Raw genomic sequence first — 72,089 nt, 5'->3', positions numbered from 1 at the left:
GAGGTAGAAGGCCAGAAGACAAATAGGCCATACAACAATATATAGGGTATATTAAGATAGATTCTACACTGAAGATAAAATAATGTTGTAAAATTTCCAATAATGAAGGACTGTATCAAGGAGGAATATGTGCATGAGTATAGGAGTGTATTAAGACAAATTTAAGCCAGATTAATGGCAGACATTGAAAATAGTTGAGTTTGAAGATAACAATAAGGAAAGGAGACTGAGGAAAGACACGACATATGTAATATATATTATTAAGTCAATATGCAGAAATCATATCTTAATCTGGATTATAAGTATAAGAATTATATTTTAAGAGCTTTTTTATTTTATTTATTTATTTTTTTATTATTGTGAACTTACCGTACAGAGGGGTTACAATTACATGGGCAAGATAATGAGTACATTTCCTATCAAGCATTGTAGGCTCCTCCTTTGTTTACCCTTCACATCCCTTCCCAGCCTCCCCCCCTCCCCTGACCCAATCCTTTCCCCACCCACCCACCAAAGTTGTAAAGTTCGTTTTCGACATGACAAGTTGTACTTCTCATTGCTGCAATCGTCCACCTGTATCCTTATTTAAACGACTCGTTTTTCGCCTTCCCCTCCACAAATTATACCGACATCAAATATAGTGAAAGCAGGTGTTATACTGTGGAGGAGGGACATACAAAACAACAAAGAAATAATCTTATAAATGCGTTAGAAACAAATGCATGAAAGAAAAAAACATTTAAATACATATCTAAGGGTTCATTTTCCTAACATCACATTATCTGACCTTTTCTGCTTGATTCATACATATACTAGATAATGCAAATAAGGGAAACCATGGGACCTATGTTTCTTTGGGCTTGGCTTACTTCACTTAATATAATTTTTTCCAAGTCTTTTCATTTCCTAACAAATGGGGCAATGTCATTCTTTCTGATGGAGGCATAGAATTTCATTGTGTATATATACCACATTTTCTTGATCCATTCATCTCCTGAGGGGCATCTGGGTTGGTTCTATATCTTAGCTATGTAAATAATGCTGTAATAAACATAGTTGTGCTGGTAGCTGTGTGGTCTTGTTTGTGATCATTTGGGTAAATGCCCAAAAGTGGGATTGCCAGGTCATAGGGGAGCTCTATGTGGAGTCTTCTGAGGAACCTCCATACAACTTTACAAAGTGGTTGAACAAGTTTACACTCCCACCAACAATGATAAGGTTCCCTTCTCTCCACATCCCCTCCAGCCTCTGTTGTTATTAGAGTTCTTGATTTTTGTCATTCTAACTGGGGTGAGGTGGTATCTCAATGTTGTTTTGGTTTGCATTTCTTTTACGGCTAGGGAGGTTGAGCATTCTTCATGAGTCTATTGGCCATCCTTCTTTCTTCTTCAGAGAAGTTTCTCTTTAAGTCTTTAGCCCACTTATTTATTGGGTAGTTGTTCCTTTGAGGATTTGTTGTTGGGGGATTTAATTTTTTAAGTTCCAAGTATATTTTAGATATGAGACCCTTGTCCATTGTATGGCTAGTGAAGATCTTTTCCCAATCCGTAGGCTTTCTATTGATCTTGCTAGCTATGTCCTTTGCTGTGCAGAAGCTGTGCAACTTCATGCAATCCCATTTGTTTTAGGAGCTTTTTTAAAGACAGAAGATATAATGAGGAAAAGGGTCTTGAGTTTGTTTTTAAACATGATGTGTTTGTGATATCCAGGGAAAATAATGAGATGAAGATAGTCCTGGAAATGACTACAATTCTATTTATCAAAGTGATATAGCAAAGGAACAACATAACACAAAGTACATATGATATGCATGTACATCTAGGATGGACTGCATTTGTGTTGTCATTTTCCAAATGAAGAAATTGAGACAAATATTTCCATAACATATATTTTTTGTTTAGTTTGGTGCCAGGACTGGGGCTTGAACTCAAGCTCTAGACACTGTTACTTAGGCTGGTGCTCTACAGCTTGAGCTACATCTGCACATCTAACTTTGGAGTTTAATTAGAGAAGAGGTAAGTCTCACAGACTTTCTTGCCTAGGCTGGCCTTTGAACCATGAACCACAGATTATAGACTCCTGAGTGGCTAGGATTATAGCATGAGCTTGTATATGTTTGGTAGATTAATAAGAGAGAAAGAAACAGTCGTGCAGAATAGTCTTCACCAAATTACCACTATAGGTTTCTTCAGTTGCATCACTATAGTTTTAGTTAAAGAAACATACTTATTAGTAGTAGAATAAGGACTTGTTATTTTTATAAATTAACCTAAGGAATTATGTGAATTGCTTAGGCAGTCCTATAAGACTCTTACCTCTTTCTTTGGTATTTCCTGAAATCAAAAGGGCTCACAGTTGGAATGATAAGGTAAGCACACAGAGAACATGCAAGAAGACTTGAAGAATAACTGATATCCACTCCATTTATCTCCACCACCAACAGGCATACAGGTGATACTTGGCTGAGTCTCTTCCCTTGATAATTTATCATTCTTTTGGATCAGAATTCAGAGATTGAATGAAGATGCCAAGCATATAAAATGACATGAAGAGATGACTGCTGCTTTCCTATCATGTGACCAATCCCCAGGTTTCCTGGGAACCAAGTAAGAGAATTTTGGGAAATATAGTTATAATAAGTCCAAAAGATGTAGTTAGTACACATCAAGCAAAGAATTGTGCCTTTGAATCATTCCTTAAACTTCCAAATAAATACACTAGTCAAACTCCTTTCACTTAACATGATGCAACTATCATGAATACAACCAAAAACATGCTGAACCACTTATTCAAATACCACCTCCAGTTCTTTCACACATTTTTAGAAGAATCTTTCTCCCTAGCTGGGTCTCTCTCCCATCTGATTGCTTAAAACAAAATAACATTCCAGAAGTGTTTTATATCCAGAATATATAAAGAATTCTGAGATTCAGTAGCATCAAAAAGCAACCCAATTTACAAAATGAAGCATTGTCTTAAATAGGCATTTCTCAAAAGAAGACACACAAATAATCACAATAGGCATATAGTGAAAGTGTTCATCGTCACCAACCATCTTTTCATCCCAGCATGAATGGCTATTATAAAAAGACTAAAGCAATAAGAATTAGAGAGTATGGAAAGAATATTAATTAATAAGCAATTATGGTAAACAGTGTGTTGGTTCCTCAAAAGATAAAATAAAACTACAATATGATCTAAGAACCAAACTACTGGGTCTATCTCCAGAGCAAATGGAATAGTTCTGACAAAGACATCTGAAATTCCATGTAAATGGCAGTAGTATTCACAACAGCAAGGATATAGAAAGATCTAAGTGTGGCCATGCTGATGGAATAAAAAAGGAAACGGTGTACATGTATGTGATAAAATTCTAATCTGCCATAGAAAAGAACAAAGCCTGTAATTTGGGACAACAAAAAAGGAACTAATAATTATACTAAGCGAAATATACCAGGCACTGATGGCAATTACACATGACCACAATCATATGTGGAATTTAAAATTTTGCTCTCATAGAACTAACAGCACAATAGTGGTAGCTAGAGACTAGAGAACATAAAAGACTCAGTAGCAGAGAGAAATTGGGGAAGGTTTTTTCAATGAGTCTAAGTCATAGTTAAATAGGAATAAGATGTTCTGGTGTACTACTACACATGAAGGTTGCTCTAGATAACAAAAAAGTAGAATGCATATTGAATGTTGTCACTATAAAGAGAGATAAATGGAATAGATACATATAACTTGATATAAACATTATACAATGTATACAGATATGTACTGAAAATCACACAATATTCCATTAATATGTATACTTTTACTTATTGACTAAAATATGCTTAAATAAAATTCAAAATTAAAATGAATTTATCTAGTAATAATGGGTAGGTGGTAGAGGGAGAGAATTGACTGATGGCTACATACAAATATTAATGAAAATAGGAAGAAGGTACACATAGCTATTACAAACCCTAAATTGTGTAGCTATTCATGTGGTTTGCCTGGTACTTACAAATTTATTTTCCTTTTCTATCCTTTTTTTCTATCCTTTTAAGAAAATGTATTCTGCATTCTCTTTGCCAACAACAAACATATCAAATTACCATTGTTCCCTGTCTGAGTGATTGGTGTATGGTTGATGACTTATTTCTTGAAAGTCTGGTCCTTTATCAGTGTCAGTGTATTGCATTGCTGGGTTTTTGTGGTTGTTGACTTCTAACCCAGATCATAGTGGAGGTATCTCAAGAAATTGTCATCATTTCAGAAATTCTTCTTCTCACTTCTATTGTAAAAAGCATCTCGGTTTTCCCAGAAAAGTGATGATCAGTCACCCAGCCAGTAGTTGCATTAAGTTTTTGCCTGTTGATTCACCAGGCAGAAATGCAAGCTAGCCAGATTCAATATTTTGTGATTCTGAATTAAAATTTTTGTACCAATGTTTTACTCCAGTTACTATTGATGCCTATAAGACTATATCCCACAGTGGCAGTGTAAAATAACTAATTTTGCTCACCATTGATAGGCCAGGAAGTTGGCAAGGACCGACCTGGTCAATTCTCACTTGATGAGATCTTTGCTTAGCATTTTGCTGCTAGGACAGCTTGTGAAAAGTGGCATACTTGCATGGCTGGCCATTGCTAGAGGAGGTCAGCTTGGCTGTCAATGCCTATCTATGATCTTGCCATCAGTGTATGAGGACTCCCCCACACTTCCTTGCCAGCATTTCTTGTTAGTTGTATTCTTGATGATAGCCATTCTCACTGTGCTAAGCTGGAATATCAATATTATTTAGACTTGCATTTCCCTCTCCTCAGCATTCAGTGTATAAGTGAGGAATCACAAGAGTTCCTGCTCTGGCTTGGGATTGCTGAGCAGATCTGATGATTTATATTTTATTTCATTTATGCAGAGTACCACACACAAGAGCAGTCTTCTGTCTCACCAAATCCCTGAATATATCTTACTAAATTTATGACACTTTATCAAACAGATGCTATTAGACAAATATATGGCTGGCTGGCCAGACGGATGGGCAGGCAGACAGATGGATGAATGAACTAATATAGAAATACAAATAACTTCATTAGAAATATATTTATTTTGTAAGCATAATGCTCAGATATACTAATGACAGTTTCATGGATAAGGCAGTTATAAACAGAAGAATCACACTCATATATTCATAAAGAAATAGATCCAGCCAGTGGTTCACACCTGCCATCCTGGCTACTTGACAGACAGATACTGGGAAGATCTGAGTTTCATGTCAACTCAGGCAAAAATATGTTCATGAGACTCCAGCTCAATCAATAAAAAGGCAGAGCATAGTGATGTGTACCTGTTATTCTAGCTACCCAAGAAACATAAATATGTTGATGACAGTCCAGACTTATACAGGCAAGAGGCAAGAACTTAAATCGCAAATGTAACTAAAGCAAAAATGGCTCTAGGTATGTCTCAAATGATAAGAACCTGACTAGCACACATAAACCCCAGTGACATAAACAATATAAAACAAAAACAAAAAGAGAAATAAATCAGAAGTGAACATATAAATACATGCCACTATGGCTGCTAAATTGTGTGAAGCAGACTTTATGACAAGGATCAACTGCAATATTATAACTGATGACCTGTGTTTTGATGAGATCCAGCAATAACCACAATGAGTCACCTCTGTGTTGGCAGTTGCCACAACTGCTGTCTTTCAAGGAATGATAACTTCCACAGTGCAGAATACAAAAAGGGGCATCTCTGCATCTCCTGAAGAAGCTCCAGCCAGTTTTCCCAATGTACACAATGTTGACACACAAAATCAACATTGTGATAATGTGCTTTTGAATTGCCAAATTTGCAGAAAATGAGTAAGTCGGGACATTCTAGTGGTCTTCACACAATTAGAAATCTAGTATTAGAAGTAATATAATATGAAATGTATAGCAAATTATAACACATACTGGTAAAAATTTTTAATTATGAGAAAAACTAAAAAATGCTAACTAAACACTCTAGACAAAGGAAGGGATTGTGAGCTTGACCGTAGTCTCTAACACCTAGCCAACATGCAGAATTATTAAGTTATACTTTGAATTCTAGCAACAAAAAAGTAACTGTTTTGCCTTTGGTTGCTTATTGTTATTGTGGTTATCTTTTTCTTATTTTTTTGCACTTGACTCTTTTTGGAGTGTAGGTTTGCATTCATTATATGTTGTCTCATCATTTTGAAATAATTCCATGACACACTGACATGAGCATTCCCAATTAAATTCTCATTTTTTTTTTTTTTTTTTGCCAGTCATGGGGCCTGAACTCTGGGCCTGGGTGCTGTCCCTCAGCTCTTCAGCTCAAGGCTAGCGCCCTACCACTGGAGCCACAGTGCCACTTCCGGCTTTTTCTGTTTATGTGGTGCTGAGGAATCGAACCCAGGGCCTCATGCTTGCAAGGCATGCACTCTACCTCTGAGTCATCTTCCCAGCCCTAAATTCTCATTTTCTGTGCAATGCTTCTGTGTCTTATCAAGCACACAGAAGTCCATGTTGCATGCACTCATATACAGAACATAATTTTGATGGAAAAATTATCGATGAACACACAGCAGTACTATTACCTATTGTCTCCTTCTCCCATTGCACACAAAATCATGTCCAGACCCATCAGTGTATAAACTGTCTTCTTCAGGCAAATGCAGCTTAACTTGTTAAAAGCTCCTGGAGTTTTATCAGCTTAGTGTCAATGCAGATAAATGATGCATTGCCTATTTATTTATTTTTAAATACAGTTACATGAGCAAGGTAATAAGCCCATTTCCTATTGAGCATTCTTACTCCCTCCTTTGTTTTTCCTCTACCATCCCTTTTCTCCCCACCTCCCCAACTCCTCCCCCCACCCCACAAAGTTGTAAAGTTCATTTTCAACATAGTGTTTTGTGCATCTCATTGTTACAATGGGTCATTCTGTATCCTTATTTCAGCATTTTGTTATTTCTCTTCCCCTCTCTAAATTAGAAAAATGTATATACAAGATGCAGGGCACCAGAATCAAATACAGTGACAACAGCAATTGTACCATGGGGGAAGAACATACAAAAAATCACATAGTATAAGTACATTAAAAAGAACAACAAGAAAGATAAAAATCTCTTGTGTCCCTATCTTGGGATTCATTTCACTTAGCAACAGGTCATATGTACATAGCTTTTGACCTCTTCTGCTTGTCCTAGACATATCATAGTTATTGCAGATAAAGGAAACCATGGGACCTATGTTTCTCTGAGTCTGGCTTACTTCATTTAATATAATTATTTCCAAGTCTTTCCATTTCCTAACAAATGAGACATTGTCAATCTTTCTGATGGAGGCATAGAATTCCATTATATGTATGTATATATACATATATATATACATACATACATACATACATATCTATAATATTTTCTTGATCCATTCATCTACTGAGGGGCATCTAGGTTGGTTCCATATCTTAGCTATGGTGAATAATGCTGCAATAAACATAGTTGTGCTGGTAGCTTTAGTATGGCCTTGTTTGTGATTGTTTTTAATTTCATCATAGTTGCATTACTTGGCTAATCCACTCATGTAAAATTTCCACCAAATGCTTTGGAGTGAACTGGACAAATAAACTTCATGGGTCAAACTTCTAAATATATGTTAGTGATGACAAATGAGCTGAGTTTTCTATTTTAGATGAGTCTATCCTCTTCAATAGTCAAATGAATAATGAAGAATAGTTCATTATTGAAAATCTTCTGCAATATTAGAAGAATCTCTATAACCATATGGTTCTTAAGCTGTTGAAGTGTTTCCATTCTCTAACACAGTATTATTTTTGAAAGTGATCATAGCACTGTGTGTGAAGGGGTGGAAGTGTGCTAAGGTTCCTAATAGTATGTAAGTTTTATACTTCACTGCCCATTTTAGTAATATATTTATGTCTTTATTTTTAAATAACAGATAGGGTACAGAAAACAGGCTACAAGTTAAGATGAGAATACCCAGAAACTGAAGCTCTGTTAAGGACAATAAAGGGAAAATTTCTGTCAATTGAGGTGAACTAGTTTACTGTAATATACAAATAAGGTATTTTTTCTTGCAAATTCATTAATTAGGTTATTCAGCATACATTAATTGAGTACATATTCTGTGTCTGACATTGACATTATTTTATATCTGGCATTGGAATACATGATCTCAGAGTTAAAATACATGCATCTGGACAGGTATATACATGTGTGATTTTCTAGAGTGGTATTTATCTTGGAATCTGTTAACATCTGTAAAAGTCAGAAAATACTATGAATAAACTTCTTAGGATTACTTTTAATATTAGAAAGAATAGATCAGCTCAGGAAGTGAGTAAACCTGGAAACCAAAGTATTGTTCTGTAAAACAAACTTGCGCAAAGTAAGTATATTTTAAAAATTAAAAATTTCAAACAGCAAAAAGAATAAGCTCTAATTAAATAACTTATGTTATATAAGTATAATCACTAAAGTGACCATAATTGTGTTACTTTAGTTTGTATCCTTCTAGATTTCAGAACACCTCAGTATGAATATTACACATATTCAACTAACACCATAAACTAAAGTTGAATGAATTGATTCATATATACATATATACATATATATGAATACATAATCTTATGTCTGTATGTTTAGAAAGTATAGGTGTTTATGTATGCAAATTGACACTGTACAATCTTGGTTGTGTTAGTTCTTTCCTTAGCAATTTTTTTTCAAACAGGAGATAAAATATTTTCTTTTTTTTTTCTTTTTTTCTTTTTTTGTCTGTCGTGGGGCTTGAACTCTGGGCTTGGGTGCTATCCCTGCATTCTTCAGCTCAAGGCAAGCTCTCTACCACCTGAGCCACAGCACCACTTTCCAGGAGATAAAATATGTAGCATGACTTACTAGTGATTCCAAATGAGTCACATTCATATTAATAAAGATATAACATTACTCACCCACTCACAAATGTGATCAGCTATATTGTCAGATTCACAACTCTACTAAAGAGTCATGTCAAACCTCTCATTTTGTTTTGCTCCTGGTGCTCCATATACATGGTAGCATTTATTCTTCTTTGGCACTATGAAAATGTGGTCACAGAATGATGTTAGTTGACCTTGGACGTACATTCCATTCAATTCCCTGTGATGAAACTTTTCAGACATAACTAAAATACAACCTGAGGCTCAAGACAGAAGTGAGAATTGAGCAATTTAACAGAGCCTAAGAAGACTATGTGCTGTTTTAAACATCACACCTAATTTAATGCAATTAAGCATGACTGACACTTTCTTTTCAGGAAGGAATTAGAAGCAATATGGCAATGAGAAAGAATAACTTCCCATACCTCAAACAGACAGCTCTCCCCTGGGTGAAGTTGAGCTAATTAGCAGGGCACAGTGTCGACAATAGAGGAGAAATCTAATGTCAGCTACTTCCATGGACTTTATTATCATAAGTGCATTGATGCCCTTCAGTGTAGAGCTGCAGTGTTATTCTTGGAGTAGGAGCTTTAGGAGCTTGAGATTTGTCACACCTCACATTCAAAATGTCAATCAGTTATTTTCAGGTAATGAAATCGATCTATTGTATTTTCGTGCAGCTCACAGGATGTCTTCAAGCTCCGTAAACATTTTCACTTTTTTTCTGACATGGCCAAAATTAAATAGTGATTTATTGTCAGCATATTACAAGGAAGCTTATCAACTGGAAGTATATTATTTCCATATTGGCTTCCTCTTAGTCATTTAGAGAAAATCTATTTCTATAACATTTTAGATATCGCCCCATAATCCTTTTGCAGATATTATTGAACACACTTTTAGATGCCTCTGGACAAATCTGTTTTGTTTTTATATGTTTAAAGGTTAAAAAAAAAAACCTACTGGGCACTGGTGGCTCATATCTGTAATCCTAGCTACTCAGGAGGCTGAGAGCTGATGATCAAGGTTCCAACGCAGCTTATCAAGGAAGTGTAGGAGACCCTTATCTCCAATTAGCTATCAAAAAAACCCCCCAAAAGCTCAGAGACAGCCCTATGACTGGCATAAACAGCAACAACAAACAACAAAAAAGAAAAGAAAAGTTAAAGAAAGGTAGTTTTAGATTTCACAATCCAGTTTATATATCAAAACACTGAATAGAAGAAACATTGAACTTCTCTGATGTTGCAGCATTTATCTAACCAACCATAGTAAGAGTTCAGGAGTAGGGACAGGCCTTTAGAATTGTCCTAATTCAGAGCAAGTACACATTCATCCCAATTCATCATTAGACACAAATATCTCCTCAGCACTGTCCTTGACTCTGGTTTTTTCAGCTGTCTTTAGTAAAGAACCAAAAAAAGAGTTCTACAATGAAAAGTTTACCACCAACATTTCTGGTAACTAGAAGAAATCTCAGTCACTAACCCAATAAAATTAAGAGTATTCATGTTTGCCATAGCAGTTTTACTTAAAATAATCTACCACAAAATACAAAGGTGTGCAAGCAAAGAATTATAATCAAAGGTATTTTATAACTATAATCAAAATTATTATTAATAAAATCTTTATTATCTCTACACTGGCAGTTGTATAACTAATATCCTAAGAAGATGAACAGTAAAATACATTTCAGAATGTTTATACCACAAGCAACTCTGCATCTATTGAAGACAAAAAGAATCTTTATATACTATTTTGGAAGGTTCTTCATAATATACTATGTAGGAGGAGTTGCAGAAAATGTGTTTGGCTTGAAGTGATTTCTATCCTTTTTTGCTAAAAACAAGAAACTTTGAAATTACATATGATGGAAGTAGTCACATATGAGTGTATTTTCATGGAAAATAACATAGAAGAATTCATATCAGAGAGTTAGTATAAGTTATTTATAGGATTGCTTGTTCCCTTGGAGTTTTTTTCTTATTACATTAGCACACATTTATCAAAAACATGGAAACAGAAAAGAGAGATCCATGAAAGTTGGTGTTTTTATGTGCCTTGGCAAGTATATATGAAGGATTTTAAAGCTCACTGTGGATCTGAGAAATTATTTGTTTCCTGAGTTAAGTACTATCTTCTTCAGCTCTCAGTGCTTTTAAGCAGCTGATCACTGTTTCTCCAGCAAATGTAAACATTTTGATAAATTATACATTTTACATAGCTACAGGATGAGGGAAACATGAGCTTTGTAATAGCCAAGATAATCTCTTCCAAGTCTAGTAAAACATTATTGTGCAGATGAAGAAAGTGAAGGTAAGTTACGTGAGTTGTTCTGACCACAATAATATTGTCCACACAGAGTTAAGTATTAGGTTATTCTTTCTTCTGTATCATGAATTCAGTTGTGGCAGCGTGTGCTCTTCTGAAGTCATTCCTTCAACTCTTTTTCTCCCCATTTATACAATTCTATTCTCTATTACAATGAATTGTGTATGATTGTTTCAAATACTGAATCCCTCTTCTGTAAAAGAATTGCATACATTTGGAGTACTTCTGCTAGAGCTACACCACCCAGTGTTGTCCTACTTGGCTCTGTGACTTGTTTTGGCCAATGTATGTAACTGACTATACAATACCTGTAAAGAAACATTAAAAATATTTTCAGGAGAGTTCCGGGAAGATGGCGGAGGAGAAGCTGGAGGCTAAACAAGCTCTCCCATAGAAAGCAGTTTTAGAGTTCCAGTGAACAGTCCTAAGCCAGAGAACCACACCAAGTGTGTCTTCACAGGTCAGAGAGTTAGGCCAGAGAGGGAAAATCCAGGCAAGGAGACAGCTCTGAGCACTTGCCAGCAGCCGCCACCGCCACAGCAGCAGCGGTGGTAGCTGAGGCCACAGACGCCATACCTGAATCACAGAGAGTCCAGGATGAAGGAGCCAGATGTGGCGGGCGAGCAGATTCTACTCAACACCAACAAGAACCGACAAGGAGCAGATATCTTCATCCTGCACTTTGCAGACCAGAGATGACCGAGGAACCAAGACTCTGTGTGAGTAGAAGCCTGGCTTCCTCACTCCTTCTCAGGGAGCAGAGGAGGGAAGGCCACCCCTCCCCCCCTCAGTACCAGAGATCTCCATCTTGGATACCGACAAAGCTTGGCCGAGCTGCTAGCTCCAACTCAGGCCTTGGAATAAAACTAGAGTCATTTAGCAGGTCACAAGAACTTAATGGCATGACCTGCCAGAAGCAGCTCCACCCAGGGAAAAGTCACCCAGCTCGGACGCCAGCCCTAGGAGTGGTTTTCTTCACTGGGTAATCAGAGCCAGAGGCTGTCCCTCCTTTTAACAGCCTCAACAATCAATTGAAATTCAGTAAACAGAAACCCTGAGAAGGGCTCCAGGCTGGGCTCTGTGAGTCTCTCACAAACCAGCGCCGGGAAAAGCTACTGTTTGTTGAAAGGTCTCAACTCTACCCAGAACCTAGCCTCATCACAGCATCTCCCTCTTTGGTGACACTCAAAGCAGATCAGCCTCCCATTGAACTAGCCTGGGAGGAGGATTGCAAAATCCTGGGTAAAGCAGAGCATTTTTCTGCCTGTTGGAACAAACTGACTTAAGAAACCAACCAAGCCACAGGACCACAAGCAGACCAGAGACTCCAACAAGAGGCTGGTTATGGACACAAGGGAGATACAGGATTTTCCCCACCCCTCCCAAAAAAATCAAAGAACTTTTTTCTTCTTCTTCTTCTTTTTTTCTTTTTTTTGGTATGTTTTATAAAAAATTTTTTTTCTTTTCTAAAACTTTTTTTAATCTTTAATTTTTACATTTTTTGAAACAAATTGTTTTCCAGTAACTTTTTTTTCTCTTATAATTTTTATTTTAGGGAAATATGTGTGTGTGCATTTTTCTTTCTTTTTTGTTTTCTTTCTCTTTTTTTTAATTATCTTTTTGTTTTTTGTTTAGCTCTACTGAACTTCTGATCTCTTTTTCTTCCTTCCTTATCCTTTTCACCTTTTCCTCTCTTTCGTTCTTTTTTATGTGACTTAACTCTTGTCCTGCACATCCTCAGATAAACGCGTAGTTGAGTATTAGACCCTACCCCACCATTTTGTACATACTTAATCCACAAAGTTATTACTCAATTCAAAACCTCTGAGACTTAAATTCCTTAATAGCAGTACTACCTCTTTATACCTATGTAATACTTTAAGCATTTTTATTTTTAATTTTTTCACATCTCCTTTATATCCCTCCCCTTCTCTCATTATATTCACATTCGCCTCTAAATAGATTGTTTTCGCGTCTCCATAATATTATTAATTTTTACTTTTCTATTTTTTCTGGTCTCTTTTCTTTTCCCTTTCTCTTTCTTCTTTTTTTTCTCTCTCTTTACCTTCATCCTACCCAACTTATTTCCTGCTTTGAGATTAGGACTTAGTTAACTCTGCCTATGCCTTCCCACATCACTCTACTCCTATTTTTTACCCACATTTCTCACTAACCCTAATAATTTTTGGTTTTCCAAATTCTTCTTTGCGGTTCGTAGCCCATTAATAGACAGTTGTTTGATGTTGAATAAATGTATCTGTTGAACTAGATTGTATCTGTAGACTATTGACTGTGCAAATTCAGACTTTGGTTGATGCTTGCCTTAATATAGTGTTCTAGCACAAAACTGGTGCTATTTCATCCCAAATGGACAGAGTAAGCCAGAAAAACACAAGAAAAATGGCAAATCCAGGCATCTCAATTCCCAATCTTGATAATCAGGGGTCAGAACAGATAATGAATAATCCAGAGGAGAGTTCCCAAATAGCTCTACAAACACTGCTGGCAAACATGATAAATGAAAAGATTGAAAACCTACAAAGGACTCTGTATGAGTGTGATAGGGAGAGAGAGGAGGCAATCCAAAGGTTTATACAGGAATATCATGAGCGTGAGGAAGCTACTCAAAAACTGATACAGGATTTGCATGAGCAACCTGAGAATACTCAAAGAGAAAGGCAGGAATGGCATAAACAGGCTGAGAACACTCAAAGAGAACCACAGGAATGGCATGAACAGGAGCGGGAGGAAGCTAAGCAAAGAGTAATACAGGAATTGAGAGAGCAGGATGAGAATACACAAAGATCACTAAAGAAATTCATGGGATCCATTAACAAAGAGCTGAAGGAAGCCAGGGAGACCACAAAGGGAATGCTGAATGGAACCCAACAGAAGGAATGGGAGTCCAAGGAAACCATAACCAATCAACTAAGTGATTTGAGAATAAACACTGAATACCAAATTAAGGAAGTAAAGAAATTCATACAAGATCTAAAACAAAGCTTCAACAAAGAATTTGAAGCCATCAAGGCTGACCAATTAGAAGGAAAAAAAATAAAAAACAAAGTAGAAAGTCTTGACAGCACGTTAGACCATGCAGAAGATCGAATCTCGGGGATTGAAGACAGCCTAGATACTATAGAGAAAGAACATACAATCATCCAAGACAAGTCTAAGAAATATGATAGATGTATCCAACAGTTGGAAGACACCACCAGAAGGCCTAATCTAAGGATAATGGGTGTAGAGGAGCACCTAGAAACAGAAGTTAATGGTCTAGGAAATTTGTCTAACAGGATCTTAGCAGAGAACTTCCCAAACATGCAAAAAGATAGGCCTATTCAGATACAAGAAGCTTTTAGAACTCCACATAGACCAGACCACAATAGGACATCCCACCGTCACATTATAATGCACACAGGATCAACTCAGACCAAGGAAAAGATCCTTAAAGCTGTCAAAGAGAAAAGATTAATCACCTATAAAGGGAAACCAATTAGAATCCCCTCAGATTTCTCAGCAGAGACAATCAAAGCAAGAAGAGCCTGGAATGATGTATGCCATGCTCTAAAAAACAAACCAAGAATACTGTACCCAGCTAAACTCTCCTTCATAACTGAAGCCAAATAAAAACCTTCCATAGCAAAGAAAAATTGAAACAATACATCTCCACCAAACCAGCCCTACAAAAGATTCTTAAAGATGTCCTACACATAGAAACCCAACAAGACCACAATAAAGGACAAGAAACTGCACCCAAACTGAGAATCCAAGAACCATAGGAAGAACCCAGTTTTCGCAGTGCCCAAGAAGGTAGATAACACGGCAGGAACTCCCAAATATCTCTCAGTCCTATCTCTTAACATTAACAGACTTAACTCACAAATTAAGCAACATAGACTGTCTACTTGGATTAAAAAACAAGATTATTCTATCTGCTGCCTTCAGAAGTCACATCTTGCCTGTAAAAGCAAACACATTTTCAATGTTAAAGGCTGGAGCAAAATCTACCAAGCAAACTGCCCCCATAAACAGGCGAGAGTTGCAATCCTAATATCAGAAAAAATAGACTTCAAATTAAAATTGGTGAGAAGAGATAAAGAAGGTTGCTACATACTAATTAAGGGATCTCTCCTTCAGGAGGATATTACAATTCTAATATCTATTCGCCAAACAATGGAACACCCAAATTTATCCAAGAAACACTGTTTTCCCTCAAATCCCATATAGATCCAAAGACTCCAATTGTTGGGGATTTTAACAAACCACTGTCCCCACTAGATAGATCAACTTGGCAAAAACTCAACAGAGAAACCGCAGATCTAAACAGCTGCATAGATCAACTAGATTTAACAGACATCTACCGAACATTTCACCCAGCAGCATCAGAATACACTTTTTTCTCAGCAGCACGTGGAACATTTTCTAAAATAGACCACATTTTAGGCCACAAAGCAAACTTGTCCAAATTCAGAAACATTGAAGTTAGCATTCTCTCTGACCACAAGGGAATAAAATCAGAACTCAACACCAAAAGCCACCAAAGAAAGTCCGGTATCACATGGAGGCTGAACAACACACTGCTGAATCACGAGTGGGTCATGGAAGAGATTAGAAAGGAAATTTCAATGATCAAGCTATTCAACAAAAATGAGCAACAAATTACCAGCTCCTCTGGGACACAGCAAAGGCAGTACTCAGAGGCAAGTTTATAGCTCTGAGCTCCTACATCAACAAATTGGAGAGATCTGAAACCAACAATTTAATGACACATCTAAACCTCCTTGAAAAAGAGCAGCAAGATAAACCCCAATCCAGTAGACAGAAAGAAATAATTAAAATTAAATCAGAATTAAATGAATTAGAATCCAAAAAAACTATAGAAAGACTCAACAAAACAAAGAGTTGGTTCTTCGAAAAAATTAACAAAATTGACAGACCCTTAGCAAATCTTATCAGAAAAAGAAGAGAACACACCTAAATAAATAAACTCAGAGGTGAGAATGGTAATATCACCACGGAAAAAAACAAGATTCAGAACATTATAAGAGAATACTTCTCAAAAATTTATGCTAATAAGTTTGAGAACTTGACAGAAATGGACCTTTTCCTAACAAATATTGACATGCCAAAACTAAACCAAGATGAGTTAAACCGTCTTAACACGCCCATATCAAGCATTGAAATAGAAACAGCAATAAGAGACCTCGCAGCTAAGAAAAGTCCAGGACCAGATGGTTTTACAGCGGAATTCTACAAGGCCTTCAAAGCAGAGCTCACACCAATTCTCCTCCAACTCTTCAATGAAATTGAAAGAGAAAGTTCACTACCAAACACATTCTATGAAGCCATCATAACCCTCATCCCAAAACCAGGCAGGGACTCATCAAAGAAAGAGAACTATAGACCCATTTCTTTGATGAACATTGCTGGAAAACTTCTCAACAAAATTTTGGCCAATCGACTTCAACAATTTATTCAAAGAATTATACAGCACGATCAAACAGGATTCATTTCAGGGATGCAAAGCTCGTTCAATATACGCAAATCAATTAATATTATTCATCACATCAACAGGAGCAAGAATAAGAACCACATGGTTATCTCAATAGATGCAGAAAAAGCATTCGACAAGATCCAACACCCCTTTATGATGAAGGTTTTGGAAAAATTAGAAATCCATGGAATATTCCTCAATACAATAAAGGCTGTATATGACAAACCTACAGCCAACATTATACTTAATGGTGAAAAACTAAAGCCATTTCCTCTTAATTCAGGAACAAGACAAGGATGTCCACTCTCTCCACTTCTCTTCAATCTAGTATTAGAATGCCTAGCTACAGCAATAAGACAAGATGCAAACATAAAGGGGATCCAAATAGGGAAAGAAGAAATAAAACTCTCCCTCTTTTCAGATGACATGATCTTGTATTTAAAGAATCCCATAGCCTCCACTCCCAAATTACTCAAGCTGATTCAAAACTTTGGTAAAGTAGCAGGGTATAAAATTAACCCCCCAAAATCAATGGCTTTTCTGTATGCCAACAATGAGAAAAGTGTGGCTGAAATTAGGAAAGCAACTCTATTTGTAATAGCCCCACAAAAAATGAAATACTTAGGAATTAACTTAACCAAAGAAGTGAAGAACCTCTATGATGAAACCTTTAAAATCTTGAAAAAGGAAATCAAAACAGAACTTAGAAAATGGCAAAATCTCCCATGCTCCTGGATTGGCAAGATTAACATCGTGAAAATGGCAATGCTTCCCAAGGCTATCTATAAATTCAACATGATACCTATCAAAATTCCAACCTCATTCTTCAAGGAAATAGAAGAGGCAATCCAAAAATTCATTTGGAACAATAAAAGACCCCGAATAGCAAAAACGCTCCTCAAGGGAAGAACACTGCTGGAGGAATATCAATACCAAATTTCAAACTCTACTATAAAGCCATTGTAATCAAAACAGCTTGGTACTGGCATACGAACAGACCTCAGGACCAATGGAATAGAATTGAAAACCCAGGAATGAACCTACAGACCTATAGGCATTTAATCTTCGATAAGGGAGCTAAAAAAATAGAATGGAAGAAAGACAGCCTCTTCAGTAAATGGTGCTGGCAAAATTGGTTAACTACTTGTAGAAAAATTAAGCTAGATCCTTATATATCACCCTGCACCAGAATCAACTCCAAATGGATGAAAGACATTGTAGTCAAAGCAGACAATCTGAAAACATTACAGGATGGATTAGGAGAAACCCTAGGTCTCCTTGGCACAGGCCGAAATTTCCTTAATAGAGACCCAGAAACACAAGAAATCAAAGAAAGGTTGGACAAATGGGATTGCATGAAGTTGCAGGGCTTCTGCGTGGCAAAGGACATAGCTAGCAAGAACAACAGAAAGCCCATAGATTGGGAGAAGATCTTTACTAGCCATACAACAGACAAGGGTCTCATATCTAAAATATACTTGGAACTCAAAAAATTAAATCCCCCAACAACAAATCTTCAAAGAAACAACTGCCCAATAAATAAGTGGGCTAAAGACTTAAAGAGAAACTTCTCTGAAGAAGAAAGAAGGATGGCCAATAGACACATGAAGAAATGCTCAACCTCTCTAGCCATAAAAGAAATGCAAATCAAAACAACATTGAGATACCACCTCACCTCAGTTAGAATAGCAAAAATCAAGAACTCTAACAACAACAGATGCTGGAGGGGATGTGGACAGAAGGGAACCTTACTTCATTGTTGGTGGGAGTGTAAACTTGTTCAAAAACTTTAGAAAACAGTATGGAAGTTTCTCAAAAGACTCCACATAGAGGTCCCCTATGACCCAGCAATCCCACTTTTGGGCAACCCAAATGTTTACAAACAAGACCACACTAAAGCTACCAGCACAACTATGTTTATTGCAGCATTATTTACCATAGCTAAGATCTGGAACCAACCCAGATGCCCCTCAGTAGATGAATGGATCAAGAAAATGTGGTATATATACACAATGGAATTCTATGCCTCCATCAGAAAGAATGACATTGCCCCTTTTGTTAGGAAATGGAAAGACTTGGAAAAAAATTTTTAAGTAAAGTAAGCCAAGCCCAAAGAAACATAGGTCCCATGGTTTCCCTTATTTGCAATATCTAGTATATGTATGAGTCAAGCAGGAAAGGTCAGATAATGTGATGTTAGGAAAATGCACCCTTAGATATGTATTTTAATGTTTTTTTCTTTCATGCATTTGTTTCTCAAGCATTGATAAGATTATTTCTTTGTTGCTTTGTATGTCCCTCCCCCACAGTATAACCCCTGCTTTCACTATATTTGATGTCCGTATAATTTGTGCAAGAGATGGGGAAAACCAAGTCGTTTAAGGATATAGGTGGACCTGTTGCAACAATGAGAAGTACAACTTGTCATGTCGAAAACGAACTTTGCAACTTTGGTGCGGGGGTGGTCGGGGAGGATTGGGAGGGGGGGGGGGGAAGAGGGAGGCTGGGAAGGGATGTGAAGGGTAAACAAAGGAAGACGCTGCAATGCTTGATAAGAAATGTACTCATTATCTTGCCCATGTAATTGTAACCCCTCTCTACAGTATGTTCACAAAAAATTAAAATTTAAAAAAAGAAAAAATATTTTCAGCACAGGTTTTTTTCTCTCTAAGAATAATGTGTCCCAAATAGGGACTAGTCCTTCATCGTGTCCATGGGTTAAACAGATGCGAAAGGCAGATGGGCAGCAGTTGAACTGTAACTGATGAAACCACAGATATTTGAGAAATTGTTTCCACACAAAAGTTAATATATTCCAAACCTGTTGCTTTTCCCATTCCAAAGAGTTTTATTCCAAAAAATAAAATATGTAAATCATATTGTAGTTATTTCTATTGTCACCAGTAATTTCTATGGTCACCCAGTCTACTTCGAATTACTTCTTTAAGTAATAAATAATGAAATAATAAAGTCTTTGTGCTGATTAATAAAAACACACATGACCTGCCATCATTTCCTCTAACTCTCTTCCTTGCTCATGCTGTTTGCTTTTATGTTTCTCTTTACATTCAGAGATGCCATTTGGATTCTCTGCCTGGATCTACAATAAGCGTATGCTTCATTACCTCTCAAAATCTTTTCTTCAAAGAAAGTTTTAATGAGCAACTAAAATAACATTTGTTATAAGTGCTCCTTGTTGTTTTCATTACTTAATGCTGTTTTACTTTCAAAGTGGTTTTTGCCAACTGAAATTATTTTTTTTCATCCACTATTTGTTGTTGGGTTATAACCCTGACAGAAAAGAGAATCCTCTCAGTTTAGTTTATAGCTGCTACTTTACGATATAGAATCATATAAGACACATGGCAGATATTTGGTGAGGATTTTTGAATGAATGAATGAACATTATCACTAATAGTGAACACACTGGTTTTTGGATTGTTTACATTTCATCACAATGCTACTCATTGTCTTTAATGGGACTTGCTTTATTTGCATGAAATTGCAATTGATAATTCAAATAAATAAACTTTGAAGAGTGATTAAAATAAATCCAAATATTTTGATACATTCTATGAAAACTTTAGTACATTTTGAGCCACAGTTGTTTGACAATTTATCTTGACCCTTAACTATATTGTAGAGAAGTTTAATAAGATTTAAGATTTAAGAGAATAAGTAGAATTTAGATAGGTAAAGAGATGAACAGAGGTTCAGAGAGGGGAATACATCTTATTCATTTACTTACTCTACCATAAGGTCTTACTAAAAGCAGACATTTAATAAATATTCGTTGAATTGAACTGAAATCTAAACTCATGGTACCAAATGTGTAATGATTATTCATCACTGGTTTTTCACAAAAATGTTTGATTCTTGCAGACATAGAATCTGGCAAATGATATTAGATCTTCACAAATATCTATATTAATATCTCTATAAATGATAGAATACTTTACATTAGAATTGATAGTTGCTTTTGTATCCCTACTGCATTTCTGTGCAATAGGAAAGTATACATAAAACCTTGTTGAAACATATTTATTGCATAGAATTTTGTCATACTCGTAGATTTTTAGTCTAGATTTCATTCCGATGTATAAAGCAAATAACGCATGCTAATACATTACAATTGAAGTTGTGTTTATGAATTATTATTTTAATATATTGAAATGGCAGAGACACATCAATTAAAGGACACACATATGGACTGACAGAGGAAGTTATAAATGTGTTTATTTAGACTTGGATAATATTTAATGCTTGTTTCAGCACAAATACTTGAGTGAAAAAATTAGTGAGTAAAATACCAACTTCTGTATTGCCATCAATAACCAAATGAAGAAATGGTAGTGCTGAACTTGTACTCCTATATTACAGGATTCTTTCCATTTTGACAGGCATATAATCTCATAAACTTCAAAATTCTTATATGTCTTGAATTTGAGTTTAGGATTCCTACAATAAATATGCAATGCACATTATAAAATATTACATATGATAATTGTTATCATTCTCCCCACCTCTGGTCCTTAACTGTACCCATACCTGAGCTCTTCCCTGCTCTAGAGTTCCTGTCAGGGTAGCTAGCTACTCCCTTCCTCCACCCAAACCTACATCCACACAGATCTCATTACTACCCCTAAAGCCTCTTATTGGAGGTTTGCTATGTGCACAGTAGTACAGTGTATGCTAATCAGAGAAATAAGTGAATGTTAAATCTAAGACCTTAATCCAGTTAAAGAAGAGAGTAATGTCTATAATCTTCTCATCTAAGACTGATGTACTCCTAAAATATAGTTAACCACATAGTGCAAATAACAATGAAATAACTAATGAGTGCTACTTCATGTCAGTGTGATGGAAGTTCAGGTGAGATAAGCCTGGAGCTTAGGTAATTGACCAACCAGTTCTATAAGAAGAACTTGGATGTGTTCTTGAAAGAAATGGGGAAAATTCAGATAAATAATGAATAGAAAGGGAAGCACGAAAGTGAAACATTTGAAAAAAAACGAGGAACTTAGGCAGATGATAAAATAAAACATTCTTACATAATAATAAGGTGAGCATTACTGTGGAAGTTTTATGACACAAAATTCATGAAGACTCTTGAACACAACACATGTTTTGGATTTTTCTGAGCAGCAATTCTCTAGGAAAAGGTCTAGAAATACAGATGACTGAAAACATGTTGAAAAATTTACTTCAGGTCTATGATGCAGAAGGCAGGCTTGGGTATATTATTAGGTCAGCCTGGATTTTTTACATCAATTGAAGGATGTTGGCAGCAAAATGGAATCAATACCAAAAATCAGTCAGAGGCTATATCTAAGCCTGTAAAGTACATACAGGGAAGGGATAATGAGAATCCAGGCTTATTATTGTGTAGTGAAATCTGTCAAATTGGTCTCAGACATATGCCAATGTGGTTTGTGCTTTAAGAGGCTAATTGGAAAGGTTGTTTTTTTTTTTTTAATCTCCAACTTTAGCTTGAATTTGAAAAAGTTGTTTAAAAACAATTTTCTACCAGGTGCTGGTGGCTCATGCCTGGAGTTCTAGCTTTCAGGAAGATGATATCTGAGGATTGTGGTTCAAAGCCAGCCCAGGCAGGAAGTTTATTGAAGACTTATATCTCCAATAAACTAGTCAGAAAAAGCCAGAGTGATGCTGTGGCTCAAGTGGTAGAGTGCTCATCTTGAACACAGAGAGCCTCAGGGACAGCATCCAGGCCTTGAGTTCAAGCCCTCAGGACCAGTAGAAAACAAAAACAAAAAACAACCACCAATTTTCTTCTAAAATATGTATGGATTACTATCTCAAATGTAGAAGAGTATCTGTGGGAATATAGTGGCTTGATCATGGAAGGGTCATTTCTCACACACAAGTTCCTTCGTAATTGTATCTTTTAACTTCTAACATGTTGACCCTAGCCAACGGTTGCAGATTCAGTTATAAAATGGGAGTAAAGTCAGTATCTACTCAAAGATTATTGTGAGATTAAATGTGGGTAGGGCCCATGAATACGTAGTACCACGCATGTCACATACAAAAGGTTATAATTTCTGTCTTAATTCTCTTCACTCTTCTGATCATTCTGGATACTACTAGAATGTATACTTATCTTCTAACTTTCATATTTACCTTTAACTTTACCTCTAACTTTCATAATACCTATAGTAGCCTAACTAAAGTCTGTGTTTTCTGTCTATTCTTCTGCAGCATCCTCCTTAGTTGGACCAAACTAAGCAGATGGTACGTTTTGTTCAATAAGTTCCGTGTTTGCTGGGATCACGCCAATCACTTCATGGAAATTGATCAGAATGATCACTACTACCTTAAAACCTTTGTAAGATTCTTTTAGGCCTTCTCCATTTCTGTCCTATTTTCCTCATGATCATGTAGACCTTTAGCCAACTAATAATGTGCACACTGCCACCCTTTATGTTCTTAATTTTTGTGGCCCATTGCTATGGCTCCCAAAGAACTTCTTAATGCTAATTGGGTTGCATTTCCTATGATGGTAAATATGATGGAAATACATTATAAGTGTGTATGAAAATGTAACAATGAAATCTATCCGTCTTAAAAAGGAGAAGATGGTTAGAGCAAGATGGAGGGTATGAGTTTGATCAGGATACATTGTATTAATTTACATATACAACAAAGTCACAATGAAACTTACTATGCAATTAATAGTTACTTTTAGAAATCCTTTTTAAAAATGCACTAATTTAAGCTAAGGCTCAGAGTATATTATGAACTTCTTGGCTCTGAATCACTTGTCTAAGTTTGCTTCCACCTTAGTCAATCCTGCCTCCTAGTTATCAGCTACTCTGTCCTACCCAGTGATCACAAGTATAATACTCCAGGAAAACAAGCATTTTTCGAATACTCTGACCAGCTGGGCACCGGTGGCTTACGCCTGTAATCCTAGCTACTCAGGAGGCTGAATCTGAGGATTGCAGTTCAAAGCCAGCCCCAGCAGGATAGTCTGTAAGACTTTTCTCCAATAAACCTGTGGCTCAAGTGGTAGAGCATTAGCCTTGAGCTGAAGAGCTGAGGGACAGTACTCAGGTCCAGAGTTGAAGCTCCCTTGACTGACCAAAAAAAATATTCTGATAATAGAACTTTTTCTGACATAATTAGGGTATATAAGCTGTATTGGTTCCTATAGGACTCAGTTTCTATAAAATTTCACACCTTTTTGTTCAAAAAGATATATAATAACTTACTCTTGTTATCTCCAAAGCATCAATAATTCTGAACAACTTTGAATGACCTTTCATATTTACTATTCATCTTGATATTTAGCACAACAGTTTTCAAGTCCTAAGAAAGCCACAATTCTCATGTGCATGATGTGGACTTATTTATTGGTGTTATAACGATATATCTCTTTTTTTAGAGTATTTCAGAGCTATTTTGACAGCAAAATATATCTGTGAATCTCTTGAATCAAAGATTTAATGTAACTATTATGGAATACAAAAATGTAAAAACAACCCAACATATATAGGGAGACATACCTGTAGACTCATATTTTAGTTAAAAATCAACTAAACATTTTTATTAATTTTTTATTGTGAATATGTTGTACAGAGGGGTTACAGTAACATGAATAGGGCAATGAGTACATTTCATAGTTAGCATTGTTACCTCCTCCTTTATTTCCCCCTTACCATCACTTCCCTCCCCACCTTCCCAATCTCCCCTCCCCCAACCCAATATTGTAAAGTTCATTTTCAGTATAGTGTCCTGTACATTTTAATAATAATTAATTTATATTTCTTCTGCCGCTGTTGTCTTTTGTCAATTAATACAAAAATATGTAATAACTCAAATCGTTGCAAGTAGAATTATGTGTAACAACCAAGTCAACCTAAAGTGTAAAATCTGTGATTCTCTTCAAGAAAAATCAATGCAGTGTTGGACAATGAACAATTCAGAAAGTTTAGTGTGGAAGGTGGCTATTTCAATAGCACCACTTTTGAATTTGAAGCTGATAATGATGTAGATTTACAAGTTTGATGTTTCTAGCTTCATGGGGTTACTAAGCAGGTAAAGCACCTGCTTAGAAATACCTGAGTTCAATCTCCTATACAATCAAATATATATAGCATATTTAATAAAATGTGACATATTTAATAAAAATGTACTGAATATTAATGTGATCTTAGGCTATTATATATGATAATTACTAGAATTACAAAATAATTTAACATGTAGTTTAAGGTGGTAAAGATTTTTAAAACACCATTACCAATAAATATGGCTCTAAGTAATGCCTAGTATGAATCAGAAGGCAATTATAGATAATACAGAATTTGAACTTTTGTTTCTTGCTCATTATATCTCAGAGCCACATTATAAATGAAAGTAAAAGGCAATCACGATTCTGACATAAGCTTTTTAGTTAAATCAATTTGTGAAATATATTTGATGATAGCTAGAAATACTATAAGAAAACTTATTAAAAAAAAAGGAAAAATTGTGAGTGATTGTATAATAAAGATTCAAACATATCAAATTTTGACCTGCAATATCTAACATTCCTCTCCAGTTGAAATTTTCATCAACCAAGAATTAAACTTTCAAAGACTTACAGCCAATAGAAAATGTCTTAATGTGAAAATGGTTATATTTCTTCACTGATATGTATTCAAATGTAGTGAGTTTTTATTTTTTCCATCTCAGACAGTTAGCTAAAATTTTGGCAAAGAAAACATCTCTGAGAAAATAGTACTGTACCCAAATAATGTGTATTGGAATTTCCCAATAAAATAGATTTACATCAAACTATGCTGTGTCTTTGAAAAACCAGAACACAGAGACCCCATCATGTGGGTAAGCTCTGAGACCTACAGAGCTGATCCACTGAGAGGTAAGGACTAAAAATTACCTAGGAGATGGTGAGGATAACACTACCAGATGCCACGAGGCCAACTCTTTTATCCACTGGAGTGTCAATCACGCTTTTCAAGTATTTGCTAACAAGTTCATCTGATGAGCTTGGCGAAGGCATTAAGACAATGCAAAACATATGTGAGCAACGTACTTAATATGTCAAAAAAAAAAAAAACCTAGTCTGGTGCCTGAGGCTCACGCCTCTAATCCTAGATACTCAGGAGGCTGAGATCTGAGGATCCCGGTTCAAAGCCAGCCATGGCAGGAAAGTCCATGAGACTCTTATCTCCAATAAACCACTTGAAAACTGGAAGTGCTGCTGTGGCTCAAGTGGTAGAGCACTGGCCTTGAGCTGAAGAGCACAGGGACAGCGTCCAAGTTCAGAGTTCAAGCCCCACAACTGACCAAAAGAAAAAAAAAAAAGAAAGAAAAAAAACCCTATTATGTTTAAGGTTGTTACTTGTGTAACTAAAACTTCAGGACTAACTAATCCCAGGCTGTTATGATGAAATAAAATAAAAACAGAATAATCCTGGATCCACCATTCAAAAAAAAAAGTTCAATCACAGAACCATTGTCATTCTAATAAATTGCATTGTTATTTTCATTCTGAACATTTGTAATGACATTTATTTGTGCTAAATTTGATCTCATGGGATTTAAATTGTAATGATGATTGCCAAGATTTCTTTGAAGTCAGACTTGCATTATTCAGTGAATTTTCTCTGACTTTCAAAGTCATTTTGGAACATGCCAATTAATTATGGAAATTTTCCATCATATGCAAAAGTGAAAGAGTGGTTTAATAAATTCCCATGTGCTTATTATATATAATTACATTACAACACTATTCAAATTTTGTGATTTGGTTTCTTTCATTCTGCTACTCACTACTATATACATAATTTCACTCTTTAATAACTCAATATACATCTCATACAAACAAGACCTTTTTAGCAAAACAACAATGACATTATTAGCTCTAGAAAAAAAATATGTAGCTTTCTGTTTTTATAAGAACCTAAATAACCTAGGAACCTGTATAAGAAACCAAAGTCCTTATATAAACACCTGCTTTTCAAATGTTTAGTTATCTGAACTATTTTTTTTTAATTTTATTGTAAAGGTGATGTACAGAGGTAAGGAAATGAGTACAATTCTTGTTGAACATTGTTAACCCTTCCTTCATATTCTCCCTCTCTCTCTTCCCTCCCTGGCTCTCCTCCCTCCTCCCCAGTGGTAAAATTCATTTCCAACATAGTGTCTAATAAGTATCCTTGCATTGGTTCACCTTTGTCCTTTGTCTCACCATTTCTGTGATTCCCCTTCCCATAAACTAATATACAAGACAAAGAGTACCAAAATCAAAAACAGTCTGGATTATACTTGTTTCAATAAATTCCTTGGGCTATTGCTCTTTCAAAAATAATGAGCAGATGCCCAAGCAACCACATCATATAATGCTACTTTAAAAGGTTTAAACTGAGTCAGTATCTCTATGTAATTTTAGTCTTCTTATACTTTGAAGATCTTTTTTTAGAAGGTGGCATTCTCAAATTGTCCCATATTTGGTCAATAAAACTCCTTCAATTTGGCTAATAGTTAGACTTTTCCTTATTTTATCTTAGGTTCAAACAACATAATTGTATGTGTGTTTTATTAAGTATAACTTTAACATGAGCAAAGTATTTTAAACAAGTGATTTCGTTATAATTCCTCACCCAATGACTATGGTTTCCTAGGACCTGCTTTTCTTTTGTTGTTGTTGTTGCTAGTGGGGTTTGAACTCTGGGCTTGGGCCCTGTCCTTGTGCTCTTCAGATCAAGGAGAGCGCTCTACCGCTTGAGCCAAAGAGCCATTTCCGGTTTTATAGTGGTTTATTGGAGATAAGAGTCTCACCGACTTTTCTGCCCGGGGTTGGCTTTGATAGCTCAGCCTCCTGAGTAGCAAGGATTACAGGCATGAGCCACCAGCGTCCGGCTGGACCTGGTTTTCTTGGTGTTTGAATGAGAGGTTTATAAAGATCAATGTTTAGGTCCCAGTGTGGGAGTCTCTAAAGGCTAATCTCTCTTCAAAACTGCTAGTGGGTTAACAAGGCTTTATATAGACTGAAACACTTGACGTACTCCATATCATGTCCTGTTTCTCCCATCTGCCCTTCACATTTGTTAATCTCTCATGAACATATTTCATCTTAATTGATATTTCAGTGTCTCTATTCAGAAAACCTATCTAAAAGCAATACATAAATAAATAAGTTTGGACCTTGTGTTACTTGTCTACCTGATTTGATTGCAAGAATAATCTCTGAAAATTATATGCTTCCTTACGTATGCATATCTAGTCTATAAATTCAGGCATAAATATATGCTTTTCTTAAATGGAAAGAATATGGTGATTTTTTTCTTTTTGCTAACTTTCTATTGACTCAACATGAATTCTTTGATAACACAGTATTAATCAGAGTACAGCTGATTTTATTTTATTTATCTATTTATTTATTTTTGGTCCGGTAGGGGCCTGAACTCTGGGCCTGGGCGCTGTCCCTCAGCAATTCAGCTAAAGGCTAGCGCTCTACCACTTGAGCCTCAGCGCCACTTCCAGCTTTTTTCTTTTTCTTTATGTGGTGCTGAGGCATCGAATCCAGGGCCTCAGGCATGCAAGGCAAGCACTCTACCACTGAGCCAACTTCCCAGCCCCAGCTGATTTTAATTTTAGAGCCACAGTATAAACTCTGCTCTATATGGTAAAGGAGTTAGAAAGGATTTCTAAATGCTTAGTAAGCTAATCATATTTTAAAGAGTTAGTTACTTTCTTTGTATTTTATCTTCAATTGATACTAATTATGGTTAATGGTCATTTTACCTCTAAATTTATGGTGGCAATTGTTTTATAATAATACCATTAAATTGCCATTAACTATAAAATAGTGATGTAATTCTTACAATGTGTTTAAAATGTTGTTTCAGTATAAATCTATTACAAAACATAATTGTTTAAGCTCTAAAAGATGTCATTAATATAAAAAATAGGGCCTTGGATTGGAACTTGGTCATAGAGCACTTACCTAGCAGATGCAAAGCACAGAGCTCAATCCCCAGTATTGACTGAAAAAAAAATTGACGTTTCAAGATGCATATATGACCTGTGCAATTATTTTTTATATGTAGACTAGAGGAGCCTAAACTAGAAAAAGGACAGGAGAAGATTTGAAATGATGACTACTCATATTACACGTTCTTCATTCTCACAGTAATTTATTCACCACCTCACATTCCATCAGCCACAGAGCTCTCCTTAGGAAAATCCCTACTATTTTCACAAAGGTTATAAAAAAGTTATGGCAACATTGGTAACCAGACTCAAGTATAAAGTAACAGACAGACATATAATCTACATCATCTCCCTTGATGAAGACTGAGATTTCAACTTAATATAGTTTAGATGATGTATTATTTGGTCAGTTGACCTTTTCACTTTTGTCCTCATCAAGATCACGTCTTCCTTTTTTTTCCTTCTCTTTTTTTCTTCCTTATTTCTGATGTCACTTCTGAGGCTTAAACTCAGTCACTATCTCTGAGTATTTTTGTACAAGGCTAGCACTCAACTACTGCTGCCACCGCTCCAATTCTAGTAATATTTTGGTATTTTGTTGTAGATAAGAGTCTTATGGATATGTTTGCCAGGCTGGCTTCAAACGGCAGTCTTCAGATCTGAGCCTCCTGAGTTTCTAGGACTGTAGGTATTAACTACCAGGACCCAGAACACATGCCTTCTTAACATACCCATGTCTCAATCTTTCCCAGACCTGTTAATATAAAGAAAAATGATACTTTCTTAAAACTGTACATTTCATTCCCAGCATCATCAACTTATATATATACTACTATGGTAAGATTTACCTTTCCTGTATATAGAATTTTTAAATCTCAAATGCACTGTTGATGTAAAAAAGATTAAAAGATATGTAAGGGTTCTCTGAAGGTAAACTCAGGTTATTATCATCCAAAGAAAAAGGATTACAGCTAAGATCTTGAAGAAATAAGAAGAAAGGTATTGTCAGTTCTTCCCTGAGCCACTGAGCTATTTATTTTAATTCATTTATCATGTTTTAAGTACTAATAGTAACCACATATGTCAGCAGGTATGAACCCTGGCTCCTATCCTCATATATTTTTACTCATATTCATCAGTTGTTTTTGTTTTTCTTTTGTAACAGACACCTCCATAGGAGCTTGACATCCATCCTCTTAAAATTGTTAAGTGGACAAGCCAGGCACTAGTAGCCTGTTATCCTAGCTACTTTGAAGGCTGTGATCTGAGGATCACTGTTCAAAGCCAGCCTAGGTAGGAAAGTCCATGAGACTCTTATCTGTAATGAACTACTCAGAAAAAGCTGGAAATGGTGCTGTGGTAAAATGATAGCCTTGAGTATATAGACTCAGGGACAACACCCATATCCTGAGTCCAAATCCCAGGACCAGCAAATAATAATAATAATAACAACAACAACAACAACAATAATAAATTTAAGTAGAAAATAGATGATTGTTAATTATAAGGACAGCATCATACACAGAAAGTAACTGAGACAATATGCTGTTTTTCTACCACAGCTTTTATTTTTCTTTTGTATGTGTGTTAAATTGAAATTTATTTTTTAAAATTTTATTGTAAAGGTGATGTACAGAGGGACTACAGTTACATATCTAAGGCAATGAATACATTTCCTTTTGAATAGTGTTACCCCTCCTCCCTCATTTTCTCCTGCTTCCCCCTCCCCTCCTTCTCTCTTCACCAAGTTGTAAAGTTTATTTCCACCTAGTGTCTAGAGAGTGTCACTGTTGTATTGGTTCACCCTTTGTCCCACCTTTTCTGTGATTCCCCTTCTTTTCCCAAATCAGATAAACTTATATAAAAGACAGAGTACAGAAATAAAAACCCTGACAACAGGGAATAAACCAAAGGAAATATAGAATCCATGGTTTCTGTCATTTGTAGCAATTATTATATGTCTAGCTATGTACACATGACCATATAAGATGATGCTAAGTGAAATGAACTCGAAGATATGGAAACAAGAAGCTTTTCTTTGTTTCTGTTGATTTAATGTATTATGTGATTTCTTTTTTCTTTTGCATTTTTTCCCTGTGGTTTATCCCCTGTTGTCACCTTATTTGATTTGGTACTGTGGGTATTGTATATATGTTTATATGAATTAGGGAAGGGAAGGGGAACAACAAAATGGTGAGACAATGAGCAAAGGGGAAACCAACGCCAGTGATACTCACAAAACAATATGTTGGAAATGACCTGTACAACTCAGGGAGGGGAGGCTGGGAGGAGGGAAAGTGGGAGAAAAATGAGGAAGGTGGTAACAAGTTCGACAAGAAATGTACAGGAGGAGGTATAAATGCGTGATAAGAAATGTATTCATTACCTTTCTCATGTAACTGTAACCCCTCTGTACAGTATTTTTACTATAAAATATATATATACAAAAAAGAAATGTATTCACTATCTTATTTATGTACGTGTAACCCCTCTATACATCACCTTGACAATAAAATATAAAAATAAATTTAAAAAAGAAAGAACTGAAAACAGTACACCAATACAAAACTTCTTGTTTCCATTTCTTGGCGTTTATTTCAATAAGCTTATATATGGTGATCAATTGCTAGGAATATCCTAGACATATTCTAGTTGTTACAAATGAGGGAAACCGCACAGCCTATGTTTCTTTGGATCTGGCTTGCTTTGTACAGTATAACATTTTCCAAGGCTTTCCATTTCCTAACAAATAGGGTAATGTCATTCTTTCTGATGGAAACATAGAATTCCATTGTGTATATGCACCACATTTTCTTGATCCAGTCATCAACCGAGGGGCATCTGATTTGATTCATATCTTAGCTATGGTAAATAATGGACAGCTTTTACTTTCATAAGCATTTGATTTTTTTGTCTCACATCAACTATATACATATCCCCCTATCAGAGATGGTTCCAGACAGTCTCAAGCGCACAGATTTAATTTCAGGAGATAAAAATGTTCACATTTCACAAAAGTATTTACCTAGTGATTCTTAAAACGGGGAAGGAAGAAGCCTGGCATCTGTAGCTCATGCCTGTAATCCTAGTTACTCAGGAGGCCGAGATTTAAGAATCATGGTTCAAAGCCAGCCTGGACAGGAAAGTACCTGAAACTCTTATCTCCAACAAACCACCAGAAAACTGGAAATGGCACAGTGGCTCAAATGATAGAGCTCTCTCCTTGTGTTAAAGAGCTGAGGGACAGTGCCGAGGCCTACAGTTCAAACCCCATGACCAACCAAAATAATAATAATAAAAGAACTGGAAAGCAAGGTTCAGTTTGTGGATTAGATAAGTTATTTGATTAATAGAGTAATTAGTTAAGAAATTTTGTAATCTCAATACTGTTTGAGAGTTCTAAGTTACTTAATTTTGAGAATTTTTTTTTCATCTTAGTTGCTGAATATTGTCCTTCATAATTGAAGTTAAGAGCAATTTCATTTCATGTTCAACATCCCTAGCCATAAAAGAAATGCAAATCAAAACAACATTGAGATATCACCTCACTCCAGTTAGAACAGCAAAAATCAAGAACTCTAACAACAACAGATGCTGGAGGGGATGTGGACAGAAAGGAACCTTACTTCATTGTTGGTGGGAATGTAAACTTGTTCAACCACTTTGGAAAGCAGTATGGAGGTTCCTCAAAAGACTCCACATAGAGCTCCCCAACGACCCAGCAATCCCACTTTTGGGCATTTACCCAAATGATCACAAACAAGGCCACACTAAAGCTACCAGCACAACTATGTTTATTGCAGCATTATTTACCATAGCTAAGACATGGAACCAACCCAGATGCCCCTCAGTAGATGAATGGATCAAGAAGATGTGGTATATATACACAATGGAATTCTATGCCTCCATCAGAAAGAATGACATTTCCCCATTTGTTAGGAAATGGAAAGGCTTGGAAAAAATTATATTAAGTGAAGTAAGCCAGGCCCAAAGAAACATAGGTCCCATGGTTTCCCTTATTTGCAATATCTAGTATAGGTATGAGTCAAGCGGAAAAAGTCAGATAATGTGATGTTAGGAAAACGAAACCTCAAATATGTATTTTAATGTTTTTGTTTCTTTCATGCATGTGTTTCCTAACGCATTTATAAGATTATTTCTTTGTTGCTTTGTATGTCCCTCCCCCACAGTGTAACCCCCGCTTTCACTATATTTGATGTCAGTATAACATGTGGAGGAGATGGGGACAAACAAGTCGTTTAAGGATTCAGGTGGACCTGTTGCAACAATGAGAAGTACAAAATGTCATGTCAAAACCAGCTTTACAATGTCGGTGGGGGAGGGGAGGGGGGGTATGATTGGGTGGGAGGGAGGGGGGAGGCTGGGAAGGGAGGTGAAGGGTAAACAAAGGAGGAGGCTGCAATGCTTGGTAAGAAATGTATGCATTATCCTGCCCATGTAATTGTAACCCCTCTGTACAGTATGTTCTCAAATAAAATAAAATAAAATTAAAAAAAAAAAAAAAAAGAGCAATTTCATTTCAAATGCAGATGGCTCCAATTTGTCTCTTTTTAGAGGTCACTACTATTTTCTCAATTAACATGTTTGGCAATTGTGGAAAAATAGTATTTTTACAAAGTTGTTCAGCAATTTTTTGAAAGTCCATATATTCAGATATATTCAGAGAGATATGGAGAGAAACGACAGATAGGAATTCAAAATTCCTGGGTTAAAGTTTATCCTCACTATTTATATAATATGTGAATACTATACACTCTTTGACATTATTAATTCCAAATGGCATTTTTTCCACTATTCACAAGACACAAAATTGAAGTTACTTTGTAAAGAATAAACACTTTGCAAGATGAAAGACCAGAATCATTTTGTGCAAAACACTGGAATGGGTGCTGGTTACCTAGCTACCTAGTATCACAAAGGTCTCCCTGCTGCTCCATCAGGCCTTTCCACCACTTCCTGGGAGAATATAAACATCTTGTAAAACCTGCTTGGGCCATTTGGCAATAAGTGCACTGTGAAATAAGGAATTGTCCTACATACAAAATGTTTTCCTGATTCTAGTTGAACCTGAAAACCTTTGGAGTTATATTTCAGAATATGCTTTCTCTTATCCAAGATCTTCAAGATTTATAAAATCCATAAATTTTGATGAATAGAAGCAGCTCTGTGGATTTAATGAGTCAATAAAAAGTATTGTACTTGCATAATTTTAATTTTTCTCTAAGTCAAAAGCAGCATAATGTTATATTTCCAACCATTTTTTCTCAGAATGTTGTCAGAAGTGGAAAAAATAGCAATGCTATTAAAGAAAGAAAAAGCTTTAAAAAATCAATGGAAAAGTTAAATGTTTGCAGGAAAGAACCAAAACAAATGATATAAACTATGTTCCAAATGATTATTTCTACAATACTATGGAGTTACACTATTGGAAAAGAAAAAAACAAATGCTATTTGATAAAGGCATATTACATTTAAGAGGTCATTAAACTTTAATGTGTAAAATTAAGTATATAACTCAAGCCTTGAGCTAAGACATCTAGCCTCTTGCTCAGCAGAGAACAGTTTGCCAGGAAGTGCAAATTTTTCTTCACATTCTTGCAGGATGTAATCTAGTGTAACCTTGCCTCTAACTCTTCACAGTTAATTTTTATGAATGTTTTTAATTAGGAAAATTGTTTTACAATAGTGAAGATTTTTGTATGCGCCATATGCAGATAGAGTTTTCTCTGTATGCATTTTAAGAGAAGAAAGAGACAAATGTTTAATATTAATTTTGAAATAGTGAAATGGAATAATGAACACAGATAAAGTCCATTTGTGTTATTATCTGAAAACTGGCTTGCTTTTGAGACATACTTTTGTTGATGATGAAAGATAAAACAACAGAAAAAGTCAAAAAGTAATTTTTTGTATATGTGTGTGTCAGTCCTGGGGCTTGAACTCAGGGCCAGGGTGCTGTTTTTGAGCTTTTTTGCTGAAGGCTAGCGCTGTACCACTTGAGCCATAGCCACAGTTCCATTTCTGGCTTGTTTTCGGAAGTTAACTGGAGATGAGAATTTCCTGAACTTTTCTACCTGGACTAGCTTTAAACTATGATCCTCAAATCTCAGATTGCTGAGTAGGATCATATGTCTGAGTTACCAACACCCAGCATCAAAAAGAATGGAAAGTGGTTTTTTCAATAACTGGGATTCTACATAGATGTAGATTTTTTCATCTACTTTGCCTGATCATAGAAATGCACTCATGTATCATGTTAGAATTCTAGTTTTGTAGGAGTTTACGGGACTAATAAGACTCAACATCAGTGGTTGACAAGCAGGCCCAGTTTACAGATGGAGCAGAGCCTGGAACAAGCAGTCCATGGAATAAAATTCTTCAGATCATGGGTACCAATGATCACAGGAAAAACAAAAATTCTACAGATGTCTCTACCCATACTACCAACAACATTAAGTCTTCTTACTGACCTAAAACAACTGAATTGGTCTAATATACGTAAACTATCCAGTCCTTAAAAGTCAGAAATGAGGGGAGATATTTAGAAAAACCAAATTGAGCAACGAAAGGCCAAAGAAGAATGCATTCACATTTATTCAGGAAAAATGAAGAAATTCTCATTCAGAATATATTTGTTTTCTTTGGTTTGCATGTAGAATATAAGATGTTTTCAGCATTAATGAAACATTTGAATAATATTTTTAAAATTCAGTTTCTTTTGCATACATTCTTATATTCAAAATAATTCATTTACAAATTCAAATACATATTCAGATAATTTATGTTTAGATGTTTTAGGGTTTCTAATTAAACAATTAATTATATTGCTTATAGTTAGTGACAGTGTCCTTTCTTTTATATTAAAATAGATTTGTGTGTGAGGGAGAGAGAAGGAGAGAGAACTAGTAGCAGTACATGAACTCAGAGCTTCATACTTTTCCTCAGCTTTCTTGCTCATGGTTGATGCTCTGCCACTTGAAACACACCTCCAAGTCTGACATTTTTCTGGCTAATTGGATATGGACTTTCTCAAATTTTTCTGTCAGAGATGGCTTAGAACTTCAGTTCTCTGATCTCAGCCTCTACGTAGCTAGAACTATAGGTATGAAGCACCATGACTAGATTTTGATTTCTTTATTGTCTTACAAACTGGTAATATGTTCTAAACAGTGTTCAAAACAAATTGTGACAATTGGTGTTTCTTCCTCTCCCTATGAAAGACAATGCTGAAGACAATCAATAATAATTGTGATGGACCAGGTACCGGTGACTCAGGCCTATAATCCTAGCTACGCAGGAGACTGAGATCTGAGGATCATGGTTGAAAGCCAGCCTGGGCAGGAATGTTTGTTAGACTCTTTCCTCCAATAAACTACAAAAAAAAAAAAAAAAAAAAAGTAACACAAAACAAAACAAAAATCCTGGAAGTGGCACTGTGACTCAAGAGGTAGAGGCTCACCTTGAGCAAAAGAAGCTCAGGGATGGATTCTGAGTTCAAGTTCCAGATTTTTTAGATAATTTCAAAACAAATTGTGTTAATTTGCCAAAATCTTTACTGTTTAATTAAAAAATTATGTAGATTGAAATGAAATGATGTGGTAAAGCAATACGCTACATTAAATGGTTTTGTGGTATCAATTCACTATTGTTAGAGTAAATCACTAAGTCAAATTTTTTGCTATGTATTTATCATGTGTTGTACTTGGAACACAGTTTGCTAATAGTTTTAATTTTTTCACCTATTTTCCAGAATGATTAGACTGAAATATTTTTTCTCATCATGGTTATGTGATATTAATTATAGACTGATTTTTGTAGTGATGCTCTTATTTTTAGGGTGAGATTTTGTATGAAATTGGTAAAATGATATTTGAAAATTTGACATAATGTGAATCTGATTATATCTTTGTGCCAAAGTTTGAGTGAAAATTAAATTTGTTTTATATTTACAAAATTATTTAAGACTTTCTTCCATTTCAGGGTAATTTTGTTAAATTATCTTTTTTAGAAATTGATTTATTCTAGCTTTTGTTGCTATATTTCTTGTATTCTTTTATTGACCCTATATTTCTTATTGTATCATAATAATGGTGATTTGAAAAACTCTAATGTGTTGATTTCTTTTGTCTTTGCCAACTTCTTGCAGTCCCTCTGATTAGAGTTCCTTGCTTTCTAAACCTGTACATAACTCATCGGACAAGTGAGATTTAAAGGGATCAGCATTTGAAGTGCTTTATTTTTAAAAATTTAGGTTGGTTATGGGACTTGAACTCTGGGCCGGGGTGCTGTCCCTTGGCTCTTCAGCTTAAGTAGAGCGCTCTACCACTTGAGCCACAACGCCACTTGTTGAAGTGCTCATTCTCATTGAATATGTTTAGCAAGAATGATATTCTGCAGACACGCTTACAGATTTGAGCAAAGATGCCTGAAGCTTTGCCATTTTATATGTTTTGTTTCCTTCTTGTACTCACAGCACACAAAGGGAGTCCAACAATACCAACGAGATTGCCTTCAGTTTCTACTCTCCTGTCACAATGATGAATAGCTGCAAAGAATCAATTCTATTTTATTCTCTGTCCATATCTGACAAATTTTCAAAATTAGTAAGAAAATTACCATTTAGTAAGAAAATTACCATTTTAAGCTAATGTTATTCTTCACTACCTCCCTATACGTGTTTAATCCAGCAAAGTCCACCTCCATATCTACCACACTTCTACCCAACATCTTACACTTGCAATGGTGTGTTTGATTTGGGAATCCTCCCTGAATATACTATTTATTCACTCCCAAATATTGTCAGTATTTGAGCTCAGTGATAAGTAATTCTATCAGAAAAACTTCTACAGAGCAATGTGGAACTGCCCACCTCCCTGAAGACTCCTTATGCTGCCGCTGATCCCCTGTACTGGGTGAGGAGTGAGTGACCCATCAGCTCTGGGTCAGTACCCTACTTCACTTACCATGTCTCCAATGCAAGGAGCCAAGAGGAAAAACTGGTTCACTGTGAACTTTGGTAGGGATTGTCTTTTTCCGGCTTCTCTTCTTCAGTGGGAACAGGGAGACACAGAAACCTTAGCATTCCAGCTAAGATCAACTTTTAACTTCCATATCATCTTAGTAGATGAAACAACAACTCAGTAAAATTGGCAGCTGGAGGTCTGAGGCTCCTGCATGTAATTATAGATATTCAGGAGGCTGAGATCTGAACATCCTTGTTCAGAGCCAGCCTGGATAAAATCAAGAGATTGTTTTTTCCAACTAACAACAAGACAGAAAAGGTAGTGTAGCACAAATGTCAGTGCAGAGTGAGGAAAAGCCCCAATACTTGCAAAAAGGGAGAGAAATGAAGGAAGAAAGGGAGAGAAGGAAGGAAGGAAGGAAGGTAGGAAGGAAGGAAGGAGGGGAGGGAGGGAGGGAGAGAGAGAGGGAGGGAGACAGAAAGAAGGAAATAAAGAAAGGAAAAAAGGAAGGAAGGAAGGAAGGAAGGAAGGAAGAAAGAAAGAAAGAAAGAAAGAAAGAAAGAAAGAAAGAAAGAAAGAAAGAAAGAAAGAAAGAAAGAAAGAAAGAAAGAAAGAAAGAAAGAAGGAAGGAAGGAAAGAAAGGAGAAGAGAGAGAAAGAGAGAAAGCTAGAGAGAGAAAGAGAGAGGAAGGAAAGAAAGGAGAAAGAGAGAAGAGAGAGAAAGAGAGAAAGCTAGAGAGAGAAAGAGAGAGGAAGGAAAGAAGGAAGGAAGGAAGGAAGGAAGGAAGGAAGGAAGGAAGGAAGGAAGGAAGGAAGGAAGGAAGGAAGGAAGGAAGATTTGAAACTGCTTCACCCTAGAGTCTCAGGCCACCAATCCTTACAATCTATGACCATCTACCTTGAGACCATCAGGCCAAAGCCCTGGTGGGATCTAGTGTGAGGTTTTTCAGATTGTGGGTATGGTTTATCAGAGATCAAACCAAAGGTCTAAGTTGCCCCAAGAACCACCACTCACAGCTCTAATCTTTTCCTAATAATCTGACCTACACTTATACATGTATTCTCATTTCTGAGTCCTTACCCTTGCTCTATCTTCTTCCTGAAGCACTCCACGGACCTTTACCAAGCTCACTCCTTCAGTTCCTTCTGTGATCAGTGAGTATCCCTGTTCAGCTACATTATTTGCTTGCTTTGCTTTATTTTCTGTCAAAACACTTACCAATAAATCACATTGTATGTATTTAACTGCTCATCTATATTATTTCTCTTCTTATTCAAACTCTCTTTAAGGCTCCATGAGGAGAAAAAGTCTTAGCTTTGTTCTCTGTGCCACTACTAGGGAGGCACTGCAAAAATTTTGCTGAATTTATGATGAAAAGCCATATTATGTGGTCAATTACCACTAAGAGATTATTTTCTGTGAGGCACTAAAGTGCTATATTATATTAGTTAACACTTTACTATGAACATTTTTTTAAATCCAGAGCTACTATATATTCTGTATGGAGACAATATTTGAGATTTCTTGTAGCTTATTCACAGTACTTTAGGTTCCGTTCCTGGCAGATGTTCATGAACTATTGCCTATGTGGTAAAATAATTATTTAAAATATGGACATAAGAGCTCTAAGGTAATGCAGTAAATTAATTGTGATAAATATTTCCCATGTACCTGCTTTAACAAACACAAAAGACAAGCATTCTGATGACACTGGGAAATACTGAAGTCTCTACTCTATGCTATCACCTAAACAGGTCTTATCAGTAATGAAAAACAGAAGGGTAACTAAAGAAAAAGTGGGGGGAAAAAAAGCAAATGGAAGGTTAGAATTGGAATTTCCATTGCATAAACAGAGCTTCTGGGTTTACCTTAAGGCATTGTTGGTTGATTAAAGATCATGTGATAGACTATACTGTCTTGAGCTTCCGTTCAGTTAGAATACTCAATTCAATCAGAATAAGATAGTGTGGACTTCAAAGGGAAATAGTACATAGTGTCGGTAACTTTATATAACAGATTAGAGCATTTTATAATTTTAGCAACTTGGTATAGATCAGAGCTATAATATTAAAAACTTGAATAAGCCATGTTACAGAATAACCAGGTAAAAGGATCCTTAAAAAATTGTTTAATTTCCCTATAAAAAGAAGTTTCATTTGTTTTATTGTCTTTTTTCTAAGTTTAATCCACCCATTGCCAATTAAAGTTACCTTATAGTTGCCCTAGTCATTGATCACTGCAATTAATCCTGTCATCTGATATACATATAAACCACTTTTTCACAGTGCATTTTTAGGTAAAGACACACAAATCACTTTTTCACTTTCTCTTGCCTAGGTAAAACTATGTCAATGGTTTTATCATTCCATCACAGACTCTGCTTACTAACTGTGGCAGTCTCTAAATCATCTTTAAATGATTTTTCTTTCTTAAATTCCTAGATATTCAGAAGCAAATCAGATAATTCGAAGCAAAACTTCACTTTAACATTTTAAGTGGCATAGTTGAAACAGTACAAGTTCTAGCTAACTGGAAGGGGATAGAAGCAGTTGTTCTAGAACTATTTCAATTTTGAGTTGAGTACCCTTTTTTTTACTTTTTTATAAGTTTTTTGTTGTGAAAATACTCTACAGAGGGATTACAGTTACAGGCGTTGGAGTACTCTTAATCAGAGAACTTGTAACATTGAGCTTTAATTTCTCCAAATTAGAAAATGCAAAAAAATCATCTTTTGTTAAATCAAGAAATCTTTGATTATTTGGGAGAAAGTTTGATGGAATACAAACATTTTAAATTTTTTTTCTTTTTTTTAATTAATAAGATTTTGTGTGCATGTGTTTAAAAATACCATACAGAGTGGTTACAATTACATGAGTAAGGTAATGAGTACATTTTTTTATCAAGTATTGTTGCCTCCTCCTTTGTTTCCCCTTCCCATCCCTGCCCTCCCATCCCCCCATCCCTACCTGCCCCGCCTCGCACACACCCTCGTTTATGTTTTTCGACATAAACATCTTGTACATCTCATTTTTGCAATGGGTCCACCTGTATCCCTATTTAAACAATTTGTTTTTTCCCTTCCCCTCCTCAAATTATACCAACATCAAATACAGTGAAAACAGGGGTTATACCGTGGGGGAGGGACATACAAAGCAATAAAGAAATCATTTTATGAATATGTTAGAAACAATAGCAAGCAAGAAAAACCATTTGAGTCCTTATCTTGGGGTTCATTTTGCCTAACATCAACTTATCTGACCTTTTCTGCTTGTCTCAGACATATACTAGTTATTGCAAATAAGGGAAACCATGGAACTTATGTTTCTTTGAGCCTGGCTTACTTCACTTAATATAATCGTTTCCAAGTCTTTCCATTTCCTAACAAATGTGGCAATGTCATTCTTTCTGATGGAGACATAGAATTCCATTATGTAAATATACCACATTTTCTTGATATATTCATCTACTGAGGGGCACCACGATCAAACAGGATTCATTTCAGGGATGCAAAGCTCTTCAATATATACTAATCAATTAATATAATTCATCACATCAACAAGAGCAAGGATAAGAACCACATGTTTATCTCAATAGATTCACAAAAAGCATTTATGATAAAGGCTCTGGAAAATCTAAGAATAAAGGCTGTATATGACAAACCTACAGCCAGCATTGTACTTAATGGTGAAAAACTAAAGCCATTTTCTCTTAACTCAGGAATGAGACAAGGATGTCCATTCTCTCCACTCCTCTTCAATTTAGTATTAGAATGCTTAGCTACAGCAATAAATTTTTTCTTTAAGTAGTTGTATCAAGGGATTTTTAACTCAGCAAATCAGTTTGTGAGTACTGTGCATCATGATCAATGTCACTCCATCCATCAGCCTCCTCCATCTTATCCAACTCAACCCTTACCCTCAAGTGACATATGTCACATATGTACATTAACAGATGTACATTATTACTATATTCACCCAATGGTCCTCTCTCCATTGTTTTGTCCACCAGCCCCTGGAACTCCCCTCCCCTGAGAAGATGTTTCAGCTTCTTGGCATCCATTTTGTTAAATGGTAAGTTAGTTTGTTCAGAGGAGTTACATCATTGGAATCTTCCCCTGAGTACATTCATCAGTTTGTGTATATAAGCATATAGCCCTGTATATGTTTTAATATATGTTTATAATTTAGATCTAATTATCAATTTGAAAGAAAGTATTATTTGTCTTGCTGAGCCTGACTTACTTAAATTTTTCTGATCCATCTATTTCCCTGCAAATTACATAATATTGTTCTTTCTGATAAATGAATAGAAAGCAAAGTTACATTATATATACATATATATGTATATGTATACATATAAATGTAAAACAACTGTGAAACAATTTAAGAAATGTGATATACATGGTTATCAAGAAATGATATACAAAATCAAGAAGTATGATATATTATGTATATGATATAGCATACATATAATATAGCATGTATCATATACACACTTATATACGTGTATGTATGCACATATATGATTGATATCATATATGTGTGTGTATATATATACATATCCCATTTCTTGAGTTATTTATTCACAATAGACCATTTAGTCTGCGTCCATAACTTAGCTATGCTGAATAATGCAGCAATGTACATGGCTTTAATGTATCCTGACTTAGATAAATGCCCAAGATTGGGAGCACTAGATCATAGCATATTTCTATGCTTAGTTTTTTGAGAAATCTCAAAACTGCATTCCTTAGTGGTTGTTCCAGTTCACATTTCCATCCAGAGTGTTACAGGTTTGTTTCTCTACTTCCCCACTAACATTTGTGGTCGTTCAAAATACAAACACGTTGTATTTCTGCATTTTCTGTTAATCATAATCTGCATTCCGTTACCCACAATCTGTTAACCATTTCTACATTTTCCATTAAGCATAATCAACAAACATGACTATTTAAACATATTACAACTATTTTAACATAGTTACATCAGCCAAAAGTATCAATTTTCTGTTTTTAAAAACAGTTAAATTCATTAAATACAACTCTTTGAGCCTTTATTTGAGACATTTTTAAAAGTATGTCTTGGGCTTTTTGTGTGTCCTTATTAGAGATTGTAATAAGTAGAAGAGGAAAGTATTTAAGAAATAACTAGATAACTAGTTGCCACAGTTTGAAGTATTTTCCTGTTCAAATTGTGACTGCATTTTGAATGTTTGGAATTAAACATAAATGGGTATGCATTCAGCAGGGTGCAGGGTGAATTAGACAGAAAAAAATGTCTTCGTACAAAATTGGTGTTTAATGCCTGATTTCCTTCCCAGCATGCTAAAAATGTAATCAACAAATGTGATACAGAAATGCATGGAGTTTGAATTTTCTGTTTCAGAGTCCCTCTCACAAACCAACACACATATCCAGTTCATGTTTGCATATTTACCTTCTATTCTTGTATCACTGAAATGAAGCATGTTCTCTTATACTTACTTTTCTCCTTCTCTCAAAGATTCAGGAATTAAAATACTTAAAAAACACATTTTCCAAAGTATGATACTACAAAAAAGTCATCCTTACAATAATTTGAATCATTTGGCATTCACTGACTCTTTTCTATGTAAATTACAGAAGCATAGTATATATAACAGATCCTCATTCCACAGCATAAGCTTACAGACCAGGCATGAATACAGAGGCTCCATGTTGGCTTCTTAGAGAGAGGGAGATACCTCTTCACCTCTGTTAAATTAATCTTTAGGGTAAACACCTGGTATAAAAATTCAAATATCTACTTCTTCAACTGTTTGTTCTAATTTCCTTTTTGTATCATGGAATTGCATCTAGTGATCCAAGCAATCATTTCCTTAAACTCTGAAGACTAACTAAAAATAATTTTTCTACTGTTGTATTTACAGAAAGTTGTAGAAGAATGTTTCTCTGGATAATATTATTTGGTTGCAAATATCTAGAATTTGCTTAAAATTGTGGCAAGCAGAAAAAAGGAGGTATTATGTAATGATGATGCCATAACTTATGAAGGATTATCAAAATTTCTTAGAAAGAAATGTGTTTTGGCTAGGTAGAAATTATAATTAGTTCTACAGCAAGGATAAGACACAACAAAATGAGTCAGGTACCACAATCCCAGTTACTCAAGGCTGAGCCCTGAGGATCATGGTTGAAACTCAGCTCAGGCAGAAAAATCCAAGAGACATTTATCTCCAGTCAGTCTCCTAGCCAAAAAAAAAGCTGGACTGTGGGTGTGACTCAAGTAGTGGAGTTCCATCCTTGGGGTGAAAAGCTGGTCATAGTACATGTTTTGTTTCGAGAGTCTCTGTTCCAGTTGCCTATTGTTGGAAGGCCCTTTCTCTTCTTTGTCACAGTCCCATGTCCCCTACATGTTCCTCATGATTCTGAAAACTTTACTCTTTTAGGGTAGGACATGAGACAAGCAGTATTTTGAATTCATGGCCTGTGCTTGCTGGACTCACACTCTACCACTTAAACCATGCTCACATTCCTTTTTGCTCTAGTTATTTTTCCAAATGATGCCTCTCATGTATCCAGGATTTCAGATGCTAGCCACCATGTATGGTTTATTGTATCATATAAAATCTCACAAACTTTTTCCCCCAGGTTGGTCTCAAACCTCAATTTCTCTTAATCTCTTGCTCCCAAGTCTTACGGGGAAAATTTACCTTAAAAAGCCTATGCTTGAACAGTGACTGCCTTTCAAACTCAATTTTTGCAACCCCAAATTTGAGGAAAAAGTACCTGGCTCCCTGAGGTAAAAGAGAACCTAAACAGGAGATTGATTATACAAGTAAAAAAAAAAATGTATCACAATGCTTAATGTGTACCTTATGCTCAGTAAGGATTGTATGTTTCCCGGTCAATGAATTAAGTTAGTAATACAATGTGTCACTCTCCCCAAGGCTGTGTGGGTGAAGAAGAGTCTCTGAGTGGGGAGGACTCATGTATTGGCCCTCAGTCTAAATATCATAAAGAACAATTGGAAAAATGTCCCAACTGTGTAATATCTGAGGAGCAATGAATGGTTACAGTTTTCTATTATCCTCAATATTCACCCTGCTTTCAAAAATGTTCTTCTGGATTTATAATTGTATCTAGCCTACAAGGTAAGATTTCTAATTTTGTTAATTATTTATACAAATTTAATTATTGATGCTCACCATGTGTTTCTTCTGGGTAAAATCATAAAATTCATTCTCATGTGTGACTGTTTATGGAAGAATTTTCCAGTGGTTGTGGAGTATGGGCCACTGCATGAATTCTGTTTGTTTCCCTGACAATTTGTCAATATGCCACACAAAGTTATGGAAATCCTTTTGCATTGTATCTGACATCTTTGATGAGATGATGGAAAATGATGATCTTTAAGTCAACAGCACTCAAAAGGTAGCTAATTAGATTTTTGAAATCTAGAGTTTATAAAATTTAAAAGTCAGACTTCAGGAATTATTAAAAGAAAACAGACTGACATTTCTGTCCACAGGCTTTATTGATTGCGAGATATTTATAAATCACAACACCAGAGGGGAACAAATAACCTACTCAAAAATTTTGAATCTGAAAATTTCAGGAACTTTTATATAATAAGCCAAGGAAATATAAAAAGCTTCCTTAGATCTCTAGCATCAAAATTCCAAAGATAGGGGTACTCTGAAAATAAACTCTGAACATTATGCTTCAAATAAAGTCCCTACTGGACACATTAGTTAGCCACTCCTTAAAACCATGTCAAAGAGGACTAATTTGTTAAGAAACTACAGCAGGTCATTCACTGCCAGATGATAAATGTGTCCTAGGAGGGAAGTATTAGAGTAGGCAAAAGGGCAGGAGGTGTATTTCTTAGAAAAGTCTGTAGTTTTTGAAAAACTAAAAATAGCAGAAAATATATTTCAAGTCCTCTGGATACATACATTCTTAAAGCCTCAAAAGGAGATATCCAGTTTTATTCCAGTTTATTATTATCTGTAGTATAAAAAGAAGCAAATTGAAAAGTGCTAAAACAAAGACCACTTGGTGAGACAATGTCTCCCTTATTTCTAGCTTACACATTTTTCTTGTAAGAGTATTTTATGTTCTCTATGTTGAAATTTATAAAGATGAATTGAACGCCATCCAAATTCAACCCAGGGGAGGAAGAAAACACTGATTGCATTTTCTACTTTACATATGTTGGAAATTAATGTGCATTTGGCAGTTTTCTTGAAATTCAGTTCGATGGCTTGGAGAGAACTAAAGACATGACCACACTGAAATCTACGGGGCAATTCTAACCCTTGCAATGCTAGAATAGAATAGAAAGATGAGAAGAGCTATATTAGTGACAGAATAAGAAATTTAATAAGAAAATTCCTTAAGGAAGAAACAACTACCTGGCAAAACTCTAGTAAGCTTATCTCCTGTCTCTATGAAATAATGAAGATGGAATGCTTTTTAATTTATTACTGTAATGATTTAATAAACCAAACAACTTCCTTCTTCACTCCCAATTCCGGTATTTCCTTAATTTCAAAATTTGCTGTTATTCCTGAGATATCCACCTTGTTAAATGACAACCACAAAGATCACCAGGTACAAAAGACATCTGATATAGATAAAAAATTTATAAGCCTCCACAATAAGAAACTGAATGATCTAATTAAACTACGAACAAAATATCTGAACAGATACTCCATCAAAAATTTATACAAAAACAACGTAAGAACAAGAAAAGATGTTCACTATGATGTTATTAAGGTGTTATGAGATTACTTTATATACCTACTAGAATGAATAAAATCCAAAATACCGAAAATATCAAATGCTGGTTCAGGAACTCTTCTTTCACTGTTAGCTGGAATACAAAATTCTATAGCCAGGCTAATTTAAATACAATTACTTTTATTATTATCTTCAAGTAATTGTACAAAGGGCTTTCAATTCTACATGTCCTTTCATGAATACAATGCATCTTAATCAACACCACCCCTTTTATCATTCTCTTCCATACGGTACAGACATCTTGAAAGACAGTTTGGCAGTTTCTTCAAGAGTTAAACATGGTCCTACCACACCACTAAGTAACCATTCTCCTAGGTGTTCACCCAAATGAGATGGAAATTTATATCAAAATAGAATTGACTACATTTGAATATTGATAACAGCTTTATTTATAATGCCCCAAATTCATAAACAACCAAGATACTAAGTAGGTAATAAGATATGAAAACAAAAAAATGAATAGAAATATTCAGGAATAAATAGAAATGAACTGTAGAGTATAGAGCAATGGGAATATATAAATAAGCCTTAAATGTGTATTGCTAAATCTAAAAGAAACAGTATAAAAAGACTATATACTGTATAATACTGCACATGGTAAATTCTGGAAAAAAAATGAAAGAAACAGTAAAAACTAGTGAGAATAAAAAGATCAGCAGTTTCCTGGAGCTCAGACTGGGGAGTGGAAGGGATCAATTCAGACAAAGCTCACAGATTTGCAAGGAAGAATGTGTGTGGTACTGTAATGGTGGATATATGACATCTTTTTCTTTTTTTGCAAAGTCCACATGAAAGTGTAACATGGGTGAACTTGAGTACAAACTGTAGACTTTAATAGTACTAAAATATCAATACTGTTTATCAGTTATAGGAAATATATTATATAAATACAAAACTTATCTATGGAGAAAGGAAGGGGTAAGGGAGCTCTGTACTTCGTGCTTAGCTGTTTAAGAAACCTAAAGCCTCTAACATAAATGTCATTAATTACATAGTTTAAAATCACCACCAAAATATATATATAATGAGGAAAGTATAGAATTCCATTGTACATATATACCATATTAAATGTATTTTGCTTCCATCAGAAAGAATGACACTGATCCATTTGTAAGGAAATGGAAAGACTTGGAAAAAAATCATATTAAGTGAAGTAACATAGGTCCCATGGTTTCCCTTATTTGCAATAATTACTATAAGTCTAGGATAATCTTAGTAGATGAGCAGAATAGCTCAATAGTTATATACATATGACCATATAAGATTATGCTAAGTGAAATGAAGTTTATGCTAAGTGAAATGAACTCCAAGACATGGATACAAGATGTTTTTCTTTGTTGTTGTTTTATTGTAGTATGTAATTTTTGTTTCTTTTTTTCTTCCACGTACATTTTTATTGTAAAAATACTGTACAGAGTACAGTACATGAGTACAGTAATGAATACATTGCCTATTGAGCATTGTTACCTCCTCCTTTGTTTTTCCCCCACCATTCCTTCCCTCCCCACCGCCCCAACTCCTCCCTCCCCCTACAAAGTTGTAAAGTTCATTTTCAACAGGGTGTTTGTACATCTCATTGTTACAATGGGTCAATGTGGATCCTTATTTCAGCATTTTGCTATTTCCCTTCCCCTCCCCAAATTAGAAAAATGTATATACAAGATGCAGGGCACCGGAATCAAATACAGTGAAAACAGGGCTTATACCATGGGGAAAGAACATACAAAAGAAACAAAAAAAATGGTTCATTATAAATGCATTAAAAACAACAGCAAGAAAGATAAAATCACCAGTGTCTTATCTTGGGGTTCATTTCGCTTAGGATCATCTTATACAGTATACATAGCTTTTGACTTACTCTGCTTGTCCTAGACAAATACTAGTTATTACAAATAAGGGAAACTATGGGACCTATGTTTCTTTGGATATGGCTTACTTCACTTAACAAAATTTTCTCAAAGTTCTCCTCCATTTCCTAACAAATGGGACAATGCCATTCTTTCTGATGGAGACAGAATTCCATTATATATATATATATATATATATATATATATACCACATTTTTTGATCCATTCATCTACTGAGGGATATCTTGGTTGGTTCCATATATTAGCTATGGTGAATAATGCACAATAAACATAGTTGTGCTCGTAGCTTTAGTATGACTTTTTTTCTGATCATTTGGGTAAATGCCCAAATGTGGGATTGCTGGGCTATAGGGGAGCTCTATGTGGAGTCTTTTGAGGAACCTCCATACTACTTTCCAAAGTGGTTGAACAAGTTTACACTCCCACCAACAATGCAGTAGGGTTCCCTTCTGTCCACATCCCCTCCAGCATCTGTTCTTGATTATAGCCATTCTAACTGGGGTGAGGTGGAATCTCAATGTTGTCTTGATTTGCATTTCTTTTATGGTTAGAGAATTTGAGCATTTCTTCATGTGTCTATTGGCCATGCTTATTTCCTCTTTAGAGAAGTTTCTCTTTAAGTCTTTAGCTCACATATTAATTGGGACATTGTTTCTTTGAGGATCCTGTATGCCAATAATGAGAAAGCCTGGCTGAAATTAGGAAAGCAACCCCTTAATAGCCATACAAAAATAAAAATAAAATATCTATACCTAGGAGTTAACTTATCTAAAGAAGTAAAGGACCTCTATGATGAAAACTTTAAAAACCTGAAAAAAGAAATCAAAGCAGAACTTAGGAAGTAGAAAAACCTCCCATGCTCCTGGATTGGGAGGATTAACATCGTGAAAATGGCAATACTACCAAAGGCTATATAAAAATTCAGTGCAATACCTATCAATATCCCAGCTTCATTCTTCAATGAAATAAAAGAAGCAATCCAAAAATTCATACGGAACAATAAAAGACCCCTGAATAGTGAAAACAATCCTTAGCAGAAAGAACAGCGCTGGAGAAATATCAATTCCAAATTTCAAACTCTACTACAAAGCCATAGTAATCAAAACAGCTTGGTACTGGCACAAAAACAGATCTGAGCACTAGTGGAATAGGACTGAAGACCCAGAAATGAACCCACAGACCTATAGCCATCTAATCTTCGATGAGGGAGCTGAAAAAGTAGAATGGGAGAAAGCCTTTTCAGTAAATCGTGCTGGCAAAATTGGTGAAAAACCTGTAGAAAACTAAAGCTAGTTCCATATATATCACTCTGCACCAGAATCAACTCCAAATGGATCAAAGACCTCAGAGTCAAAGCAGAAACCCTGGAAACATTACAGGAAGTAATAGGCGAAACTCTAGGACTCCTTGGCAGAGGCCGAAATTTTCTTAATAGAGACCCAGAAACACAACAAATCAAAGCAGATCAACAAAAAGCCCAAGGACTGGGAGAAGATCTTCACTAGCCATACAATGGAAAAGGGTCTCATATCTGATTTTTGTTTCTTGTGTATGTTCTTCCCCTTATGGTATAACCTCTGTTGTCTCTGTATTTGATTTTAGTACCCTGGTATTGTATTTATGTTTATTTGAATTAGTGAAGAAGGGGAACACCAGAATGGTAAGATAAATGACAAAGGGTGAACCAATGCAATAGCAATATACACAAGACAATAATAATCTGTACAACTTGGGAGTGGGAGTGGGAGTGGGAGGGAAAATAGGAGAAAAATGAGGAAAGGGGTAACAAGTTTGACAAGAAATATACTTATTACCTTACTTATATAACTATAACCTCTCTGTATATCACCTTGACAATAAAAATTAATATATGTAATGAAAAGTGTTTCATTTGTTTAACTTCTTGTAGCAGAGAGAAAAGGAAAACAACATGAATCCTGACAGAATGTCAGTAACAGAAGCAAGAGTGGGAAGGTTCTTATGGAATATACACAGAACTTCTTAAATCTAAAGAGGAGCTAGAAGATGCAGTGTTGGCTTGAATGCTGTCTGAAGCCCATCATACAATGGTTATGTTAGTATTTTGTACCCAACAACACTAGAGATTAAAACAGATATGATTGGTTTTTTAAATCTAAAAATGTCATAGTCTGAACAGGAGGTGTGTTCACTTGTTGTTGTAGAAAGGACTGTGTCTGTCTTTCCAAATGAGATTACAGAATAGCCTTTTGTGGTGCAGTTTATATTCTGTGGTAGCCTATGTTTACTTCAAATTACTAGAACTATTTTCCACTTACTTACTAAAATGCCATAATAATATAACAGTGATTGCAAACTTATGCCATCTTTCTTGATGCAAACAAACAAAACCACCTGATAACATTCATTTATACCACTGTCCTGGTGTTTTTAAGCAGTTCATAAATTCCGTCCAGATATTTCAAAGAATATCAGAATGTTTGTTTAACTTTGTATCTAATTTATAATCGCAGTGTCTTTGAGGATGTTTTGATATGTACAAAACATGAAATAACTAATTTAAACATGAGAGGGGATTTTTAATGTTACCACTTATAGCAAAATACATAACTAAGATTCTTTGACATTGGGAAATACTAAGGTTTCAGGGCATCATTAAAGATGTGGGGTTCTCCCTCCATAATCCTAGGTGTTATTTCTAATTATCAGACTTGGATACAAACACCTTTAGGAATTGTGATCCCACCCAAAACAAGAAAGGAATGACTGATTTTTGTTTGTTTGTTTTTGGTCTGAGGTCCTGGGGATCAAACCAAGTGCCTCACACCTGCTAGGCAAGATTTATACCATATACCACTATAGCTGTTCCCTCACCCCACCTGCGTGCCATATAAACCCAGAAATATATTTGGTACATGATGAGCCACACACATATGCTTCTCACATTTTCTCATCAGCTGCCCTCAGCTGTCTTCCTGTATTGATAACTTTGTATCACCCAAGAATGATGTTGTAAATATCCAAATGGCTCTTGGCAGAAAAAGCATTCTGTTTCTGACTAGAACTCACTAGTTTTGTCAAGAGTGGCCTTGAACTCACACTCTTCCTCTTGCCTCTCTGTAGCTTGTCTACTATGCTTGACTTCCTTACTATTTGTTGTTGTTGTTTATGTCAGTAATGGGGCTAGAACTTGGGCCTGGGTGCTATCCCTGAGCTCTTCAGCTCAAGGCAAGCACTCCATCGCTTGAGCCTCAGTGTCACTTCCGGTTTTTCTGGTGGTTAATTGGAGATAAGAGTATCATGGACTTTCCTGCCAGGGCTGGCTTTGAACCATAATTCTCAGATCTCAGCCTCCTGAGTAGCTAGGATTACAGGTGTGAGCCACCGGTGCCCAGCTTCCTTATTAATTTTGAGCCTGAAAATAACTTTTAGAAAAGTTCCCAGACAATCTCCTCTTGTTGTGTGTATTTTTCTTGGTCATGCTATTTCTTAGTCAAAAATAATTTTACATATTTTTTCACATTGGTCACATGTCTGGTTCTAAATCCAGGAAATATTTTTGAATTTGGACAGAGGCTCAGCAAACATTTGCAGTAATTTTCTGCACAGTAAATATTTTAGATTTTGTAGTCACCATAGGGCTTCTACAATATTCCTTTTGTTTTGTTTTAATAGTTCCTAGCTTGAGGTACAAAACCTAGCAGCAAGATGGAATTGACTTGTATGTGGTAGCTTCACATTTCCCAATTTAGCAAATAACTTCAAAAACAATGCTGATTGCAAACTAAATGGCTTTTAAAGCTGTTCTCATAGGTCCTATTCAGTTCAACATGTGTTTGCTAAACACTTGGTATGGACCAAGCATGAAAAATACAACTGTGAATTCATACAAATAGAAATGAGTAATGCACATTCCTATCAAAACAAGAGGTTAGACTGCATTTTAAAAAATAGGAAGAAAGAAAGAAAGTTTGGACAATCAGAAACTAACCCAATAGCCATTTACTGCAGTAGTCTCCATCATGGAAGACAAAATGTCATACAGAACTCTTATGTTTTAAAAAATCCTATATTTAAGAGGAAATATTTTGTATTGATCTTTCATTACTGTTATCTTTTTGTTTGGTTGGTTGGTTAGTTGGTTGATTGGGTTTTGTTAGGTACTAGGGCTTGGAATCCAGGCCTCATACTCTTAGTAAGCCTTTTCACTCATTGCTTGTGCTCTACTACTTAAGTCACTCTTACACTTTCAGTTTGGAGGAGATAAGAATCACTTACATTTATCTACCCAGGCTGACTTTGAACCGTAATTCTTAGATCTCAGCCTCCTAAGTAACTAAGACTTTAATTGTTCTATGGGCAACTGACCTCACTATGCATTTAGGTAATCTCTCATTGATTAGGTCCCATGATATTTTCACAAATAAGACTGACCCAGAAGTGGATCTTTTGCTCGAATGGTAGAGCTCTGGCCTTGGGCTAAAATGCTAATGGTAAGCATGCAGGGCCTGAGTTCAAGCCCTAGGACTAACACGCACGTGTGTGCGCACACACATACACACACAAATACAACACATGCACACACAGTTGAAAAAAGGTTATATGAAAATAAGTGTGCTACTAATTAATGTTTATGTTGATGGATTCTTCCTTTTTCTACCTTTCATCTTCTATGACTCTCAAAAGAAATTTGGGCAAGTTGGAAAATCTTACGAAAACTAGCTTGAAGAATGAACCCTTCTCTTGGACACTGTTCTTATTCCAGTGGGCAGAAAACAGTTCAAGATTGGTCCAGCAAACATATCTAAATATCCTCATTATTCTCTTCAGAGAGAGACGAGAAGGACCCTAGGAAAGGAGCTTCACAGAGTATAGAGCGGAAGTCCACTGAGAACTGTGAACAGGACACTGAACATTGGTGCAATTAAAGCCAGCGCACATTGCAGCTGGGTGAGAGTTCTGCAGTCTTTCCTATTTTGGAACTGCTAAGACCATGTAACTTTTTGGGCCTGCAAAGTCTTTCTTCTCTTCTCAATAATCTTGGGAACCCAAGGGTTCACTATTTTCAACCCTTGAATTGTCACAATATTTTGTTCCATTATTTTTTGTATTTTACCAACTCAAATTACTCAATAAAGAGGGTTTTAGTTATTATTTTTCTTGCAGAACTGAAGATAAATCTCAGGGCCCTATACATATTAAAAAAATTACTACTAAACTACATCTACCCCTAATAATAATAATAATAGTAACTTTAAGAGTTCAATACATATCTCTATTATTCCTTTGGAACATAGTTATTTCTCAGATTTTTGTAAAAATATTGCCCTCTATTTTCCAAGTCCCTTACTTTAAAGATCATCTTAATTTTCTGAGAAGGTCTGGTTCAAAACACACTTATTTCGTGTGTGTGTGTGTGTGTGTGTGTGTGTGTGTGTGTGTGTGTGTGTGTGTGTGCATGTTGTATTTTGAACTCAGGGCCATACATAAACTTACTAGGCAAGTTATTGAGTCACATCTCCACTTCTGATTTTACTGGTTATTTTTGAGACTCTCACTTTACACTAAGGCACATTCTCAAATATCCTCCTACTTCAGGCTTCTTGACCTTTCCTGGGACCACAAGACAATTTCACAGCATCTGGCTTCTCTTTGTGGAGATTATCTGCCCAGACTGGTCTGAAACCATGATCTTCCCAAGCTCAGCCTCCTACATAGCTTGTGATGACAATTATATGCTACTGTACACAGCTATGGGTTAAGGGAGTCTCACAGACATTGCTTTCCCTGGCTAGTACTGAACCTCAGTGCTCTCCAACTCAGCCTCACACTTAGCTGGGATGACTGGCACACGAGTCCATTGTTTTGTTGTTGGTGGTGGTGGTTTTATTTTCACACAAGTGCGTTATTTGTTATTGTTATTGTGAAGGTGCTGTGCAGAGGGGTTATAGTTACACACATCAGGTAATGCGTACATTTCTTTTTGAACAGTGTCACTTCTTCCTGTATGGTCTCCCACTTTTTCCCTCCCAACACTCCCCCCACAAGTTATATAGTTCATTTCCAACATAGAGTCTAGTAAAAATTCACTGCTGCATTATTTCACCCTTGCCCCCCCATTCTCCCCCAATGAGATAAACTTACATACAAAAGGTACATAAATCAAAAACAGTGACAAAGGAGGAAAAAAAAAAAACAAAAAAACAACCCTCCTGGTTTCCATTTCTTGGAGTTTATTTTGATGAGCATGATTTTTGATAAGCTATTGAGCCTTTGGGATCCTCTTCTAAGAATATCCTCCTTTGATCTCACTGTGTGAATGTCTAGATTCCTGTATAATTTATCATGCCCAAGTGTATTTTTTTGTCTTTTACCATCCAGTGTGTTTGCTTATAGATTTATAGACACATTCTACTTACAACAAATGAGGGAACCCATTCAACCTATGTTTTTTGGGTCTGGCTTACTTTGTTTTATGTTTTATGACTGGAATGGAGTAACAATTATACGTTCCAATTGTGCACGTCCCAGACTGGGTGGAATATTTGATTCTTTGCCTCTCTAATTTCAAATACACCTGCTCCCACCTGTGATTTCTTACAGTGCCTTCTCAAACAGCAAGAACAACCAACTCATGCCACTAACACACTGTTCTGAAATCACATGGCTCAACCACAACTCTTTTCAATCTGGACTTGCTTTCTAAACCATCTCAACCAATGTTACAATTTCATCAATGTCTATCTAGCACTTTTCCAATTTGCAAAAGCAGCCTTCTTCCCTCTTGCTGCCTCACAGAAACATCGTCTCACATATTCAGTGATTTTTGTTGTGGTAGCCCAGGAGCCCGGGCAGTTATTTTCTGAAATGGACATGAAATGGACATTTCTGCTCCTATAACAGCACCCCTAGCTTCATGGATTGGCTCAGAGATTTCTTTCACATTGTTTGTGAATTGTATTCTGGTTGCAGCTGCTGTGTCACTGTTGGACTCTGCTGGACTCTGGATTCATTGGGAAGTTCATCCTCTGCCTGGAACAGGGCTGTTTTATATAGCAGGAGAGAAAAGTAAGAGGATGTGCTAAATCATGCAATCTCTTTCAAAGCTCTGCTGAGATATGACATCTGTCACATTTGTTTGTATCCCAGTAGCCAGAGGTCAGGAAAGCATGTAAGTCATAGACATATGACTTGCAAACGAAACACAGGATGGAGGGATAGAATCCTCTTGAAAGGGAAGGAGTGATTCTGTGTCCAATAAAACCCTTGAAGACAAATATTATGACATTAAATATTTGTGACATTGCATTGCTTGATGGAGTAACTTCACAACATGATAATATCCACCAAATAAGACACAGGAGAGAACAGTAAGATGCTCCAATGTGTATTTAACTTTGAATTCTTAGCAATAATGTGTTGGAATAATCTACAGATAATCCTGAAAAAGTTAGATTCTTCATTTTCTTCTTTTTCTTTTCTAATCACTCCTCACGTGCCATCTCTAAAAGAAAATATACATGCTCCCTGTTTAGGCCCCTGTGGAAATCATTTTATTAAACAGGTGCAGGTGATGGAAAATTTTTCATGAAATAAAGTTGTTTACTGGTTCTATTGAGGGTTCTGTACCTAAAAAATGTTCCTTTAATTGTGTACTTGCAAATCACATATGTGCTTACTGAATCCTTAAATAGTAAAGATATTGATGAAGGCATATGACATAAGTAGAGAAATCAAAATTATTAATGTAATTATGACATATAAAACTGAATCTCTGATCAGGGGCTGATGGCACGCATCTGTAATCCTAACTACTCAGGAGGCTGAGATCTGAAGATCAAGGTTGAAGCTAGTCCAGGCAGGAAAATCCATGAGCCTATTGTCTTCAATTAACCAGCAAAACGCTAGAAGTGGAATTGTGGCTCAAGTGATAGAGCTCTAGCTTTGAGTAAAATAAGCTCAGAGACAGCACCTAGGCACTGAGTTCAAGCATCAGTTCTGGCACAAAAATAAGTAAATAAAATTAAATTAAAATTAAAATGAATATCTAGTTGTTAAACCTCAGATGTTTCCATTTATATGAATTCTCCAAGTTAAATATTTTAAGTAAATGGAAGCTTTCTATTACTTATCACATAGGTTACATAGATTTACATATTTCCCCAATATTTACATGATTATTACATTTCTTCCTGTTATCTATATATAATTGTGCCATTTGTAAACCTTTAAAATAAAGTTGAAATCTACTTAGCATTAATTGGAAAGAAGCTGTATAGGTTCCGCTGTTGTTTGAATAAAAGCAGCTTCTCCTTTGTGGGAGAGCTACTATTCCATTTGTCCTTGTGAAGCACGTTTACAGAGAGAGGTATTTATAAAGATTTCAAAAGAAGTTGTGATGCCAAGTACCATAGTGAAGCAATCAGCACCAAAACTACAATTTTATACTTCAAGAAGCTAATAGGCCTTTAGTAGCACACATTTCATGTTGAGATAAGTAGAGCTAAGTATTCACATTCCACGGATGAAGGAAAGCTAAGATGAGGAAGAGTACAAAGTAGTTTGTCCAATGTCAAAAGAGTCAGAAGTAGAGCCTGGAATAAGGCCCTAATAGGTTACAGTGAAAAAGAGAATTATAGAAATTACAAACCACTCATTCAGATTACCACATTTCTAGTATGGGAATAAATAGGCTCTGTCACAGGAATCTATTTCAATGGGAAACAAAATATAAAAGCCAAGCATTTGAATGAGGAATATTCATAAAGCCCACATCATTCAATGCACAAATAAAGCATAAAGTCCAGGAAGTGTATATTATCACAACCCCTGCAGTATGTCACTAAGCTCTGTTTTCAACAAGGGTGGCTGCAATCTTTCACCAAGAAGCCATTCTGAGTCCCATGCTATTTGTGCATATAAGATTTATCTGTATATATTGTTATTTATATACCTCTTAATGCAACTAATATTTGAAATAAAAATAAGAGCAGAACCCACTTTATCAGCAGGCTTGTTGCAGAAGCTCATAAAGAGCAAGGATGTTATTCATCACCTGTTAAATGGATAACTTTTGTTAATAAGGACATTTTTTTTATTTTGCACACAATTCTGGATACTCATAATAAGTCGTAAATATGATCACCAGCAAAATAATAGATGACATTGTGTTTGGATTTTCCCAAGACATTTGGACTCCTTTTCTAGGAAAATTTATGGCATATGTATTTCCATATCTATTACTTGTGACTGTACCACCAATGATCTCCATGGCGTGGCCTTCAGGCTAGACCATAAATTAACTCTACTGAACACGCTCTGCCTCACCTCAACCTTGAGAGGACATACTCACTCAACTTCTAAAAGAAATGCCAGAAAATGTGCTTTTGTGGCTATTTTAATGCAGCATGATTCAAGCAACTACTTTAGAGATCTCAGGAATATTTCAGAATATGACCTGATCTTTACCTCCTAGATATAAAAGAATGACTCACTTCCTGAAAAAAAACCTGCCAAAATTCTATGTAAATAAGAGTTTTTGAACTCTTTGACATTTAAACAGCATATTTTAAATCTGATATCAATATAAAATCCAAATGTGTATATATAAAAGAGAGGGAGAGATGAGAAATAATAAAGTAGTGAGATTCATTAATAATGAACAAACTAAAACCTATTAAAAGCTATCATCTTGGAACCCTTTAGGTGAATTCTACTGTATTATTTTATCCATCACAACTACTAATGTAAATGCTCACCAATGATAGACTTCTTTATTTTTCATGCCCCCTCATTTTGAATAAAAATAATGTAAATAAACAACCCTACTGCATTGTTGGTGGAGTGTAAACTTGTTCAACCACTTTGGAAATAATATGGAGGTGCCTCAAAAGACTCCACATAGAGCTCCCCTATGAACCAGCAATTCCATTTTTGGGCATTTACCCAAATGATCACAAACAAGACCATAAAGCTAAAGCTACCAGCAGAACTATGTTTACTGCAGCATTATTTACCATACCATTCATCTACTGATGAATGGATCAGTAGATGAATGGATCAAGAAAATGTGGTATATATACACAATGGAATTCTATTCCTCCATCAAAAAGAATGGCATCGCCCCATTTGTTAGGAAATGGAAAGACTTGGAGAAAATTATATTAAGTGAAGTAAGCCAGGCCCAAAGAAACATAGGTCCCATGGTTTCCCTGATTTTCAATAACTAGTATATGTCTGGGACAAGCAGAAAAGCTCAGATAAGATGATGTTAAGCGAAATGAACCCCAAGATAGGGACACAGTAGTTTTTTTCTTCCTTGCTATTGTTTCTAACGTATTTATAAGGGACTATGTGATTTTTTTGTTGTTGTTGCTTTGTATGTCCTTCCCTAATGGTATAACCCCTGTTTTCACTGTATTTGATGTTGGTATAATTTGGGGAGGGGAAGGGTAAAAATAAAATGTTTAAATAGGATAGAGATTGACACATTGCAATAATGAGATGTACAAGACACTATGTTGAAAAACGAACTTTACATTTTAGGGGGACAAGGCGGGTAGTTGAGGAGGTGGGAGGGACGGGATGGTAGGGGGAAACAAAGGAGGAGGCAACAATGCTTGATAAGAAGTGTACTCATTACCTTTCTCATGTAACTGTAACCCCTTTGTACAGTATTTTCACAATAAAAAAACTTATTAAAAATAATAATATAATCCAATCCTATCACCCACTATTTTACTGTTATATGTGCACATACATGTATATATCATGTACTTTGATCATATTCATCCCCCATAACTACCTTCCTTGGCACTCCCTCCCTGTAGCCCTCCTTCTTCCCAAATATTCTTTCCACTTTTTTTCATGAAGCATAATTTTGTTCTTTATGACTCACTACTCCAATTTTATTTATTTTTTAATTTTTTTCTATTTATTTTCTTTTTTGTTAGTCATGGGGCTTGAACTCTGGGTGTAGGCACTGTCCCTCATCTCTTCAGTTCAAGGCAAGCACCCTAACACATCAGTCACAGCACCACTTCCAGTTTTCTGGTGGTTTATTGGTGCTAAGTGTCTCACGGGCTTTCCTGTTGGGGTTGCCTTTGAACTGTGATCCTCAGACCTCAGCCTTCTGAGTAGCTAGGATTATAGGCATGAGCCACCACCCAGCTTTCCATTTTATTTACATATCACATTTCTCTTAAACAGTCACCCAAATTAATCTATAAATTGTGCTACAACAAGCATGAATGTACAGGTATCTATATTGTGTGCTGACGTTTATTCCTTTAGTAATATACCCAGGAGAGGTGAAACTGGATTAGGTAGTTGTTCTGTTTTTAGTGTATTTTTAGAAAATGAAACTGATTTCCATACTGGCAACGCAAATATATATTCCAATAAAAGGTATATAAAGGTTCCTTTATTTCCAAATCCACCTCAGCATTTTTATTCTTGATGATAGTAGCCATTGTAGCTCAGATGAGAGGGAACACTGAATTTTTTAGGATATCATTTTTGTGGAATCTCATTTGCATTTTCCAATGGCTTAAGATGGCAGATATTTGTAAATAGATTTACTGGCAATTTGTACTTTTTTGAGACAAGTCTTACTATGTATCATGCTGTCTTGAATGTGCAATTCTCATGCCTCAACCTCCCAAGTGCTAGGATTACAGTTATGTGCCACCACTCATATCAGGAAGTGTCTTCTGCCCACTTACTGATACAATGATTCTTTTGGTTCATAATGTTTGCGCTGGTTATATATTCTACCAGACTAGGTTCTAATTGATATTAATCTTGTAGTTTATCTATGTTGTCATCCACAACCCTAGTGCTTCAAAAATGACAGGATACTGGTAGACATTGGGGAGGGGAAGGGAAAGAAAACGTTTAAATAGGGATATAGGTTGACCCATTGTAACAATGAGATGTACAAGACACTATGTTGAAAACGAACTTTACAATTTAGGCCAGGGGAGTGGGGGGCAGGGGAAGTGTAGGTGTAGAGGTGGGAGGGAAGGGATGGTAGGGGAAAAACAAGGAAGGAGGCAACAATGCTTGATAGGAAATGTACTCATTATCTTGCTCATGTAACTGTAACCCCTCTGTACAGTATTTTCACAATAAAAAACTTAAAAATACAATGACAGGAATTCTACCACAGAGAAAATTTTTAAAAGTCTTTTGAGAGTAATTCATTATTATAAATGTAAATGGAGATCAAAAGAAAGTCACAAATGTCCTTGGCAATTTACCCATCATCCAAAAACTCTAGTTCAAGCTTTCTCCTAACACAGAGTGAGAGGAATAATCTACTTCCTCCTATCTGGGAGCTCAATTCTATTCTCTAGAAGATGCAAAACTCAGGAGATTCCATAGTCATTGCCCTATTCTTCTCTTCATAAAATGATCATAACAATAATCATAGTATTACAATGCATATTTATCAAATACCAGGAACTTTTTTTGGGGGGGGGGGGCGGTCATAGGGCCTGAACTCTGGGCCTGGGAACTGTCTCTCAGCTCTTCAGCTCAAGGCTAGCACTCTACCACTTGAGCCACAGCGCCACTTACCGGCTTTTTTTTTTCCTTTTTCTTATGTGGTACTGGGGAATCGAACCGAGGGCCTCATGCATGCAAGGCAAGCGCTCTACCACTGAGCCACCTTGCAGTCCAGATACCAGCAACTTTCTAAGTGCAATATTTCCTTTAATCATCATAATAATTCACTTGATTTTCAAGGCAACCCCAGGCATTGTATGCATTCTATTTTATATATAATGACTTTAAAGTGAGATGTGAGTTTACTAATACCATGACTGATTTGGCATTGGTCATGCATAGATGGGCATCAGAGAGTGAGTGTTTAGAATCCATAATCAATTCACTGCTCCTCATACACCCTCCTTCCCCTCCTAGAAGCTGTTCAGCATGTAGTGCCAAAAATTTTTAGTAGTAATTACCATTTTTCAATTGGGGAAATGCTCAGCTAAACACTTTGCATCTTTTAGCATTCCCTTTTTCTTCTAAAATATTGACATTTAAAAATTCTAAGATATTAATAGTGTATTTATGTTCCTGAGATAATTTAATCATAGAATCTTTCTTTCTATGAAATACTAAAGCTCATTATTCTTCTTATCTCATATAAAAATTTGACCAGTTGAGCTATCTGGGGACCATTCATTGCAAGGTGCTGCATCCAATAGAAAGATAAATCCAAATCCTATATTCATTCTCTGAAATAGACAGCAAAAGGGCAATTGCATTGAATTAACACATGAAGCTGTGTAAAATCTAGATGCCTCGCTGATATGCTCAGTCCATTCTGCAAGGGATCTACTGAAAAATGTCTTTACTTATTTGGCTTCAAAATGTTCTAGAAAAAGCCTCAAATATGCAAACAAGCAGCTCCCTTTCCACATCAGTTAAGATGTTTTTGACTATTCATAAATAAAGACATTCAAAGTTATGTAGGTCAAGAACAACTGATTTGCTTACCTGAGAAGGGTATCTAGAAAAGTTGAGTTAAAGATCTTTGTCAGCTCAGTCATGGGAGGAGGCCTTCAGTTTGGTTGTTCAGTAATGCTTTTTTGTCTTCCATTCATATCCACAGATGGTTGCAGCAAGTGTCAATTATCACACTCTTACACTCCAATGCAAAAGTTAGAATTTTGCCATAGGCACAGGTAAGAATCAATCACAGGCAAAGAGAATGGGATAATTACTATAGCGAGTCTAATCAAGATAGACTCCAGGGGCTGGAGAAGGGCCTGTGGAATAATGGACAAAATGTTTCTTTGCTTAGAAAAAAAGGGGTGAATGTTTCCATAGAAATCCAAAACTATCCAGGCACTGGTGGCTCAGGTCTGTAATCTTAGCTACTCAGGAGGCTGAGATCTGAGGATAACAGTTCAAAACCAGCCTTGGCAAGAAAGTCTGTGAAACTCTTATCTCCAATAACCCACCAGAAAACCGGAAGTGGCGCTGTGGCTCAAGTGGTAGGGTGCTTCCCTTGAGCTGAAGAGCTGAGGGACAGTGCCCAGGCCCAGAGGTCAAGCCCCATGACCAACAAAGAAAAAAGAAAAATGAAAAAAAGAAATACAATATAGCCAGGCGCTGTGACTCATGCCTGGAATTCTAATTACTCAAGAGGCTGAGATCTGAGGATTGTGGTTGCAGCCAGCCTGGGCAGGAGAGTCTGTGAGATTCCATCTCTAGTTAATCACCAGAAAACCAGAAGTGGTGCTGTGGCTCAAAATAGTAGAGTGCTACCCTTGAGCAGAAGAGCTTAGCTGAACAGCACCCATTCATTCCCTGAGCTCAAGCTGCCCAACCGAAAAAGAAAAGAAAAGAAAAAGAAAAAAGAAAACTAAAACTAGTTATTCCTTGTCCTATTAGCTTTTCTCTCATTTTCAATAGCCTCAGACCCATTACTCACATTCAGTACTCCAAAACACCCTGAAAGCAGACAAAACAAATAAGGAGAGATAAGGTTACTAACAATTACCCATTAATTTCATGCAATTAGATATTGCTACTCTATTTCAGAATGTCAGTTGACTTTCAATTTTTTATGTATTTTTTGGCCAGGGAAAGAATTATGATTTTCATATAGTACAAATTATACTGTTTCCTCTTAGAGCTCATCTTCCAATTACTCTTAGAAATTCTCTAGGCTTATATGTGCTTTTTTTGAATCCAAACCCTAAGTTTAAAGCATTGGTCTGAAACTAGTTTGACTGAGCTCAAATCCCAGTTTACCACATACTAGATATGATACTTATAGCAATTTATTTAGGTGTCTGTGACAACATACATGCCATTAATTTGTTACTTTTTCAAAGTTTTATTGTATGTTTTTAAGCTTGAGGTGTCAATCTATTTGTATTTAATTTGATGTATAACAGATCTAACCTCATGTTATCAAATGGTAAGTCAACTATTTCAAAACCATTTAAATCAAAGAATATTTTCCTTCTGATTTGAAGTATGAGCTTCCCTCTTAACTGCTTTGTGTGTTATTGTGCTTTCTATTGTATATATTTCCTTGTATTTTATACGTTTTTACCTTATTGTATAGTATGTTTCTTAGTAAAACACCAACAAAACTCAGTCTTCATTTTAATCTTTTTAAAAGTTCCTTTCTTCTTCTCATTGAAAAGGTTGCCTGGGTATTAACATTTTCTAACATTAATTATACTGTTTACATTTTCTTATTGTTGACCTTTTCCTAGTATGCTTTTTTTTTGGTTCAGTGTTTTATTTTTCACATGTCTGAAACATATTATTTTAGCTACATATGTAACATACAGCCTGTAGTTGCATTTCACTTTTTGACAGTCTGTAGAACGAATATTTGCATTTACACATTTACAAATTTTCAAGTGTTTACTTGCAGTATCTTTTCTATTGTGACATGCTTTATGTTTTAATTCATTGTTTTTCTTTAATGAATGAATCTTTTTGTTTTGCTTTCTGTATGTTTGTAGATATATGTTTATTAGTTTGGTTAGTTCCTGTCTGATTTCATTTCTACTGACCATATTTCAACTTTATATTCAATTTACTTAAAGTCCTATTTTTTTTTTTTTATCAAATATGGTAGTAATTACTGATGCATCTTCACAAGAAGTATAAAGTGTGAATGAATTGTCTACATCTTTTATCTAACCCCTAACAGTGAACACAGCCAGGAGAAAAGATTAGCAACACTTTCAAGCTTTCACACAGAGTGGCTCTAGAAGTGCAAGTAATGTCTCTAATTGTTAGTAAAACAATCATCCTCTTCACACTTAACACTTTTCTTCTATGTAATGCAAGATCTCAAAATTCATATAACTTAAGATACACTAAGGCTGGGCATTGATATGTATCCCTTTAATTCCAACACCTTATAATTTGGAACAGGAAAACCACAAATCCCAGGCCAGTCTGGGATATAACAAAAAAAATAGTTAAGCTAATTAAGGCACTGGTCACTTACACCTTTAATCCTATTTACTTGCGATGCTAAGAATGGAAGTATCTAAGTTTGTAAGTTTGAAGCCAACTCAGGCAGAAAAGTTTCTGTGACCTTTTTTGAAGCCTTAATTGTCATCTCAAGCTAAATGGGAGACTGAAATTGGAAGAATCATCATGCCAGGCCAGACTGGGAAAGAAAATTCCACAAAACTGTCCTCATGGTGGGAAGGTAGAAGAGGTGATACATGCCTGTGATCCTTGACAGGCAACTTAAAAGAGGTGGATCACAGATTAATGGTACCAGTGAAATCAGCAATATTATGCTAGCAAACAAATGCAAGGCATTGCATTCAAACAAATTGTTTTTGCCAAAAGAAAATAGTGAAGACCATTTATGTGCACTTATAATTGTCTATTTATCTAGGATTCTTAATTATTGGAGTGGAGAATTTCTTCAGGAAATCAAAAGTTGGCTGAGGTGAAATCATCGTGTTCACAAACTTACAAAGCTTAAAGTTCAATCAGTTCGGCTCTTTAGCAGAATGAATCTAGAGTGTGCATCCATCCCTGCAATCTGCACCTCCTGTTTGATTAACAGCATCCTATTCTAGAACTATAAAATTGAAGGCTCCAACAGGAATCCTCATTTCTTTATCCCCAGGTGAGCTTTCCCTATATCTGACCACACTTAAGCTGATATCTGGCCTTGCCTTCATCTGATCTTACCTCCACTTGTTCTTTTAAGATTCTTTCACTACTCTAGGAATGAAATCTATCTATTACTTCCTCTTATTTGTTGAATGGGAAAGAAAGAAAAAGGAAAGAGAAAGAAAGAATTAAATAGGGATACAGGTGGACCCATTGCAACAATGAGATGTACAAGCTGTTATGTGGAAAAGAAAACTTTACAACTTTGGGGGTGGGGGAGATGGGAAGAGATGGGAAGGGGAAACAAAGGAGGAGGCAACAATGATTGATAAGAAATGTACTCATTATTTTGCCCATGTAATTGTAACCCCTCTGTACGGTATTTTCACAATACAAAAAAATAAAGTTAAAAATAAAAATTAAAAAAATAAAAAAGAAAGAAAAGAAAGAGAGAGGGCAGAGGGAGGGAGAGAGAGGAATAGGGGAAAGGAAGGAAAGATGGAAGGAAAGACAGAAGGAAAGGAAGGAAGGAAGGAAGGAAGGAAGGAAGGAAGGAAGGAAGGAAGGAAGGAAGGAAGGAAAGAAGGAAGGCCTTTCTATTTCTCAGTCTTTGTGCACCTTTTTGTGTAGATAGAAATAACACATCCATTTAATGTACCATTCAGACCACATACAAAGACCTTTCTTTTCTTTCTTTTATTTTTTCTTCCCAGACTGGAGCTTGAACTCAAGGGCTGGGTGCTGTCCCTGAGCTCCTATTGGTCAAGGCTAGCACTCTACCACTTGATGCCCAGCTCCACACACCTTTTTATGAAAACTACAACAATAAGCAAAAACTCCTTGAAAATTTTGGCTTTTATTCAATGTGTCTCCTAATGGGTAGATTACCTTTGGAGAAATTGGAAAAGGGAATTCTCAGGGGTTAGCCTCCTTGGACCGTCCTTCAGGAAGAATTCCCTAGATCACACCTCCCTTATCCCCTGCCATTTTTCCAGACACACCAGAAACAAAACGCTTAGGAAACACAGAGTGCCTGTGCATAGGAAATATTCACTGCTTCCAGAGGACAGAAACCGAATTTGACAACTGGGGCTTGCACTGGGCTGTAGCATCCAGGTATCCTCCCTTGAGCCTAGATACAGTGCACAAATAAACCTTCCAAGATGGCCACCAAGGTTTTTCCAGCTCAGTTTTCCAACTGAGAGCACTGTGAGCTGAATTGACTTAGCTCATATCTAACAGCCTAATTTTATACCAAGATAGGATGTTGTTGTCACACTCCAGCTGCAATTGCATCTCCTTAACTCATTTATGCTTCAGCTTTCTGAGTATCTGCCCTAGACTCCCAAAGTACAAAAGGGCAGAGGTCAGAAGTGACTTACTTTTACAAGTGAATACTCTTAACGATGGTTGATGTGAGAAATAGGAGCTACCTGGAAGAAAGGATTTGAGGGACTGAGGACTTGCTCAAGTTAAGAACCTGCCTGGTAAGCTCAAACCCTGAGCTCATACCCCAGTATTGAAAATTTTTAAGAAAGGAAATTTGGACATATTTTATTGTATAAAAAGAACCTTGACCCCCTCTGTACTGACAACAAAAAGCGGAAAAGAAGGAAAGAAGAAAGAAAAGAAAAGAAGGAAAAAAGAAAGAAAAGAAAAACAAAAAGAAAAGAAAAAGGAAGGAAGGAAGGAAGGAAGGAAAGAAGGAAGGTAGGTAGGAAGGAAGGAAGGAAGGAAGGAAGGAAGGAAGGAAGGAAGGAAGGAAGGAAGGAAGGAAGGAAGGAAGGAAGGAAGGAAAGTTGAAAGAAAGTGAAGTTGGAAGATCCAGTCTGGGAAGAGCGGCGGATGGTAGGGTCTGGCATCTTGTCTACTCGGTGGAGCAAGGTGAAGCCCCGCCTCCCAGATGATGGGTGTCCCTGAATCCCTGGAGGCAGGGGTGTCCACTTGGCTGATAGGTTACTAAACTTGTCAATCCAGTGCCTGGGACTGGGAGTTTCCGGTAACCCTGCCCCTCTGATCAGACCCTATTTAGGCCCAGGCCAGCTCAGGCACCATTCTGCCTTGCCACATGTCTCTGTGTTCCTGTGCTGTCTCTTGGCTCCTGGATCTTCTCCAGTCATCATGGTGTCCCAGTTCAGCTCTCCATTGGAGCTGAATTGGTTTGTTGGTTTTGTTTTTGCTATTTTTTTTCTTTTCTTTTTTTTAATAAGTTTTTTTATTGTGAAAATACTGTACAGAGGGGTTACAGTTACATGAGCAAGGTAATGAGTACATTTCTTATCCAGCATTGTTGCCTCCTCCTTTGTTTTTCCCCTGCCATCCCGTCCCTCCCACCTCCTTAACTACCACCCCCTCTCCTGGGCAAATTGTGAAGTTCGTTTTTCCACATAGCTTCCTGTACAACTCATTGTTGCAGTGGGTCAATCTATATCCCTATTTAAACAATTTGTTTTTTCCCTTCCCCTCCCCAAATTATACCAACATCAAATACAGTGAAAACAGGGGTTATACCATTGGGGAGGGACATACAAAGCAACAAAGAAATCTCATGGTACCTTAGAAATACGTTAGAAACAATAGCAAGAAAGAAAAATCACTTGTGTCCCCATGTTGGGGTTCATTTCACTTAACATCATCTTATCTGAGCTTTTCTGCTTGTCCCAGACATATACTAGTTATTGCAAATAAGGGAAACCATGGGACCTATGTTTCTTTGGGCCTGGCTTACTTCACTTAATATAATTTTCTCCAAGTCTTTCCATTTCCTAACAAATGGGGCAATATCATTCCTTCTGATGGAAGCATAAAATTACATTGTGTATCATGGCTCAGTTTCCTAACAGTAGTAAGTGTATTTGGTTGCTGGTGGTCTTTGAGACAGGAGTCCACCAGTCAGTCACCAGCCTTTTAATAAAGACTCCAAGATTTGACTTCTCAAATTGTGGCTTCTCTGTTTTCTCACCTTACAACAAAAGAAAGAAAGAAAGTGACTTTGAAAGAAACGATAGGAAAATCAACAGTGGCTACAAGATTCTTTCAAGTAATTGAGATGGATAGCTATTCCCAGGAATAGTCACTAAAGTCATTATGATGCAATCCTCATATAGTGTCTTGAAGGTTAACACAATTAGATGCAAAACACCTATTGTCAGAAAAAAATATTTTCTTGGGAAACTATAGTTTAAAATGTAAAATTGGAGGTAAAAAGCAACAAAGTTGTAGATTTCTGTTCCCACTAATTCTCTGTGTCTCAGATACTTTTATAACACACACAAAGGAAACAAAAACACTAAGTCATAGATCAACTCAAATCCCTTTGATTTCACTATTGTTGAGATGAGTGACCAGGTATCATTCTGCAATTTTATTATCAAGTGAATCATACAGGATTGTAAATAAATACTTTAAAAGAAAATCAACAAAGCATTTCCGCTTTTTAATATTTTTATTATTCATAAGTAGTTGTAAAAAGGAGTTGCCATTCAGCAAAGCACTTTATAAATATGTGACATTTTCCCTTTAATCTTCAACCTGCTTGGAAATTTCTGTACGATCTTCTTTCTCAATGTATTGTGTGTTTGGGTGGGATATGAGAGAAGAAAACTAGGATTTAAAAAGTAACCCTGTCCTGCTGTTACTAAACCCTCAAAGAAATGAAACACCTTCAGATAGGTTATAGAATTGGACACAAGCTTAAATACAGTTTGTTAGAAGATATTTAAAGTGTGATTCATCTGCTGTTAATCTCTTAACCTCTTCTGCAGCAAGGTGTCACCAACACAGAACAATCTGGAGTCTGACACCTCTGCAGTCAGCATTTCAAATTAAAGTTTCTGGCGGTTCTTCAGAAATGTCCTTGATCATCTCGGTGGCAGTTTCTCAACACAGGAAGAAAAAGAAAGTCGCTGGTAGGTAAACAAGGGGAAGCATTTTGAAATGAGAAAAATATGCACACAACACACACACACACACACACACACACACACACATCTATAGATTATGTGTGACTTTACAAAAACAACCAGAACCTAGGCAAATATGTGTGACTGCTCCTTTAACAGCTTGAACAAGTTATTTACTTCAGAGTAGTGCTTGGCATTGTAAGCTTATTCCAGAGCTCATAGACGGAAAACGTGAAAATGATTTGTTTATCCTGTTAAAGATTAAATAATGATGTTAAATTTTTGTCTCCTGCTTTGAGTAAGTTTCCATAACTGTCTCTTCATGGAAGGCCCTCATAAGGGGATGGAAAACAATACCTCTCCTTCCTATTAGAAATACCTAAAGCCAGGGGCTGGTGATTCATACCTGTAATCCTAGCTACTCAGGAGACTGAGGTCAAATGATCATGATTTGAAGCCAGCCAGGGAAGGAAGGTCCATAAGAATCTTAGCTCCACTTAAACTTTTTAAAAAGCTGGAAATAGGGTTGTTGGCTCAAGTTGTATAGTGCTAGAAATAGCAACAGAAAAATAGAGCTTTGCCTAGTTCAAAGAATAGATATATTTAACATTGTAATGTCACATTTTTACATTTTTTAAATTTAACATCAAATTAATATTAGATAAATATTACCTAGTAGTTGATTTTGTTACTTTTCTTTGAGTAGTGTTTAATAGTGATTATGAAAGATTCTTAATTGAATACAATCTGTTGTATTCTTACATGAACTCTATATTTTCCTTGATATTGACTTAAATCACAGATTTGCTTATCCTATATGGATATTCTCTGATAACAGATGTAGAAAAGAAGACCACACATACAATGAAGACAATCAATTGGCTCTCTATCTCTCTTACTCAATATTGTCTAACTAGTATCTAGAATGCATTTTGCTTATGGAAGAGACCAATAAATATTCCTCATCAATGTCAGGATGAAGAAACATATCCCCCTCTAAGAGCTCTTTCTCAAGAATTTGCCTATTGTGTAATAACCAAGTAATAACCAGCCACCTACATACATTGATTCTGAAACTTCAGTAACAAAGAATGTAATGAGTATTACAACAAGGAATGTAATGAGTATTGTTGGAGACTCAGACTCGTGTGACCCCGCCTAAGGATTCGTGTGCTGTGTGAGATTTATGTAAGCTGGCAAACAAAGAGACTGTTCCCCATAACCCTGGCAAAGGTCAGTGTACCCAGCTGCAGCCTCCAGGTTGGAATGAGGAAGTGCTTTCCCTGTCTGACATAGCCAGGCCAGGACCTTGGTGGAGGACATAGGGAAAGTGCACTTTGTGCTTCCCCTGAGTAATTCCGTAGAACAATGACTCATTATCCCCTTTTGTGTTCCTAAGGGAGCCCACCTGCACCTTGCTTACTCTATAATTTCTGATCACATGGAACTGCTTCATGTTTGTTGACAACGATTAACTTTTCCTGCTCACTGACTAAAGGTTGTTAACTCTCCTTGTCTGCATCCTGGGAAAACTGTTCTGTCTCCTGACTGTCCCATCACTGCCCTGTGACTGAAGATTCATTTTCTAGGCCTGTATGTTGTATATAAGCATAAGATATTTTAATGAACTTTGTCCATACTTGCATGGTGTGGTCTACTTTCTGCCTACCAGATACTATACTCCCATGTCTGCTGTGTGAACAGCAACAGTATCTTTGTGGATGTATGGGTCCTGGTGGAAGACAAAGTAGCAAACTGTTTCAGTAATTGTTCAGACAGCTGTAACAAAGAATGTCATGCGGAGGGGGAGAGAAGCCACACATAAACTGGGAACTTAAAGAACACTGCTTTAAAGAAAGTACACACACACACACACACATACACACACACACACACTGGAATTTGAAGGATAAATGGGCATTCTGATGACAAGAGAGGATAGAAGTGGTAGATGCAGACGATGGAGATAGTTCAGAGCCAGTGGAGAAAAACCTGGTAAAAGATATGAGGCAGAAGTTCTCAGAAACTAAGACGATCTCAATACATGGTGAGAACAGACAGGAGTGGCTGAGATGGAGACTGTGGAAGTGAGAAGGGGCAGATCACCAACTTTAGGAAGAATCTGCAAACTGAAATCTGGGCACATGGCTTGTTATACTTTGAAGCCACGAATTCAAGTTTCACAAATTAGAACTATGAAGTTTGGATTTAGCTTGAGCACTCAAAGTTGTATTTCCTGGTTTACAAAATATCATCATGGATTATGGTTTATTATCTGATGTAACAGAATACTCTTAAGGTCTGTGTCCATAGCCTATTTGAATAGGCCATAGCACTTTGTGTGCTTGGAATTGAGCCCAGGACCTTGCACATTTTAGGCACATTGTATCATGGACTTATACCTCTGTCCCCAAGAAATAAGATTTTAAGAGACCTTCACAGTGCTTTTACTATATTCAGAGAATATATATATATATATATATATATATATATATATATATATATGTAAATACAGGCATAGATATACATACTATATGTGAGTATCTCTATATATCTGTCTATATTATATTATATATAGATAGATTATTTAATCCAAAATTATAAAATGCTCCAAATTCAAAATATTTTGTGCCATGCACCAGTGATTGGTTCATGCCTGTAATCCCCATCTGCTCAGGAGGTTGATATCTTGTTGGAACCGTTTGAGGCTGAAACAAGTCTAGGCAGAAAAGCCTATGGCATTCCATTTCCAAATAGCCAACAAAAAGTCAGACTGGAGGCAATGCTCAAGTGTTAGAGTACCAGCCAAACAAGCCAACCAATAGTAAGGCTCTGAGTTCAACACTGGCAAGATGCACAGGGAAAAATTCCAGGTTTCCATCAAATACAGCCCCACTAAAAATATCACACAAAGTTACCTTTAATCCAGATAGATGTATGAGATATATATGAAACAACAATGAATTACTTGATTAGCAATATATCTTAAAGATAACATATTTTGTAGAGTAAATATTTTAAGTACAAGTAACTCTGGTCCCAAACATTTCAGGTAAGGGATCTCAACCTGTGTTTACTAAAAGTACCCTGTTTTGCGTGTAAAGGGTTCTCCTGCTCTGACTCCAACTTCACAGTGGTTACCTCCGTGTACAAGCATAGAGGAGAGGGTAGCCTGAAGAACACTGTTTAGCTTGTTGGAACCCAGCCTCTGCCCTCTGATTA

This window comes from Dipodomys spectabilis, unplaced genomic scaffold (genome assembly GCF_019054845.1).
Source record: "Dipodomys spectabilis isolate Male_0828 unplaced genomic scaffold, ASM1905484v1 ptg000081l, whole genome shotgun sequence".
NCBI lineage: Eukaryota > Metazoa > Chordata > Mammalia > Rodentia > Heteromyidae > Dipodomys > Dipodomys spectabilis.
Note: the sequence above shows the minus strand (reverse complement) of the source record.